At 42.5% G+C, this 55,263-nt stretch overlaps 1 protein-coding gene and 1 long non-coding RNA gene across 4 annotated transcripts; one reads left to right on the top strand and one right to left on the bottom strand.

Annotated features, from left to right (window-relative positions):
* Positions 1 to 19,643: 19,643 nt before the first annotated feature.
* Positions 19,644 to 22,931, top strand: LOC110486046. Of its 3 annotated transcripts, none has more exons than XR_005035507.1 (4): positions 19,644 to 19,661; positions 21,536 to 21,606; positions 22,078 to 22,300; positions 22,561 to 22,931. It is a non-coding gene; the product is annotated as an uncharacterized LOC110486046 (long non-coding RNA). The 3 variants fall into 3 exon arrangements; XR_005035508.1 differs by lacking the exon at positions 19,644 to 19,661 and adding an exon at positions 21,343 to 21,360; XR_002468025.2 differs by lacking the exon at positions 19,644 to 19,661 and having other exon boundaries at positions 21,362 to 21,606.
* A 911-nt stretch (positions 22,932 to 23,842) lies between these two features.
* On the bottom strand, positions 23,843 to 44,062 carry LOC110486045 (3-oxo-5-alpha-steroid 4-dehydrogenase 2). Its single transcript, XM_021557360.2, has 5 exons — positions 43,637 to 44,062; positions 26,492 to 26,655; positions 25,766 to 25,867; positions 24,555 to 24,705; positions 23,843 to 24,354 (listed from the first exon to the last, which is right to left on the bottom strand). Exons 1-5 carry the CDS (start codon positions 43,912 to 43,914, stop codon positions 24,288 to 24,290), a joined length of 762 nt encoding a protein of 253 aa, XP_021413035.1. The 5' UTR covers positions 43,915 to 44,062; the 3' UTR covers positions 23,843 to 24,287.
* Between the last annotated feature and the right edge of the window lie 11,201 nt (positions 44,063 to 55,263).

Genomic DNA, 55,263 nt, shown 5'->3' with positions numbered 1-55,263 from the left:
AAAGCGAACTAACTTAAACAGAGCTTCTTTAATAACCAAACATAGGTAGGCTCAGATAGACCGGCAGATTCCGACAGGACAGGACAAGGTTACAGCAAACATGACGATAGTCTGGTTCAGGCATGAAACACAACAAACAAGAATCCGACAAGGACAGGAACAAAAACAGAGAGAGATATAGGGGACTAATCAGAGGGAAAAAGGGAACAGGTGGGAAAAGGGGTGACGAGGTAGTCAAGAGGAGACAAGGAACAGCTGGGGGAAAGCGGGGGAGAAAAGGTAACCTAATACGACCAGCAGAGGGAGACAGGGTGAAAGGAAAGGACAGAAAGACACAACATGACAATACATGACACGAACAAAACAGAGACGCTAGTTCTAGGCCCCAAGAAACAAAGAGATCTGCTGTTTGATCTGATAATTCATCTCAATGGTTGTACAGTCCTCTCAAATAAAACTGTGAACAAGAGGTTGGTGGTACCTTAATTGAGGATGACAGGCAATGGTAATGGTTGGAGCAGAATGGGTGGAATGTTATCAAATATATCAAACACATGGTTTACATGTGTTTGATGGCATTCAATTTGCTCTGTTCCAGCCATTATTATGAGTCGTCCTCCCCTCAGCAGCCTCCACTGCTGTGAAGGACCTCGTCGTTACTCTGGACCCCTTTCTCTTTTTTGACGGACATATACAAAATGTTTTATGAACAGCATTTTTCCAACTTTGTCATTTTTTTTATCCAAACTTTTTGTCCAAAAAATTATGCAGAAAAACAAATCCATGCTTTTGTCACTTCAAGATTAGAATACTGCAATACTGCTCTGGTTACCCAGATAAAGCACAAAATAAACTTTAGTTAGTGATAAATACGGTTGATAAAATTTTGACTGGAGCCCAACATTTTATCATATTACTCTACACTGGCTACCTGTTAGGGCTAAGGCTGATTTCAAGGTTTTTCTGCTAACTTACAAAGCCTTACATGGACTTGCTCCTACCTATCTCTCTAATTTGGTGCTGCCATACAGTACATACCTATGGTCACAAGACTCATGCCTCCTTATTGTTCCTAGAATTTCTAAGCGAACATCTGGTGGCAGGGCTTTCCCCAATTTTTATGGAATGGCCATGTCTTGACCTTTAAGTCTTTACTGAAGACTCATCGCTTCAGTAGGTCTTACGATTGAGTTTAGTCTTGACCAGGGGTGTGAGGGGGAATGGCAAGGCACTGGAGTAACAAACCACCATTGCTGTCTCTGCCTGGCAGGCTCCCCTCTCTCCACTCTGACCCTATTACGGGGGCTGTGTCACGGGCTTGGTAGTGCTCTCCTATGCCGTCCCTAGGAGGGGTGCATCACATCGTGCCAGGCTTCTATCCGCTATGCTCAATTTGAGTGGGTTGAGTTACTGACTTGATCTTCCTGTCTAGTTTTGACCTGTCTCAGTCTCCAGGATCTACAGTTGAAGTTGGAAGTTTATATACATCTTAGCCAAATACATTTAAACTCAGTTTTTCCCAATTCCTGATCCTAGTAAAAGTTAAACAATTTAAAGGCAATGCTACCAAATACTAATTGAGTGTATGTAAACTTCTGACCCACTGGGAATGTGATGAAAGAAATAAAAGCTGAAATAAATAATTCTCTCTACTATTTATCTAACATTTCACATTCTTAAAATAAAGTGGTGATCCTAACTGACCTAAGACAGGGAATGTCTACTATTTAATAACAGGAATTGTGAAAAAACTGAGTTTAAATGTATTTGGCTAAGGTGTATGTAAACTTCCGACTTCAACTGTATGTCTATCAGTGGTATGAATACTTGGTTGAACTTTGAGGATTTCGTCCTGCTTTTTGGAAGCATCCTGCCATAGGCCCTACCACTCCCAGTGTTTTCACTAACAGAGATGCTAATGCTGGCTGTGGGGTTGTAAAAAAACATATATATATATATACATTCTTGGTCATTGTCTCTAAAGATCATGGGTTCTCTTTTGGGCTGCTCCAATGATGTAAGGGTGTTTTTTGATGAGTCATCTGTAAATACATAATGTTCCAGTTGTACATTACAAGAACCAAGAAATATAATGCTCCCAAGATCCTGGTTAAATAAAGGAGAAATATATATATTATTATTTAATTTTTTATTATTATTATTTTTTTTACAGATGGACTATGTACAGCTGCAGCGATCGTTGTTGCAGCTGCAGGTTGTTGCAAAACACACATCAATTAACTTCATGCATCATGATCTGTTGTCTAAAATACTTATTTTTTTAAATGATCTGTGTCATGTGTCATAATATGACATAGTACTAATAATATGTCACTTAGAATACTACTAATAGTATCATAGTCTTTTTTTTATGACATTGTTACAGAGACAACTTTAAGTTTACTGTTACCAAAACAGTCATCCGGAAGCTCAACATGGAACTAATTTAACTGCTTTTAAAGGGTGAACACATGATATGAACTTATTTACTTCTCCGTGGTAGTTTTATGCATGGAGAAAAGGTTTATTCTTACTTCTTCTGCTGCAGCGTATGCATGCCCATTCACCAGCTTCTGACGAGTAACTGCCTCTGTCTCGTAACGCATTTGTTATCTACAGAACCCGAGAACACGACATATCAAAAGTTTTTACCTCTACTGCACACAGTCATTTATTAATGTAAATGTAAATTAATGTAAATTAATTGTAAATGAGAACTTGTTCTCAACTTGCCTACCTGGTTAAATAAAGGTGAAATAAATAAACATGTAGGACAGATCCAAACAGATTAATAATTGTATACTTTGTCTTTGCACGTCAATAAGAGATGTATGTAGTTACACATGCACTTCAGAAAACTGAAACTACACAGGATTCCAGCAAAGGCTCTTCCAAAGCGCCAGATTTCAGCTGTAATTAAAGAAAAATGGCTTCTCTCTGTTTGTTAGCTTAGCTTCTAATGCAAAGCTAGCCGTTCTTGTACAAGAATGTTCACTTCAAGCATTAAAAAAGGTCCTCTTCTATTGGAGAATGGGGGTTTACTAACGACGTCTCATGTTCAACCCGATCTGCATTTCTTGCGAGCAATGTTACTGGAACACACAGTAACATAAATAAATACTCGCCATGTCTACTCATGCGCCCGAAGCCAAAAAGACAGAGAGATAATACTTCACTTCGGCCAAACAATATGTCTTCTCAAATGTCCCTAAATCAGCTGGCCCTTACTCTTTGTCCTAGCTCTGGAAAATTCATTTGTGCAGAAAAGTTGATAGAAATAAGCTTTTTGAAGATGTGGAATGTTTTTGTGACCTTGAATTTCAGCTCATCAAATCAAAGTTTATTTGTCACGTGTGCCGAATACAACAGGTGTAGTAGACCTTACAGTGAAATGCTTACTTACAGGGTCTAACCAATAATGCAAAAAAAGGTATTAGGTGAACAATATGTAAGTAAAGACATAAAAACAACAGTAAAAAGACAGTGAAAAACAACAGTAGCGAGGCTATATACAGTAGCGAGACTATATACAGACACCGGTTAGTCAGGCTGATTTGAGGTAGTATGTACATGTAGATATAGTTAAAGTGACTATGCATATACTGTATGATGGACAGAGAGTAGCAGCAGCGTAAAAGAGGGGTTGGTGGGTGGTGGGTGGTGGGACACAATACAGTGCTCCCGGTTAGCCAATGTGCGGGAGCACTGGTTGGTTGGGCCAATTAAGGTAGTGAATGTATCGTCAAAGTGACTATGCATATATGATAAACAGAGAGTAGCAGCAGCGTAAAAGAGGGGTTGGGGGAGGCACAGAATGCAAATAGTCTGGGTAGCCATTTGATTACCTGTTCAGGAGTCTTATGGCTTGGGGGTAAAAACTGTTGAGAAGCCTTTTTGTCCTAGACGTGGCACTCCCGTACCGCTTGCCATGCGGTAGTAGAGAGAACAGTCTATGGCTGGGTCTTTGACAATTTTTAGGGCCTTCCTCTGACACCGCCTGGTATAGAGGTCCTGGATAGCAGGCAGCTTAGCCGAGTGATGTACTGGGCCGTACGCACTACCCTATGTAGTGCCTTGCGGTCGGAGGCCGAGCAATTGCCGTACCAGACAGTGATGCAACCAGTGAGGATGCTCTCGATGTTGCAGCTGTAAAACCTTTTGAGGATCTGAGGACCTATGACAAATCTTTTCAGTCTACTGAGGGGGAATAGGCTTTGTTGTGCCCTCTTCATGACTGTCTTGGTGTGCTTGGACCATTCTAATTTGTTGGTGATGTGGACACCAAGGAACTTGAAGCTCTCAACCTGCAGCCCCGTCGATGAGAATGGGGCATGCTCGGTCCTCCTTTTCCTGTAGTCCACAATCATCTCCTTTGTCTTGATCATGTTGAGGGAGAGGTTGTTGTCCTGGCACCACACGGCCAGGTCTCTGACCTCCTTCCTATAGGCTGTCTCGTCGTTGTCGGTGATCAGGCCTACCACTGTTGTGTCATCGGCAAACTTAATGATGGTGTTGGAGTCGTGTCTGACCGTGCTGGCACGATAGAAATAAGCTTTTTGAAGAGATTTTTCCCCCTCTGGTTGCACATTTAACATGCTGATATAAATTTGGTGAAATTTAAGTTTCCCTGCATTAAAGTCTAGGAGCGTCGCCTCTGGGTGAGCATTTTCTTGTTTGCTTATATGGGAATACAGCTCATTCAATGTTGTCTTAGTGCCAGCCTCTGACTGTGGTAGTATGTAAAACAGCTACAAAAGAATACATCTAGGTAGGTAGTGTATTCTACAGTTTATCATGAGACACTTTACCTGAGGCGAGCAATAGCTTGAGACTTCCTTAGATATCGTGCACCAGCTGTTATTTACAAAAATAGATAGCCCGCTGCCCCTTGTGTTACCTGACGCCGCTTTTCTATCCTGCCGGTGCAGCGTATAACCAGCCAGCTGTATGTTGATAGTGTCGTCATTCAGCCACGTCTCTGTGAAGCATAAGATGTTACAGTTTTGAATGTCTCGTTGGTCGTTTCATCCTACGCATAGGTCATCTATTTTATTGTCCAAAGATTGCACGTTTGCTAGCAGAAAGGAAGGAAGTGGGGGTTTATTCGATCGCCTCTTTTTCTCCGCCTCCTCTTTACGCAAATCATGGGTATCTGGGCCTGTTCCCGAGTGTTACGGATACAGGTATCCTGTGTCTGTGTGTATCCTGTGTGTTTCTTTTCTCTCTGTCTCCCCTCACAGGTGAACATCATCACTCCCCAATCAGTCAACAATCAACCCATCAATCAGAAGACACACCTCCTCCTGTTTCCTACCCTATCACAGTTCCTTCCCCATGGTTTAAAAACCCCATCATTTGTTTGCTCAAGAGCTCAATCTCTCTTTGTAATGCCATGTTGATAGATCTCTGTTCTTCATAGATTTCAGTAGCTCAATCTCTTTGTAATGCCATATTGGTAGATCTCTATTCTTCATAGATTTCGGTAGCTCAATCTCTTTGTAAATGCCATGTATGTAGATCTCTCTCTTTGGGTCTTAACCTCTTCTTTTGTTTGAGCACCTCCAAATCACTTTGTCATCTCCTGTGAGTATTGTTTTGGTTATGGTGTTTGTTGCTGGTGGGAAAAGGGGGAAACCAAGACAAGTCGCCCATGGGCATACACTACCCGTAGGTAAACTTTGTTAAAAACACTAGTTAGAACTGGGCGGACCACCCACTGTATTTTTGGTTAGTTAGCTGTTATTGAAGTAGGCTAGTCTAGCTTAGGGGTGTTTTTGCATATTTGTTTCTTTCCTTGGGTCCAGCTCAGCCCCTTTTCCTGCTCCCCCCATTACCGTGTGTTTATAAATAAACCCTGAGTTTGACGGTATTATTTCGGTTGTCGTGGTTATTTCGTTCACACTCACTTTGTCACAATTATAATTTACATGAGTTATGTTACGGGTCTCACTACCATCCCCCCTAGACTGTCGGGCCAAAAGGGATTCGTAACACCGAGAAAGCAGTATATAATTAGCGTCGGCCTTGTCAGACTCGTTAAAGGGAAAAAAAGGATTCTGCCAGTCCGTAGTGAGTAATCGCAGTCCTGATGTCCAGAAGTTGTTTTCTTTCATAAGGGACGGTAGCGGCAACATCATGTACAAAATAAGTACAAAAATAAGTTACAAACAACCCAAATAAACAAACAAAAAAACACAAGGGGTTTTGGGCACATAAAACGTCTGCCTTCTTCTCCGGTGCCATCTTAGCCAAGTACTGGTGTTGTGAAGTGGAAACATCTAGGAGCAACAAGCAGTAGGCCACACAAGCTCACATAATGTTTGTGTTGTGTAAAAATTGTTTGTGCTTGGTTGCAACACTCACTACAGAGTTCTAACCTGCTTCTGGAAGCAACGTCAGCACAAACAAGAACTGTTCGTCGGGAGGTTCATGAAATTCGTTTCCATGGTTGAGCAGCCGCACGCACACAAGCCAAAGATCCCCATAAGCAAAGCCAAGCGTCGGCTGGAGTGGTGTAAAGCTCGCCGCCATTGGACTCTGGAGCAGTGGAAACGGTTTCTCTGGAGTGACGAATCACGCTTCACCATCTGGTAATCTGAATCTGGGTTAGGCAGATGCCATGAGAATGCTACCTGCCCGAATGTATAGTGCCAACTGTAAAGTTTGGTGGAGGAGGAAAATGGTCTGGGTCTGTTCTTGATGGTTTGGACTAGGCCCCTTAGTTCCAGTGAAGGGAAATCTTAATGACATACAATGACATTCTAGACAATTCTGTAATTTTTGCAAATAAATTCATTAAAAATCCTACAATGTGATTTTCTGGAATTTATTTCTCATTTTGTCTGTCATAGTTGAAGTGTACCTATGATGAAAATTACAGGCCTCTCTCATCTTTTTAAGTGGGAGAACTTGCACAATTGGTGGCTGACTAAATACTTTTTTGCTCCACTGTATATAGTATGCTTACCCCTATACATATCTACCTCTAGACCCAATATCCCTGCACATTATATTATGGTACTGGAAATGACCCTCTATATAGTATGCTTTTTTAAATGGGCGCCAATTACCCTTTTCTATCTCCCACAGTCTGCTTTCCATTAATCTTTTTACCCCATCTATTGACGTGTATGATGTCACTATAGACAAATATCAAGTTGCAGCTTTCAGACAGGTCCATTTGTGCTATGTGCTTGATATAATGGAGTTGCATAGCTCTTTGAGATTTTGTACGTTAGCAATTCATTGTTTTATTACTAATTAGCTGAGTAATATTGTAAATTTTTCCTCCCTGGGTCAATCCCAAAGTGGAGATCCAAAACTGTTCTAGTAAGTACTTAGGAGTTCTTACTAAAACTAATCCTATAACTCCTGTTAGTTTCATTAGAATGTTTCCTACAGCAATGGAAGACACAGAATTCGGGAAAAGGAGAGAACAGGGAAGAAAGAGAGGACTCAAGGAGAAAGCAAACGATCAACAGCAGCGCAAGTCGAGCGCATCCACTGCTGTTTATACCTAGAAAAATGCTGCACAGTTTGCAGTTGTGGCACCAAGGCATATTGCTATGCTCGTACTGTTACGTGTCTTTTGGTTAAATCTTGCTCTGGCAGCATGCGAACCCTCAGCCTGGGCACCACCGCAGTCTTTCTAGGCTATCTAAATCCATTAAGTCATCAACCTTTCAGTAACACTTTACTTAAAGCCTGCAGGCATAATGCTTCATAACTTGTGAAAACTATGAGTATTTGTAACGTCTTATAACAGAGTTTATTAACCTGTTAATGTTCCTGTAACACAGGATCATTTAAGTAAAAGGCATCATCACAGTTTTTGACTGATGACATGTAGACCTTTTGGGGATTGTATTAACAGTGGATTAATGAACAAAATACAAAAACATAGTTTGAGAAAACAATCCTTTTAAAGCCTGTAGGTAAAATGTATTATGCTGCGTTATAATGTATAGTTATAATTGCCATGAAGATGTATGACCCCCTTATAAGGTCTGATAACCATCTCATAATTAAATGTATTATGTAAACATCCTGACACGGATCTTGGTGATGGAACACTTTTTCTCATAACTCCTATCTAATGAAGGCTTACCACACAGGTTGCTAACTCACAGGAAATCCTGGTACACAGATTTTGAGACCGCACCCTATTCAAGGTGAAAATGTACCGTGCGCTACATTGACTGTGCGTGCATGCAGGGTCATGCAGGAGGAAGACTCTACGGAACGTTAGAGGAGTGTATTAGCAACGTTAGCAATGCGTTGAATGAACGTAACCTCGGAATGGGTGGAGGTATTTCAAATTAATCTAGGAGTAAGAAGACCACAACGAAAATAAGTCTTTGTGCTTTATTGTGTTTTATCCTCAATAACTTATGTATTATTTTATATAGTTTATTAGGTACACTCATCTAGCACCGGTTCGGACCCCCTTTGCCTCCAGAACAGCAGGAATTATTCTGGGCATGGATTCTACAAGGTTTGGCATTTAAATGTTGCTCAATTGGTATCAAGGGACCTAACATGTGCCAGGAAAACATTCCCCACACCATTACACAACTGCCACCAGCCTGCACCGTTGACGCCAGGCAGGATGGGCCCAAGTCCTGACTCTGCCATCAGCACATACGCAATAGGAACCGGGATTCGGACCAGGCACTGTTTTTCCACTGCTCAATTGTCCAGTGTTGGTGATCGCATGCCCAATGGAGACGCTTCTTCTTGTTTTTGGCTGATAGGAGTGGAACCCGGTGTTCGTCTGCTGCAATAGCCCATCAGAGACAAGGACCGTTGAGCTGTGTGTTCCAAGATGGCGTTCTGCACACCAGTGTTGCACGGCGTTATTATTTGCCTGTCAGCTTGCACAATTCTTGCCATTCTCCTTCGACCTCTCTCATCAAAGCTCTGTTTTCCCCCACAGGACTGCCGCTGACTGGATTTTTGTTGTTTGTTGGTCTCACCATTCTCGGTAAACCCTAGACACTGTCTTGCGTGGAAAACACAGGAGGCCGGCTGTTTCTGAGAGACTGGAACCGGCACCTGGCACTGACGGTCATACCGCACTCAAAGTCGCTAAAGGTCACTCGTTTTGCCCATTCTGACGTTCAAACGAACAGTAACCAAATGCCCCGACGCCTGTTTTACAGTACGTAGCAAGCCACGGCCACGTGACTCACAGTCTGTAAGAGTGAACCATTTGTGAACGGGGTGGTGTACATAATAAACTGGCCACCGAGTCTGTATTTTTTATTGTGAAATAAATCCAATCAAAAGACTCTGAGCATCCTAAATAATGACTTTGGTGGAATCATTCCCAAGTCATTCAGAGTCATTTTCTTCTGGGAACACCGCCCGTCAGGTGTGGCAGGATTCGGGATGTCATCATCTGCATCTATTGTTTCCATTGAAGGAGCTACTGGGGCTTCACTGGAAGAAGACACACACACACTGACACACCCAACCATGTCTGAATTCTCAGACACCCACCTACACACACCTAGAAAATCACTTGGTAGGACACATACACACAGACACACACAACTGGACAAACATGCAAGTGCACGGACACACACACACACACGCACAGGCACACGCACACACACACACACACACCATTTCCCATGTATCTGTCATGGCACAGCTGTTAGTATAAAGCTTTACCTGCCAGTACAAGTCTATGGGCGTAACCTGTGTGAGCAGACAAACTGGGAACCTAGAAATATAAAATGCACAGAATAATTTAAGATGAATTTATTGTATCTAACCCCAACAGGTATAATTCACAATTATACAATCATAATGCATCATAACACTTGTCATACGCATGTACGAACAAATGTACAGTGTCTATAAACTGTAGCAGATAGGGTAGTGTATAACACTAGGGGCTGGTTTCCCAGACACAGATTAAGCCTGCCTGAGAACCTGAGGGGGGCTGAAACTGTGGACATTTTAAAAGAGATCTTAAAATCACACCTTTTTGACTTTGCTTTTCTTCGTGTGCTTTTTAGTCATTCAGTTTTTATTGTTATCCTTTAGTTTTTTTTTATCCTCGTTTGTTGTGTAGTAAATATTTCTGTTTTTATTTTCATTGTTTTTATTAGTTTTTTCCCCATCTGAAGCACATTATTTTGCATTCCATGTCTGAAATGTGCTGTATAAACAAAGCTTGATTTGATTTGATTTAGTCCTAAAAAGGGTGCTCAATGGGTAATCTCCAGTGAAAGAACTTGAATTACAAATGCAATGTCCCAACACTAGCTGGATTCATGCATTGATGCCAGCAGGAGATTTTCACATAAATTCAAGTAACAGTCCTTGTCTTTATCCCAACTTCCCAAGTCAAGATTCCACTCCGAACAACTACCATATGTCTCTCGCTGTACTTTGGACCTGTCCAGGTGTGTGGTCCGTCACTCTAAAATGAAAGGCACCAACCTTGCGCCAGCTGAGTCACCAAAACCAGGTTCATACAAGTTCATGTGTGTATGTGTTTCTGTGTGTGCCTGCCTGACTGTTATGCATGTGTGTGTCAGTGTGTCTATCCGTGTGTGTGTGTGTGTGTGTGTGTGTGTGTGTGTGTGTGTGTGTGTGTGTGTGTGTGTGTGTGTGTGTGTGTGTGTGTATGTGTGTGTGTAGCTGCTTGCCAGCCTGCCTGACTAGGTGCTGCTGCTAAGTGAAAACGACTCAAAACTACTGCTTTCTACTGCACTTTCTTTGCTCTGGTAGTGTCTGGTTGTATGTAAACAGTATGGTGTGACACCAGCAGTCACTTCCGTGGTTGTTTGCCCAGGGCCTCGGGACCACTAAACTTGGAGCTAAGTCTCACGTGACAAATAAACTTTGATTTGATTTGAGGTACTGAGTTTAGCAGTGGGAGGGATATGGTAAGTTAAGCTACTTTAATGAAGACTAGGAGTTGTAATGCTTTTCGTTTTCTTTCGCAAAACAGCCTATTCAAGACATGTAATGCTATTTAGCAGACTCTTTTATCCAATGTGTGCATAAATGTTCGTATGGTGGCCCCAGTGAGAATCAGACCCACAATCCTTGGCGCTGCAAGTGCCATGCTCTACCAACTGAGCCACACAGGACTACTCATTCTACAAATCAACATGGTAAACTTGTATAATATATGGCATTACATGACATGGTCTGAGGTATTGTGTGGTAAAGTATGGTACAGATTTGCTGTCTCTGAACATGATGTGAAAAGAACTTGAATGGGAGGTATCCATTTCCCTTCTCTGACCACCCCAACAGTTATGCTACTGTAGATCCCCCTGCTACAGGGAATGATTATTTCTGGAAGTGGGGGTGTGTGTCTGAGTGTGTGTGTGTGTGTCTGGTGGCATTTTGTAAACACGACTCTATCCAAACAGCTCCGGGTCGTGATGCTGGGGCGAGCCCCAGTGCTGGGCGTTGTGGAAATGAGTTAAATGAGAGTAACATTAACACACACACACACACACACACATTGGACCTTGGGGAACCACGGTAGAGGAGGAGGAGGGTAAAGTGATTCAAAGCCAATATATTTTACAATTAGCAGCAGAACAAGTATTGTCACGGTAGAGTTACTCTTTCCTTGATTTCCACGCTCCGCTCTCTCCCTCCACGCATTTTGAAATCTAAACCTCTAGCGAGACCTAACTGGACTTAGGAGCCCGTCGATATCAAATTATCCGAATTGGAAAATGTGCTCAGGTTTTTACGGAATGTTAGTGTTCCAACTACGTGAGACCAGTATCTTCTTCTGATTTGAAGAATTTATTTTGGGGGTTGGGGGTGCGTATTTGAATGTCATTAGCTCGTTTTGTGTGTTTTGCTTTCTTTTCGACCAAAGAAAATGAGCTCGCTCATGTTGTTGTTGTACTGGGGCTCAAGAGCTGTGTTTGCAATTGACATGCAGGGCTTTCGATATGAGGCTTAGATATTTATTTATTTTAAGATACAAAAAAAAGAAAGTGCGTATGTAAGAGGGCATTGAAATTCCTGGTACTTATGTACCTCTTAAGTTATTTTATCACCTATTTCACTTTAATACTATAAACACTTTCTCACTTTAATTTCTTTAACCCTTAAATTCAACTCTGCAAACCTCTCTCTCTATAGAGGAACGCTTGCTTTTTTCCACCAGGGGTTACAGCCAAGGGAATGGCTTAAATCCTTCACAAGACTGCCAAGCCGGGAGTCGGCAGTGCCGCACCGCGCTGTGCTGAATACTGGGGCTGCTCTGAAGGAAAAGCCACACACACACAGTGTAAAGTTTCTTCAACCTCAGATCTGCCCCTTGTTGATTTCATCACTGATAACAGGAAATAGGGCTTAAATTACAATCTCTGAAAAGGCACACACACACACACACATTACAGCCTCAAGGCTGCTAAGTGAAACTGTCATGTGTCTCTACTGCGAGACTGCAACAAAGTGGCTTTTTGATTGGACGGGAATTAGGTCTTGTGTCCTGTAATCCAAAAACAAAATGATGCTAATGACAATGGAACCTCGCTTCCTGTTCCTCTCTCTACTCATGAGTACTTATCACAACGGGGGTCGTGTTAAACGATGACCTAGACTTACTAATGAGACTCCAGCCAATTTTTCTGTCTGGTCTCCCGTTATCTTTCTTTGAATGGGTCGGTGCCAGACAGTGTTTCTCAACTCCAGACAGTCCTGGGGGTGTACAGCCAGGACCACACTTTTTTTCCCCCAGCCCAGCACTAATACAACTAGATGATTCAACTAGGTGATCATCCATCCCTTGGCTAAATGAGGTGTGTTAGTGCTGGGCTGGAACAAAAAATGATCTTGTCACCATGTGGATACCTGCACAGACATTACCCCTCTCTCGAAGCTGTCTGTCAAATCCTGATAGTTAGGACACCCAAGTTTAGATTCCTTCCAGAGTTAATTCCAGTTCAATTCCTGTCTGGATTTTGACATGGAATTTCTTCATAAGAATACGACGTACGACGCACTATATAACTAGAGTTGAGATGGAATTGACCCAGACCCTGATTCAAACAATAGCCAATCAATACAATGTATTTGCTACATAATGATAAAGGCAATGGAATGAACACACATATGAAACTCAACCTCAAAGTCTATCACCTTCATAGATTCTCACCTTGGAGAAAATAGAAAACTTTCAAGCAGTTAGTAACTCAATCAAATTTCAATCAATCAAATTTATTTTATATAGCCCTTCGTACATCAGCTGATATCTCAAAGTGCTGTACAGAAACCCAGCCTAAAACCCCAAACAGCAAGCAATGCAGGTTAAGAAGCACGGTGGCTAGGAAAAACTCCCTAGAAAGGCCAAAACCTAGGAAGAAACCTAGAGAGGAACCAGGCTATGTGGGGTGGCCAGTCCTCTTCTGGCTGTGCCGGGTGGAGATTATAACAAAACATGGTCAAGATGTTCAAATGTTCATAAATGACCAGCATGGTCGAATAATAATAAGGCAGAATAGTTGAAACTGGAGCAGCAGCACAGTCAGGTGGACTGGGGACAGCAAGGAGTCATCATGTCAGGTATTCCTGGGGCATGGTCCTAGGGCTCAGGTCCTCCGAGAGAGAGAAAGAAAGAGAGAATTAGAGAGAGCATATGTGGGATGGCCAGTCCTCTTCTGGCTGTGCCGGGTGGAGATTATAACAGAACATGGCCAAGATGTTCAAATGTTCATAAATGATCAGCATGGTCGAATAATAATAAGGCAGAACAGTTGAAACTGGAGCAGCAGCACAGCCAGGTGGACTGGGGACAGCAAGGAGTCATCATGTCAGGTAGTCCTGGGGCATGGTCCTAGGGCTCAGGTCCTCCGAGAGAGAGAAAGAGAGAAGGAGAGAATTAGAGAACGCACACTTAGATTCACACAGGACACCGAATAGGACAGGAGAAGTACTCCAGATATAACAAACTGACCCTAGCCCCCCGACACATAAACTACTGCAGCATAAATACTGGAGGCTGAGACAGGAGGGGTCAGGAGACACTGTGGCCCACTCCGAGGACACCCCCGGACAGGGCCAAACAGGAAGGATATAACCCCACCCACTTTGCCAAAGCACAGCCCCCACACCACTAGAGGGATATCTTCAACCACCAACTTACCATCCTGAGACAAGGCTGAGTATAGCCCACAAGACCTCCGCCACGGCACAACTTAACGTAACTCTCCTCCCCCCATCCCGGCGATGGTATCTTCCTACCTAACGCCATTCAGATAACCAGCTGGTGTCTTTAGCCTATTCCCCTGGGGGTGGAACCTGAAGAAGCACCAGCTTACAGGGTTCCCACACTGTCAGACAATGAGGGGTGACCTGCCACGGGTTAGCAACGCTCACGACCCCCGCAGACAACAAAGACACACCACACAGAGATAAGTGGCAAGGATAGGAGAGCGAGAAGTAAATGATAGGAGCAAGATTATTTCCTACCACTAAGCAGGCATGGCTGTGATACTCTTCAATTACCACGTTGTATATAGTTTACGCACTCTGTCTCTATTCTCTCCTCTATTCATTTCACTTTTATCCTCTCTCTCTGTCCCTCTTTCTCTCTGTTTTGCTCTTTGAATCTCTCTGTTGCCTTCCCCCCCCCCCATCTCGCTCAATCTTTCATAATATTTATCTCACAACCTGTCCATCCATCTTCCATAGTTACACTTTCTCTATGTCCCTCTCCTTTCCCAGTCAGTAAAATACTCAGTCATTCCATGTAGCTAAAGTATGGGTCACTTGACTTCAAAATAATTCAGTTGCCGGGTAAGATAAAGGCCAACATGAAAATGTATAATACTTACAGATTGTTTAGTTTTTGAGGGAAGAGTTGTTGTGATGGGGGGGAAGAAAATAAATCTATACAGTTACATATCTCGATACTTTTTTGAATTATACATTTTTTTCTTCTTCTCGGTAGCGTTAGCTAACGCTAGTTGGCAGAACCTGCGCCAGAACTATATTAATTATGGCTCTTTCTTGTCTCTGCAGCAGGCATATAGGGAGCAATATGTTTGGAACATCAAATTGCAAGAAACTTGCAGTATCGAATTGCAATACGTAGAGAATTGTTAGAATTGCAATACATATCGTATCGGCACCTAAGTATCGTGATAATATCGTATCGTGATGTTCCTGGCAATTCCCAGCCCTACAAGAAACCCCTCCTCAAAACCAACATTTTCACTTCACGCCATTAAAAAGGAAAAAGGGAAGAAAGAAAGAAATTAAAAAAGGAGATGGGATCAGGTGATTTGTCTTCTCTTTCAGGGATGAATAGTTGCCGCCCACTCTCTGCATGCAGACTTCTCACCGCAAAATATAATATCTCTGGGAAACTTTGCTGGTAAAATGATAATAGCTGATTTTCTGATGATTCACCAATGGCAATGGCTCTCTTGGGTTTTTGTCTTTTCGAGAATGGGTGTAGCTGTGGCAAAACAACCTATTAGATTAAAGATTGGTCTATTCTAAATTATGAGGGCATTGTCATTGGTGGAAGACTTTCTTGGTGCGGCCAAGCCTTGAAGTTAACTGCTTGACATTTGGCTGGTTAGTATGAATGATGACTGTATTTTAGACTGGAATCCACCGTGGGAACAAATGTGAGAGTAGGCAGATTTCCACAAGAAACTTGTCAAGACACTTTTACCAGGCTAAAAGGCACAGTTAAAACCACATGAGTTTGGTGGCACCTTAACTGGGGAGGACGGGCTTGTGGTAATGGCTGGAGTGGAATTTGTGGAATGGTATCAAGTACATCAAACACATGGTTTCAATATGTTTGATGCCATTCCATTTGCTCCGTTCCAGTCATTATTATGAGCCGTCCTCCCCTCAGCAGCCTCCACTGGTTAATACTATGTGTACTTCCAAGTCTTCACAACAATGAAATGGCGAAATACTACAATTTAGGGGCAGTTTGCACCAAGTTTGGCTAATTAGCCTAACTCCTATTATACAAAGTTGCAAAGAGAGCCCCTGAACTGTCTTGTCATATGGCAATGAAAGGAACAGCGCCATCTTCTGGAAAACCAAGTCACTCCTGCAAGATGATGCACACACACTGTCTTGAAACTTCTTACCCACGTTCATTTTCCTTATGACAAGCCAGAACAAGGTCAAGCCCCTCTCCTAAAAGCCCCCTGATGCAATGTTGAGTAAGTGGTTTCATAAAAAATATTCCACTGGAATTGCATCGGAAAAATGAACTGTCTATGTAATGCGATACGTAGCGAACCTTGTTAGACACAGAATTTCATGGCGGGATCATGGATATAAGAGCTATTTGGCCATACAGCTGGATGGTAAAATCAACAAATTGATGCAGGGAAAATATTTTCTATGCCGCTGTTCTCTTGCTCGTTGGAATGAATGATGGTACAGTTAGTTCTATAGAACAGAGATACTTCTATTTTTATTTCTGGCCAATGGTGTTGGAGCAGTAGCTGTGGTTTCAGAATGTAGTTACAGCACAATACAAATTGATGTCACATTTCAAACCATGAATAGCCTAAGCAATTAATACATTTCTAATAAACAACTAGTGACACTATTAGTATCCAATCGCTATGCCCTGCGTTCTTGAAATGAATGCTAATATTAGAACTGGAACGCAATGGGAACGTTGCTGAAATGCCTCCCTCCATTACTATGTGTAATGCGGGTTGGAGCAAAATAAGTGGGGAGTTGAAGACACCGCAATGCTTCGCCTTTGGCCGGGATGCAGGTTGCGGGCCATGCTTGGAATATATCTCTTTTATCGAATTACCCCCCGGCAAGATCGTGGAGTGACCCATTTGCACACTAACCATACATATCAGCACTAACTGACTGACTCCATGCTTCGCGCACAAACGGTGCCATGTAATAGGTTGTTTTGCCCCTCTGTCCCTTTCAGGGGAAAAAAACAATGCCATTTTTTGATATTGCACTGTCATCCAAAACTGGTCTCAGATCTGCATGTGACAATGACCATAGGAGTTGGCAAGACACAAACAGATCTGGGACCGGTTCATCATGGATCATGCACTTTTTAATGGGGCTTTGATGGTTCAGTTTGAACCAAAAACATTTTGAAACGATTAAAGGTGGGTGGTTAGTCTTGGAGAAGTCAGTGGCCCTTCAAACACCATAAGGCTTACAATGTTGCATGGCCCTAAGTGAATGGTTATTTTCAGCCATCCCTCTTCCCACTCTTTATAATGTTTCTCATTCATATATGTATTGTCACGCCCTAGCCTTAGTATTCTGTGTTTTCTTTATTATGTTGGTTAGGCCAGGGTGTGACATGGGTGATTTATGTGTCTTGTTTTGTCTAGGGGTTTTGTAGTCTATGGGGTTGTGTTCAGTTGAGTGTTCTAGGTAAGTCTATGGTTGCCTGGAGTGGTTCTCAATCAGAGGCAGGTGTTTATCGTTGTCTCTGATTGGGAACCATATTTAGGCAGCCATCTTGTGGGTGATTGTTCCTGTCTCTGTGTTTTGCACCAGTTAGGACTGTTTCGGTTTTTCCACGGTTTCTTATTTTGTATAGTGTTCACGTTTTCATCTTTCATTAAAGATGTTTATAAATAACCACGCTGCATTTTGGTCCTCCTCTCCTTCCCAGGAAGAAAACCGTTACATGAAGGAGAGGCAATGCAGGTTCAAATTTCATCAAGTAGAAAGGGAAGAGGTAGAAAGGATGCTGTTGTCTCTTTCGGATGGCAAGTCGCCTGGTACAGATAATCTAGACGCCAAATTGCTTAGAGTTACAGCTAACGAAATATCTACACCAATCTCTCATATTTTTAATAAGTTCTTGATGTATGTGTGCCCAGAAGTCTGGAAAGAGTCAAAGGTTGTTCCACTACCTAAGGATACACAATCTGCATTCACTGGTGCTAATAGTTGTCCTATAAGCTTGCTGCCTGTGTTAAGTAAATTATTGGAAAAAAATTGTATCTGTACAATTATTTCTCATATAATGGTCTAATAACAGGTTTCCAGCATGCATACAAAGAAGGGGATTCTACGAGTACGGCCTTAGCACAGATGATAGGAAGTTAGTTGGTGCAGTGTTGCTGGATTTCAGTGCTGCTTTGATGTAATTGGTCATGAACTGTTACTAGGAAAACTCTAATGTTATGGTCTTAAGGATGCAGCTCTATCCTGGATGGAAAGCTATCTATCCAGGAGAAGGCAAAAAAGTGGTAGCTTTTCAAATAGTAAAGATGCACATTGTGGTGTTCCTCAAGGAAGCTGCCTAGGCCCACTACTCTAATGTATCTTTTCTAATGATTTGCCTTCAGTAATGAACAAAGCAAGAGTGGTCATGTATGCTGATGACTACAATGTATGGTGCAGCATCAGAATGTAATGAGCTAACAGATGTACTAAGCAGTGAACTAAGAATGGTGTCTGAGTGGGTTGATATGAACAAATTGCTGTTGAACATTTCTAAAACTAAATGTATTGTATTTGGATCAAGATATATGCTTGCTGATGACCCCCAATTGAATTTGTCGATGAATAGAATACATGTAGAGCAAGTGAAAGAAACAAAACTACTAGGAGTCGTGTTGGACGCGGCTTTATCATGGTCAGAACACATTGATAATATTGTTATTAAGATGGGTAAGGGAATTTCTTTTACACGGAAATGTTCAGAGCATGTAACATCTAGCACTCTGATTCAGGTGATTCAATCGCTGGTCCTATCACACTTAGAGTCCGGTTATATGGTCATCTGCAACAAGTTATAAAAAAGCTCCAAATGGCTCAAAACAGGGCTGCCACATTATCTCTTCATTGCTCTAACCGAATGAATATTATTAAAATGCATCAGAATCTCTCATGGCTTCAAGTTAATAAAGATTTGCTAGCGTTATGGCGTTAGCTTAATGGGGATCCTAATAAAATTACAAAAAAATGACAAAATACCAGGACATGATGAACCCAAGACATTCCTTGATTTCTAAGTCGGTTGTGTGTGTGTGTGAGTGAGTAAGAGATGGGGGCTATTTGGTGAATTGGGGTGTGTCAAAGTGTGTACGTGTGGGTGTGTGTAGGGTGATAGTCATCTCGTGACAAACGCATTGATGACCCAGAGGGGTGTAAGGCAGAGGAGGCTGGTGGGAGGAGCAGAGGAGGATGGGCTGATTGTAATGGCTGGAATGGAATAAATGGAACGGTAAACACATCAAACATATGGAAACCACGTTTGACCCCGTTCCATTGATTCCATTCCAGCCATTACAATGAGCATGTCCTCCTATAGCTCCTCCCACCAGAATCCTCTGGCGTAAGGGCTGACATTGCACAGATGAAACCACTACAGCCCCCCTTCTCTTTTTCTCTCACACACACACACACACACACACACATACATTGATAATGGCTAGACTGATGTGACTGCTAGAGTCTGGCAAGTCCAGAAAAGCCCCCCCCCCCCCTTTTCCCTACACCCATAGGAACTATTTGAGTAGCCACAGCTGCATTGGGCAACACAAGTATTCCATAAAGGAAGTCTGGGATTCTCTATATCAAGTTTAATCAGTCATAACCTGACTCATCACAGCCTAGAACAAGACCAAACCAAACAGATGTTACTGGACCAAGACCCTGTACGTTCTTTATCTCTGCATTGTTGGGAAGGGCCCGTAAATAAGCATTTCAGTTAGTCCACATCTCTTGTTTATGAAGATTTGAGATTGTATGTACTTGTGGCTTTAAATTTGGTCATTGTTTGTTTAAACAAAAGACATTTGTGCATGATAGTCCATTTATTGAGGCCAACTGAAGTGCATTGTCACAACTTTGATTTTCTTCACACCCTGGGGGTGCTTGCTATTCAGGAAAGTATATTTTCATGGCTTTAGAAATCTGTCGGCAGCTTGCCCCACAGGGAAGATAGATCTAGATAAGCTTCTCCATCAATAGAGACGTGTGTCCCACCCAAGACATCTGAAATGGACCGTTTTGAAAGAAGCTCCCATTTCTCACAGCCTTTAAAATGGGCCAATGTGGCTTTAGTTCCTGGTTCTCATAATAAGTGATGTATACTGTGGGGCACAGGGAGTTGGGACTATTATGACTGATAGAGGCTCAGCTATCACTGGCCACTTAAGCCCAACTTCTTCATTGTACTGCTGCACCTTTTGTTCCCAACCACATTGTAATTAACCAGAACTCCACTTGATGAAAAGTGTCCCTAGGTGACATTTTTCTGATTAAAAAAAAAGTTTGCATTTAGCACAGGTATGGGCAACTTCAGTCCTCGGGGGCAGGAGTGATGTCACACTTTTTACACATACCTAATAAAAACAGCTGATGAAACTAATTGCATTCTAAACTAAAGATCATGATTCGTTGATTATGTGTTAGCTGGGGCTGGGGTAAAAGTGTGACACCAATCAAGCCCCCGAGGACTGGAGTTGCCCATCTTTGATTTAGTACATACTTAGCTTTTTTTTCACATATTGTTAGCTTCAGGCCTAACTGAATAGATTATTTGGTAACACTTAAATTAAGGCCAACAGGTACTGTATAGGCTAATGCATTATTATGTGATCATATATAATGCTTTGAAGACATAAGTTGTTGTGCTTGAGAGAGAGAGAGAGAGAGAGAGAGAGAGAGAGAGAGAGAGAGAGAGAGAGAGAGAGAGAGAGAGAGAGAGAGAGAGAGAGAGAGAGAGAGAGATATTGATTCATCTGGTAATAATTACATAAGCAGACAGCTCCCTCTGCTGGCACAAACCTCCAATCAATTTTAGAACGCTTCAGAGAGACGTGTTAACATTTAACAACGATGAATTGTCAACATTTAACCAGCCAAAGTAACATTAAAATAGCTTCATAAGCACATAGCTTCTGCTTACCACTTCAACATTACATTGTGAAAACGCAGGAACACAATTTCCCGTCCTGGCAAAGTTGCAAACATGTTAAATGAAAATTGTAGTAATTTAGCTCTTATCCAGAGTGACTTACAGGCGCAAATAGGATAAAGTGCCTTACTCAAGGGCACATCGACAGATTTTTCACATTAACCAGTGAGTGACCTTTCAGTTACTGTCATAGAGATGGAAAGAAACCTCATCATTGTGGCAGAGCCATGGAGGCTAACTCCATTTTGAAGTAGTCTATTTTCTTCTTCACAATTGGTTGATCCCTCAGGATGACCAAGTTGCACATGACTCCAAGAAGGTCACAAGGAGGGATTAGCCAATGGATGTCCCACCCAGTTGACTTCATTAAAATGATGGCAGCCCGCAGTGGTATTGCCCATGCAAAAATGGCCTTTTGGCCACCAGAGGCCTCTATCATTCTCTATGGGCCCAACGCTCTTAACCACTAGGTGGCTAAAATATTGACTCCATCATTATTATTATGTAGTTTTTAAAAACGTTTGTTTAAAATATTAAGCGGAAAATTAGTTTTCATTTAAAAAATCAAATTTTCTAATATTTATATAAGAGAGGTTGATTCTCTTTGATGATATTATCAACATTACACAATTATCTCATGTTCAGGCATCTTCAAGTCGACAATACTGCGAGGACCCAGAAATGGTGGACATACGAGAAAGAGCTGACTCTTGAAGGTGAGTACTAGCTAGCTAGCTAAACCTAGTCACACGTTAACAAACATTCAGTTAGCCTGCCAACTTTTACATTTGATGAAATACGACATTACCGAAGTTTACAACGTGAAAAATGTGTGTCATTGTATGTATGAAGCATGATGAATTAATGATCTCTGAATGTATCATAATGTCAGCTGTTTCACTAGCGAAAGCTGTACATAACCTAGCTAGCTAGCTAGCTGTGCCAGGGCAGAGAATAGCCTTGTGCTCAAATGGCAAATCTAACCCAAGCAAGACAGTTATTCGTGCGGTATTGTAGTTTGATGACTGACCAGTTGAACAATTTTAAAACTGTCAAGAAAAAAATAAATGCATGGGACATGACACCCTTTTGAAAAATGTCTACAGTTTGACTGAATAGAAGGTTATAATGCATTAACAAGTCAATGCTTCTTGACATTAATTTTTTCTTTATGCTTGTGGTTATAGTTGAGCCAAGTGCCTTTCAATTATGGGATTGCGGACTATCTGGAATAATTACAAAGTCTTGATTGTTATGGGCACGAGCCTTGGACTCATACACTGGGGTTGGTACAACGTCAAGTCGCACCCTGCGCTACACAAGAATAAACAGGACTATATGCCCGAACCAGGCATTGTGGCATATGTTTCGCCACCTCAAGCCCCTGCCAAGGCAAAGTAGCATGTGAAGGTAAGGTAAGCATGTTGGAGCTCTTTATTATTGTTATGTCATGAGTCATGATTATCATCCTATCAATTTCGATGTATTATGTGACATTGTCTCTCTGCACTCTAATCTAAGGCATGTCAAGGTCTTATAGTAGCTAAATCATATTTAATGTAACCATAAAGTGACACATCCTTCAGTTGTGTAGATCACCTTCATTCGGAGTTGCCATGGTAGGGAACCACGAGTATCTCGTATCCTAATTGTTCTCTGTTTTGTTCCAGTGACGTACACATCCTTCAGAAAGGACAACACCGACTAGGCTATACAGTGGACTGAGACTATGAAGCCCCAGAGCTGGTTGAAGAAGAACTGGCTGTGGGTGGCTGGGGGGTCCTTCCTTGGCATCCATTTAACCACCTGGCTCATGCAGAGGGCTATGAGAAGCGTCGCTCGCTCTGAGATGGCACTGAAAGAGAAGGATTCCCAGGAGTGACTGGTGGTGAGGCGTTTTGCCAGTGGACTACTATCTATTTAACGATTCACGTGTGGAGTAAATGGAAGATAATGATGTAATTACCTGTGCTTGATTAGCTGTAAATGTTATTCCTCTGTTAGAGATCAAATAAAACGCTGAATTTCACAATAAGTCAAACTGCAGAGTAACTTGCTTACAGGTGTGTGGAGTATGAACATATTTCACCCAGGGAAGACCAGGGCTGCATTTCAAGACACTACAGACATCACATAATCAATTACATTTCAAATGTCAGCCATGAAACGCAAACAAAACTTGCGATTGTATTCAATTAGACCAAAGAGTGGGCTTAAGTACCATCACTATTGAGTGCAATATTGGGACCTCCATTCCTAACATGTTCCATCCCTAACATCTCTAAGGCCCGTTTCACACTACTGTGCTGAACCAAACTGTACTATGCTTTAATTTTTACATGCTCCTTTCCAGCATGGTTCCAGCAAATATGGTGAATGCGTAGCCAGGCCAGCGCAATACAGCTCGGCTGGCTCAGTAATGTGGAAAGAATGTAATCTTTTCCATCATCAGCACTGCTCTTTCTCCAGATCAGTGCCAATGAAGGAAATTAGAAAACCACCTTAAATTGAAATATTGATGTGGCCTGTCTGCTTTTAGAGGACAATGTTGTTGCGCTCTCTAAAACATGATACCCTCATGAAAACGCTTATACTACCCCCTAGGGGTGGAATTGGAGGATTACAACTACTGTCATGTCATAACACATACTGTTAAGCTTGTCTGTCAAGAACCTCAGTGATGCACTAGCTCGACTCTCGTTCCCGAGGGTGGCAATGTTTGCCATCGCTACGGAACTTAATTGATTGATGAATGTCACTGCTTAGCCAGATATTGCATTCACATGATTTCCAGTAAGCTGAGCCTTTGTCGCACCGAATGAAGGATGACTTTGCCTTTGGACTTATGTAATCAACCAAGCAAGCATGAAATTAAAAAGTGCAATTAACAAATGCAGCAGTTATTAATCACATTTTTGATAAACTGCATAATAAAAACAGACCAAGGTTTTTTCAGACCACAAGGTAAATAAGCGGAGGTTTAATGAGCCTTTCCAAAAGTGAAGTAGTGCATCTAAGAAATCACTTTTTGCACAGCGAAGAAAAGGCAGTCAGTCGTCCCTTTCGAATGAAAAAATGTTTTTCCTTTATTCCTTCAAGACCTACCCACCACCCCCTTTCTCTTCACCCTGAATTCTTTAGCCTTCATTGAGCTTTGACCATGCCGAATGCTGCCACATAATTCATTCCTCCAAGCATTTGGGAGTATGGTATTACAGATCTGTTGCTGCAGGTGTGAAATATGATCTAGCTCTGAATACAATGAGATGATAGGAATATGTCTAGTTAATGAAAGCATTTCATTTCAGAGTTCCGTAAATGCCAATATCATGGCCATGACTAATGATTTTAGCTAGGTCAGTCCATTTATTAAGGCTTCTCTGGTTTTCTGTTCTTCTTATAATATGAAAGGTATCACAGCTTTCCTCGACTGGGGGTAGTCTTCAAACTTCTCTTGGTAGTACCTGAAAGAGATGAGAATGTCATATTGAAGGAATCCTACTACCATGCTTTTCCATTGTAAAATGTCAACACAAGACAGTCCATGGTTACTGCTTTGCTGAAAGACCTAAAGTTGTATCAATACCAGTGAACATGAGCGTATCGGTGTGAGTATGTTTATGAAGAGATTACGGAAGGCTCTTGAGGTTGGACCTGTCAGTACCTGTGGTGGTGGTAGGCCCGCGGTCCGATCGAGCACATAGTGAAAAGGGCAAAGGAGAATGTCGGCAGGGACCACGTTGCTAGGGCATACCCGCACCACTCCATAATCTCTCCAAAGAAATTTGCTCCGGAGACATACTCAAACATTCCCCCTGGAGTAAAAAGGGTCAGACAGATAATTCAGTAGTAATGAAGTAGGGTCTGTACACTCATACCTTGAGAGTAGTTCAAAACAATTCAATCCCTGAACTTTCAGACCCTACTTCATATCTACTACCTTTTTTGGACACCGCCCCATGTCAAGGGATTGGATAGTTAATTCACCCAAAGGTGGGTGAAAACATCTGCTGTTTCCGCAAGGTTCTGATAATAGTTGCAAGATGTTACTTTTTAACCTTTCCGTGAGGTAATGGCCCAGAACTGGAATGTTTGCTTCCTGTGTTTCTTGGCGAAACTGAATGCCGTGTGTACTTTGCTCACAATCTTCTATGACCCTGGTGATTACATTAGCACTTAAAGGCCCAATGCAGAAGTGTTTATATCAATATCACATTTTTACTGGGTAACAATTAAGTACCTTACTGTAATAGATTTCTATTAAAATAGGCAAAAATAGCTTTTTAGCTACAACAAATCTTTCTCAAGCAATAATTTAGCCAGGACTGTCTGTGAGTAGTCTGAGTGGGGGAGGAGGAAACTAAAAACTAGCCGTTATTGGCAGAGACTCTGTTATTTGTCTATTAACCAAAGTTTCCCACCTGGTGATGTCACCATGAAAAGCCAAAACTCCTGCCCATGAAACCTGCTGAATAGAAGGTCCTGTGTAGATTGTATTTTCAACCAGCAATTATCAGGAAATAGTTTTTTTCTCACACCTTTAGTGTTAGTTTCATCAGCTGTTGTACAGTATGATATAAAACACAGGAAAACTGCATTTTGACTGCACTGGGCCTTTAAATATATTTCGATCAGCACTGTCATAGCCCTTACAAAGCAAAAGTAAGTAGAAATCACATTGACACCAGAATGTTCTGAATATGCTCTTCTTGTTCTGTTTATCATCACATGGCTGTGCAGACAGTGGCTAACTAAACAGTACAGAACATGGTTAGTTATTTGGCTAAAGATTGACGTTTTTGCTATTGTTTCACAAGACTGGAACAGTTGCCTGAAACACTGCCTGACATCTGTTAACCAGAATTCATCTGGTACCTTTGGGAATCTTGTAAACAACTTCTCCGGGTTTTCTCAAATTTAGAAGTATGTGGTCACTGTGAATGTTGATGGCCATTCCCAGAAAAAATATCAGCAAACCTGAAAAGAAAACAGTACAGGCGCTTAATGCAAACCACATTCTAGTTCTATAAAAAAACAAATGTATGAGCTGTTAAAATATTTCATGCTGGCAGAAGCTTGTACAATGCAACCCCAAACTCAGACTTAGTCAACAAATCATTATTTATATTCTTGTGGAAGAGTACTGTCAAACGTATCGTCCCATATCCTGCTGAGACCAAAAATGCATGTTTTGAAGAATCTAGCTGACCAATAAACACAGAACATTTGCAAGGAGGAAGCGAATGCCAACTTGTTTTGTCACAGTTCCAGGCTAAAAACCTCAACGTTCTCTGGCCAGATTAGTCTCCCATACTGCACGACTGGTTTTCCCGTTGTGTTTTCCTAACCAATTTTTTTAAATGTTTTTGATCTCAGACTTCATCTACAGTAGCTCTAGCAGTTATCAAATGTTACCCTTTACCCTTTAAAGGGTGAAATTACATTACTTCGGAAATAAATCTATAACATTTATTTAAGGCTTCAACATAGGATACCAAATGACTGTTAAATGTCTGTGAACATCGTCCAGGCACTGTAATATTCAGAATAAGGGCTGGGAAAAGACTGAGAAATCAATTCCGCTGGTATCTCAGATCTTACCGGTGTACAGACGAATGTCGGTCCGCCACGCATCATCGTACGTGGCACAGTGGAGCATGTAGTGGCCTTGGAGAAAACCGTTGACAGAGCAGAAGACTACCGCAGAGAAGACAATGTAGAGAGGGGAAGGGCGGCCTTTGGTCAGCAAGGAGTAGATGAATGTTCTTGCAAGAAAATAGAAAAATATTGATTAAAGAAATCAAGTCAAAGATGGGTCAATATAGCGCTGCTGTGTACAAACAATGTGAGTACCTGGAAGCCATGCAGGGCCGTGTTTCTTAACGTAGATAGAATTAGATTGTGTAGAACAAACATTCCCCTGTAACAAGTAGAACAGGAGACCACGTCATTCATTAAATTTCTATTTTAGATTAGAATCTGTTTGTCACAGACCTTTAAAAAAAAAGGTAGGGGCGTGGATCAGAAAACCAGTCAGTATCTGGTGCGACCACCATGTTTCTCATGCAGCGCATGGAATTGATCAGGCTGTTGATTGTGGCCTGTGGAATGTTGTCCCACTCCTCTTCAATGGTTGTGCAAAGTTGCTGAACATTGGCCGTTGCTGGATATTTTGCGCCCCTCTCGAGTTTGTGCCGTGGCGGAGAACTTCATGGGCTATACTCAGCCTTGTCTCAGGGTAGTAAGTTGGTGGTTTGAAGATATCCCTCTAGTGGTGTGGGGGCTGTGCTTTGGCAAAGTGGGTGAGGTTATATCCTGCCTGGTTGGCCCTGTCCAGGGCTATCGTCGGACGGGGCCACAGTGTCTCCCGACCCCTCCTGTCTCAGCCTCCAGTATTTATGCTGCAATAGTTTGTGTCGGGGGGGATAGGGTCAGTCTTTTATATCTGGAGTATTTCTCCTGTCTTATCCTGTATACATCTGGCCCTTCTTTGGGCCATCTGGCCCTTCTTTGGACACTGTGCTAACAAACCTCCAAACGAGCTTCAACGCCATACAACACTCCTTCCCGTAGCCCCCAACTGCTTTTAAATGCTAGTAAAACTAAGTGTATGCTCTTCAACTGATTAGCATCACTACTCTGGATGGTTCTGACCTAGAATATGTGGACAACTTCAAATACCTAGGTGTCTGGTTAGACTGTAAACTCTCCTTCCAGACTCACATTAAGCTTTTCCAATCCAAAATTAAATCTAGAATCGGCTTCCTATTTCGCAACAAAGCATCCTTCACTCATGCCGCCAAACACCCTCATAAAACTGACTATCCTACCGATCCTTGACTTTGACTTTTACAAAATAGCCCCCAACACTCTACTCAGCAAACTGGATGTAGTCTATCACAGTGCCATCCGTTTTATCCCCAAAGCCCCATATACTACCCACCACTACGACCTGGATGCTCTCGTTGGCTGGCCCTCACTACATATCTGTCGCCCATCCCACTGGCTCCAGGTCATCTATAAGTCTTTGCTAGGTAAAGCCCCACCTTATCTCAGCTCACTGGTCACCATAGAAACACCCACCCGTAGCTCCAGCACGTATATTGCACTGGTCATCCCCAAAGCCAACACTTACTTTGGCCGCCTTTCCTTCCAGTTCTCTGCTACCAATGATTGGAACGAATGTCAAAAATCTCTGAAGCTGGAGTCTTTTATTTCCCTCTCTAACTTTTAAGCATAAACTGTCAGAGCAGCTTACCGATTACTGTACCTGTACACAGCCAATCTGTAAATAGCACACCCGACTACCTCATCCCCATATAATTACTTACCCTTTTACTCTTTTGCACCTCAGTATCTCTACTTGCACATCATCATCTACACATCTATCTCTCCAGTATTAATGCTAAATTGTAATTATTTTCACCTCTAGGGCCTATTTATTGCCTACCTCCCCACTCTTCTACATTTGCACACACTGTACATAGATTTTTCAATTTATTTATTTTGTGTTATTGACTGTACCTTTGTTCATGTGTAACTCTGTGTTGTTGTTTTTGTCGCACTGCTTTGCTGTATCTTGGCCAGGTCGCAGTTGTAAATGAGAACTTGTCTCAACTAGCTTACCTGGTTAAATAAAGGTTAAATAAAAAATACATGTAGAAAATCTGGTGTCCTGTGTGAAATTAAGTATGCTCCCTCTATTTCTCTCTCCCTCTTCTCTCCCGGAGGACCTGAGCCCTGGGACCATGCCTCAGGACTACCTGGCCTGATGATCTCCTTGCTGTCCCCAGTCCACCTGGCCGTGCTGCTGCTCCAGTTTCAACTGTTCTGCCTACGGCTATGGAACCCTGACCTGTTCACCGCATGTGCTACCTTGTCCCGGACCTGCTGTTTTCGACTCTCTACCGCACCTGCTGTCTCTAACTCTGAATGCTCGGCTATGAAAAGCCAACTGACCTTTACTCCTGGGGTGCTGACCTGTTGCACCCTCTACAACCACTGTGATTATTATTATTTGACCCTGCTGGTCATCTATGAACTTTTGAACATCTTGGCCATGTACTGTTATAATCTCAACCTGGCACAGCCAGAAGAGAACTGGCCACCCATCATTCTTTTAAGATGGTTATACCATGGATCATTTGCTTTTGAATTTTACTACAGCTTTACTACTATATCCCATAGAAACCCATTGACCAACACATTCATAAAATACCTCCATACTTCCATTAATCTGTATGAGTTACTTTCAGACGAGTCCCATGACACTTGTGAGGGTCGTAGAGCCAAAATGGAGAACACATTCAAATAATTTTATTGGTCACATACATGGTTAGCAAATGTTAATGCGAGTGTAGGGAAATGCTTGAGCTTCTAGTTCCGACAGTGCAGTAATATCTAACAAGTAATCTATCAATTCCACAACAACTACCTAATACACTCAAATCTAAAGGGATGGATTAAGAATATGCACATATACAGTGGGGCAAAAAAGTATTTAGTCAGCCACCAATTGTGCAAGTTCTCCCACTTAAAAAGATGAGAGAGGCCTGTAATTTTCATCATAGGTACACTTCAACTATGACAGACAAAATGAGGAAAAAAATCCAGAAAATCACATTGTAGGACTTTTAATGAATTTAATTGCAAATTATGGTGGAAAATAAGTATTTGGTCAATAACAAAGGTTTATCTCAATACTTTGTTATATACCCTTTGTTGGCAATGACAGAGGTCAAACGTTTTCTGTAAGTCTTCAAGGTTTTCACACACTGTTGCTGGAAAATAAGTATTTGGTCACCTACAAACAAGCAAGATTTCTGGCTCTCACAGACCTGTAACTTCTTCTTTAGGAGGCTCCTCTGTCCTCCACTCGTTACCTGTATTAATGGCACCTGTTTGAACTTGTTTTCAGTATAAAAGACACCTGTCCACAACCTCAAACAGTCACACTCCAAACTCCACTATGGCCAAGACCAAAGAGCTGTCAAAGGACACCAGAAACAAAATTGTAGACCTGCACCAGGCTGGGAAGACTGAATCTGCAATAGGTAAGCAGCTTGGTTTGAAGAAATCAACTGTGCGAGCTATTATCAGGAAATGGAAGACATACAAGACCACTGATAATCTCCCTCGATCTGGGGCTCCATGCAAAGTCTCACCCCGTGGGGTCAAAATGATCACAAGAACGGTGAGCAAAAATCCCAGAACCACACGGGGGGACCTAGTGAATGACCTGCAAAGAGCTGGGACCAAAGTAACAAAGCCTACCATCAGTAGCACACTACGCCGCCAGGGACTCAAATCCTGCAGTGCCAGACGTGTCCCCCTGCTTAAGCCAGTACATGTCCAGGCCCGTCTGAAGTTTGCTAGAGAACATTTGGATGATCCAGAAAAAGATTGGGAGAATGTCATATGGTCAGATGAAACCAAAATATAACATTTTGGTAAAAACTCAACTCGTCGTGTTTGGAGGACAAAGAATGCTGAGTTGCATCCAAAGAACAACATACCTACTGTGAAGCATGGGGGTGGAAACATCATGCTTTGGGGCTGTTTTTCTGCAAAGGGACCAGGACGACTGATCCGTGTAAAGGAAAGAATGAATGGGGCCATGTATTGTGAGATTTTGAGTGAAAACCTCCTTCCATCAGCAAGGTAATTGAAGATGAAACGTGGCTGGGTCTTTCAGCATGACAATGATCCCAAACACACTGCCCGGGCAAAGAAGGAGTGGCTTCGTAAGAAGCATTTCGAGGTCCTGGAGTGGCCTAGCCAGTCTCCAGATCTCAACCCCATAGAAAATCTTTGGAGGGAGTTGAAAGTCCGTGTTGCCCAGCAACAGCCCCAAAAAACCTTGTGAAGACTTACAGAAAACGTTTGACCTCTGTCATTGCCAACAAAAGGTATATAACAAAGTATTGAGATGAGTATTTGGTCAATAACAAAAGTTTATTTTCCACCATAATTTGCAAATAAATTCATAAAAAATCATACAATGTGATTTTCTGGATTTTCTTTTTCTCATTTTGTCTGTCAACAGGCCTCTCTCATCTTTTTAAGTGGGAGAACGTGCACAATTGGTGGCTGACTAAATACTTTTTTGCCCCACTGTAAATATATGAATGAGCGATGACCGAGCAGCATAGGCAAGATGCAATAGATGGTATAAAATACAGTATATACATATGAGATGAGGATGTAAGATATGTAAACATTAAAGTGGCGTTATTAAAGTGGCCAATGATTTCGAGTCTGTATATAGGCAGCAGCCTCTCTGTGTTAGTGATGGCTGTTTAACAGTCTGATGGCCTTGATACACCTGTACTGACCTTGACTTCTGGATGGTAGCAGGGTAAACAAGCAGTGGCTTGGGTGGTTGATGTCCTTGATGATTTTTGTTGGCCTTCCTGTGAGGTAGGTGTCCTGGAGGGCAGATAGTTTGCCCCCGGTGATGCGTTGTGCAGACCGTACCACCCTCTGGAGAGCCTTGCGGTTGTGAGTGGTGCAGTTGCCGTACCAGGCGGTGATACAGCATGCAATTGTGCATTTGTAAAAGTTTGTTAGGGTTTTAGGTGACAAGCCAAATTTCTTCAGCCTCCAGCCTCCTCCTTGTGCCTTCTTCACCACAATCTGTGTGGGTGGACCATTTCAGTTTGTCTGTGATGTGTACGCCAAGGAACTTAAAACTTTCCACCTTCTCCACTGCTGTCCCATCTGTGGATAGGGGGATTCTCCCTCTGCTGGTTCCTGAAGTCCACGATCATCTCCTTTGTTTTGTTGACATTGAGTGAGAGGTTATTTTCCTGACACCACACTCTGAGTGCCCTCCCCTCCTCCCTGTAGGCTGTCGCGTCATTGTTGGTAATCAAGCCCACTACTGTTGTGTTGTCTGCAAACTTGATGAATGAGTTGGAGGCCTGCATGGCCATGCAGTCATGGGTAAACAGTGGAGATGTTGTTTCCTACCTTCAGCACCTGGGGGTGGCCCGTCAAAGTCCAGGACCCAATTGCACAGGGCGGGGTTGCGACCCAGGGCTTCAAGCTTAATGATGAGCTTGGAGGATACTATGGAGTTGAATGCTGAGCTGTAGTCAATGAACAGCATTCTTACATAGGTATTCCCCTCGTCCAGATGGGATAGGGCAGTGTGATGGCGATTGCATTGTCTGTGGACCTATTGGGGTAGTATGCAAATTGAAGAGGGTCTAGGGTGGCAGGTAAGGTGGAGGTGATATGATCCTTGACTAGTCTCTCAAAGCACTTCATGATGACAGAAGTGAGTGCTACGGGGCCGATAGTCATTTAGTTCAGTTATCTTTGCCTTCTTGGGTACAGGGACAATGGTGGCCATCTTGAAGCATGTGAGGACAGCAGACTGGGATAGGGAGCGATTTGAATATGTCCGTAAACAAACCAGCCAGCTGGTGTGTGCATGTTCTGAGGACGCAGCTAGGGATGCCGTCTTGGCCGGCAGCCTTGCCAGGGTTAACACGTTTAAATGTGTTACTCACGTCGGCCACAGGGAAGGAGAGGACCGCAGTCCTTGGTAGCGATATCCTCAAAGCGGGCAAAGAAGGTGTTTAGTTTGTCTGGAAGCAAGACGTCGGTGTCTGTGATGTGGCTGGTTTTCTTTTTGTAGTCTGTGATTGCCTGTAGACCCTGCAACATACATCTCGTGTCTGAGCCATTGAATTACGACTCCACTTTGTCCCTGTACCGACATTTAGCATGTTTGATTGCCTCGAAGAGGAAATAACTACACTGTTTATATTCAGCCATATTCCCAGTCATCTTTCCATGGTTAAATGCGGTGGTTGGTCCTTTCAGTTTTGCACGAATGCTGCCATCTATCACCTGTTTCTGGTTAGGGTAGGTTTTAATAGTCACAGTGTGGTTATAACATCTCCAATGCTCTTCCTTATAAACTCACTCACCGAATAAGTGTATAAATAAATGTTATTCTCTGAGGCTGTCTGGAACATTTCCCAGTCTGCGTGATCAAAGCAATCTTGAAGCGTGGATTCCGATTGGTCAGACCAGCGTTGAATAGTTCTTGTCATGGGCACATCCTGTTTGAGTTTCTGCCTATAGGATGGTAGTTGCAAAATGGAGTCGTGGTCAGATTTGCCGAAGGGAGGGCGGGGGAGGGCCTTGTATTCATCACGGAAGTTAGAGTAGCAGTGATCTAGTGTATTGCCCGCACGAGTGCTACAGTCAATATGCTGGTAGAATTTAGCTGTTCTCAAATTTGCTTTGTTAAAATCCCTGCTACAATAAATGCAGCCTCAGGATATATGGTTTCCAGTTTGCATAGTGTCCAGTGAAGTTCCTTGAGGGCTGTTGTGGTATTGGCTTGAGGGGGGATATACACGGCTGTGACAATCACAGATGAAAATGGGAGAGTAATATACCCGGAAGCGGTGGATGGGCGACGTTGTTTTGTCTCGGCCTCTGGGATTAGATCCAATGTCCTGGGTGGTGGTGGTGCAAACAAAGTATTCAGGAAAGTTGTATTCCTGGTCCTGATGTTGGTAAGTTGACGTTGCTCTGATATCCAATAATTCTTCCCGGCTGTAGGTAAGAACACTTAAGATTTTCTGGGCTAACAATGTAAGAAATAATACATTAAAAAACAAAATACTACATAGTTTCCTAAGGACTAGAAGCGAGGTGACCAGCTCTGTCGGCGCCATCTTGATCATGGTGTCATATTAGTTTGTATCCCAAATGGTTCAGACGCTACAGATAGAAGTTGACATATCAGCGTTACCGAATTCAGACGAGTCTTGTGGGGGTCGTAGAGCAAAACCGTTCTGATGCTACAGATGTTTTCGTGAGAAGACCGATTTTCGGGATGTCTCCTGGTCTGACAAACAGCGCTGTAGCTCTGCCACTTTCCACCGCAGATGTGGAAGGGCGACATAGGCGGATGCGGTAGATTGTGACTGATTTTGATGGGGATTTTTTATGTTCATTAGCAATAAACTCGTATTAAACATTTATATAGGCCTAGACTACAGAATAGCATTATTACAGTATACATTTTGTATTGAACCAACAGGTTATTTGAATAAATAATGTGCATGTCTTGACAAGCAAGGAGTTCCATAGTGTAGGCATATGTAAACCTTTCTTTGCTAATAATGATATCACTGTGTCTTATAGGAAAAACTACTGAAAAGCAGGTCGGGGACTTTTCAATGTGCATGCCAATGTTCAACTCTGAATTGATGTGGTTTCCACCTCGGCTGAGACGGGTCAGGTGCGAGTATCCAGGATGTGGCCTACTGAGGCGGGGTCACTCGAGACAGAGAGGGAAGGCTTTGACATTCTTGTCATTCAAACCGATTGCTGGTTGATAACAAGTGTGAAGCATCAGACTTCAGGAAGATTTTGAAGGATTAAATACAAATATATACAGTACCAGTCAAGTTTTGACACACCTACTCACTCAAGGGTTTTTCTTTATTTGTACAATTTTCGACATTGTAGAATAATAGTAAAGACATCAAAACTATGAAATAACACAAATGGAATCATGTAGTAACCAAAAACGTGTAAACAAATCAAAATATATTTTAGATTCTTCAAAGTAGCCACCTTTGCCTTGCACCTGTTGGCTGCTTTTCCTTCACTCTGCAATCCAACTCATCCCAAACCACCATTAAGTGTGCCTTGAATTCTAAATAATTCTAAATAATTTAATTCTAAATAAGCACCCCCACACCATCACACCTCCTCCTCCATGCTTCATGGTGGGAACCACAAATGCGGAGATCATCCGTTCACCTACTCTGCGTCTCACAAAGACACGGAGGTTGGAACCAAAAATCTCAAATTTGGAATCATTAGACCATGGACAGATTTCTACCAGTCTAATGTCCATTGCTGGTGTTTCTTGGCCCAAGCAAGCCTCTTCTTCTTATTGGTGTCGTTTTAGTAGTGGTTTCCTTGCAGCAATTCGATCATGAAGGCCTGCTTCACGCAGTCTCCTCAGAACAGTTGATGTTGAGATGTGTCTGTTCCTTGAACTCTGTGAAGCATTTATTTGGGCTGCAATCTGAGGTGCAGTTAACTCTAATGAACTTATCCTCTGCAGCAGATGTAACTCTGGGTCTTCCTTTCCTGTGGCGGTCCTCATGAGAGCCAGTTTCTGCGCCTTCTTGACGATGCTGTCTGTGTGGGTGGACCAATTCAGTTTGTCTGTGATGTGTACGCCGAGGAACTTAAAACTTACTACCCTCTCCACTACTGTCCCATCGATGTGGATGGGGGGTGTTCCCTCTGCTGTTTCCTGAAGTCCACAATCATCTCCTTAGTTTTGTTGATGTTGAGTGTAAGGTTAGTTTCCTGACACCACACTCCGAGGGCCCTCATCTCCTCCCTGTAGGCCGTCTCGTCGTTGTTGGTAATCAAGCTTACCACTGTTGTGTCGTCCGCAAACTTGATGATTGTGTTGGAAGCGTGCGTGGCCATGCAGTCGTGGGTGAACAGGGAGTACAGGAGAGGGCTCAGAACGCACCCTTGTGGGGCCCCAGTGTTGAGGATCAGCGGGGTGGAGATGTTGTTACCTACCCTCACCAACTGGGGGCGGCCCGTCAGGAAGTCCAGTACCCAGTTGCACAGGGCGGAGTCGAGACCCAGGGTCTCGAGCTTGATGATGAGTTTGGAGGGTACTATGGTGTTAAATGCTGAGCTGTAGTCGATGAACAGCATTCTCACATAGGTATTCCTCTTGTCCAGATGGGTTAGGGCAGTGTGCAGTGTGGTTGAGATTGCATCGTCTGTGGACCTATTCGGGCGGTAAGCAAATTGGAGTGGGTCTAGGGTGTCGGGTAGGGTGGAGGTGATATGGTCCTTGACTAGTCTCTCAAAGCACTTCATGATGACGGAAGTGAGTGCTACGGGGCGGTAGTCGTTTAGCTCAGTTACCTTAGCTTTCTTGGGAACAGGAACAATTAGGCACATTTGGGCAGTCTGCAGTCTGCACACCTGTTAATTGAAATGCATTTCAGGTGACTACCTCATGAAGCTGGTTGAGAGAAAAGCTGTCATCAAGGCAAAGGGTGGCTACTTTGAAGAATCTCAAATATAAAATATATTTTGATTTGTTTAACACTTTCTTGGTTACTACCTGATGTGTTATTTCATGGTTTTGATGTCTTCACTATTATTTTACAATGTAGAAAATAAAGAAAAACCCTGGAATGAAAAGGTGTGTTCAAACTATTGACTGGTAGTGTGTATATATATTTTGTTTTGAAGTTAAAAATATACTGGCCCAAGCGGGCCATATGAAAGGTTGATTAAGTGGCCCGATTAGCGGGGAGCCCTGAATGTCGAACCCTGCAGTCTTAGCTGATCCACTCCCTGTACACCAGGTCATGTGCCAAAGAAAAAACGGCACCTGCTGAAGAAAACAGATTTTGGACCCAGTCATCCCTCTCGCTTCGCCTCTTCCTCTCTTGTGTAACTCAGAAATGTCAGATAATTACTATAGCTCCTGCCTTCAGCCAATCTAGTAAATTCCGGATCTCTATGGCGTGATGCATCATTCAGCCAAGTTTCGTCAAAATTGGGCCAGTGCTGTCTGAGATATAGCGTGTGACTAAGGGATAGATGGATGGGATGTTCTAAGTCCACAAAAATGCTTAAACAACATGAGGAGACCACTTTTGAGGTCTGGGAAAAACAACAGAAATGTAGATTCTTGAGTGTAGTTACCCTATAATTAAACTGTGCAGTCACCTAGCAATCACTGTTGTTTGGTTAGCTGTGTGTCTGTAGTGCACATGAGATGGAGTTTGCAAAACAAATGTCCACTGGATTGATGCAAATAATCATAATACCATTCTACTAGGTTGGCGTAGTCTACTTTGTAGCTAGTTAACATTTAATTGAGAATGTTTTTGGGGAAGCCTTTTCATCTACCAGAAGACGGTTAGGTCTGTCATTGGCATCGCTATATTTTTCCTGTGCCTTAATTGTTTGAAAGCTGAACGTTTTACTTCATATTATGAGGCGTCCTTACCATGCTTCAAAGTAGCCTATAGCCAAAATCCCAACATAGAAACGTGGCGGCAATTATTTTATAAATAATTCTTCATGCTCTCTCCTGTTCTGTTTTCAAAGCAACTATCATTGTCTTGTCATATTAGCAACAGATATTTCTATAGGGTAGTTGGGGGTAACTAGTCCCCCCCCCCCCCCTGTAATTCACATTAAAACCACAAGATGTCACCAAATAATTTCCCCAAAACCTTCAATGGCTGCCACTGCTTTTGCTCAAACGAAAATGTCCTCTCCTCATAACTTTTGGAGATTTGTTAACAAAACAATTTTGTGGTAAGTAGATTTTTTTTATGTTAAAGTTGTAGCTGTTTAAATAAAGTTAGGACCCCCGACCCCACCACCACTAGGGTCTATCTACTCCTTTATGGTTATGAATGCCGGTGAGCATAAGCTGCTAGCTAGCAACCTTACTACAAGATCGTCTGAGGTAGAATACATAAAAAAATATAGAACTTCATTGCAGTTGGAAATGTTTTCACTAATAGCTTTACAGTTCATCTTACTTTATAGCCTTTTAGCTATTTTACACAGCATTTTATGTCATATAGCTTGATATCTAGCTATGTTTTTAAGAGAGAGCTTTTAAATGAACATCTCTCCCCCTGTATGTTAATAATAATACTTTGAGTCAGGTGGTTTGAAAGAAACTGTCTTGTCTTATGGTACACAGTGCTGTGTGTGGTAGTTGGGGTTAGGGGCCATATGTTAGGGAGGGTTTTGGGTAAGGGTTAGGGTTAGGAGCCATTTGTTAGAATAGAGGTCAGTTCCTAATATGATTAATGTTTTTATTTTCAGATGAGAACATACAAGAAGAAAACAGACCGTTGAATCTATGGCTCTGGGGTGATACAGCATGCCCTGAAGGCAATAGAAAATGGGAAGACCTTAACGGGGGCTGCCAGGGTGTTCAACATTCCACCAAGAACCCTACAGCACCACAGAGGAAAGCAGGCTTCAGCCAAATGGGTGGGGCGCCAGTATTCTCTTCCACATACAGTTGAAGTTGTTTTTCAACCACTCCACAAATTTCTTGTAAACAAACTATAGTTTTGGCAAGTCGGTTAGGACATCTACTTTGTGCATGACACAAGTAAGTTTTCCAACAATTGTTTACAGACAGATTATTTCACTTATAACTCACTGTATCCAGTGGGTCAGAAGTTTACATACACTAAGTTGACTGTGCCTTTAAACAGCTTGGAAAATCTGCACACCTGCGAAAAGTGCAAATCAATCCCAGAACAACAGTAAAGGACGTTGTGAAGATGCTGGGGGAAAAAGGTACAAAAGTATCTATATCCACAGTAAAATGAGTCCTATATTAACTTAACCTGAAAGGCTGATCAGCAAGGAAGAAGTCACTGCTCTAAAACCACCATTAAAAAGCCAGACTATGGTTTGCAACTGCACATGGAGAAATGTCCTCTGGTCTGATTAAACAAAAATAGAACTGTTTGGCCATAATGACCATTGTTATGTTTGGAGGAAAACGTGGGAGACTTGCAAGCCAAAGAACACCATCCCAACCGTGAAGCACGGGGGTGGCAGCATCATGTTGTGGGGGTGCTTTGCTGCAGGAGGGACTGGTGCACTTCACAAAATAGATAGTTTTCATTCCTCATGATGCCATGTGCATATATTGAAGCAACATCTCAACACATCAGTCAGGAAGTTAAAGCTTGGTCGCAAATGGGTCTTCCAAATGGACAATGACCCCCAAACATACTTCCAAAGTTGTAGCAAAATGGCTTAAGGACAACAAAGTCAAGGTATTGGAGTGGCCATCACAAAGCCCTGACCTCAATCCCATAGAAAATTTGTGGGCAGAACTGAAAACGCGTTTCTGAGCAAGGAGGCCTAGAAGCCTGACTCAGTTACACCAGCTCTGAAAGGAGGAATGGGTCAAAATTCACCCAACTTATTGTGGGAAGCTAGTGGAAGGCTACCCGAAACGTTTGACCCAAGTTAAACAATTTATAGGCAATGCTACCAAATACTAATTGAGTGTATGTAAACTTCTGACCCACTGGGAATGTGATGAAAGAAATAAAAGCTGAAATAAATAATCTTCTCTACTATTATCCTGACATTTCACATTCTTAAAATAAAGTGGTGATCCTAACTGACCTAAAACAGGGGATTCTTACAATGATTAAATGTCAGGAATTGTGAAAAACTGAGTTTAAATGTATTTGGCTAAGGTGTATGTAAACTTCCGATTTCAACTGTATGAAAGTGACCTTGTCAACCACATTCAACAAATGGAAAGAGCCCTATTTGGCATAACATCATGGGACGTGAGAAGACTTGCCTTCAATCTGGCAGAAAGGATGGGAATCAAGCACAGGTTCAACAGGTGTTAGGTCTTAGGTGTTGCTGGACCTAAGGAAAGCTTTTGATACTGTTAACCATGAGATTCTCATCACAAAATTGTCCAAGTTCAACTTTTCCCCTGATGCCTTGAGATGGATGAAATCATACCTTGAAGGCAGAACTCAGTGTGTCAGAGTGAGCAATGAGCTGTCGCCCACTCGTAGCTATGATGTGGGCATGCCCCAAGGGTCAATACTGGGGCCCCTCCTGTTCAGCCTGTACATTAATGATCTGCCTTCTGTCTGTACTGGGTCTGAAGTTCAAATGTATGCAGATGATACAGTGATATATGTGCATGCAAAGAGCAAACAACAAGCTGCACAAGAACTCACTACTCTAATGGTCCAGGTTACAAAGTGGCTCAGTGACTCGTGTTTGCATCTCAATGTGAAAAAAACTGTTTGCATGTTCTTCACAAAGAGGGCAACAGATGCTACTGAGCCAGATGTCTATGTGTCAGGGGAGAAGCTCCAGGTGGTATCCGATTTTAAGTACCTTGGCATCATACTTGATTCCAACCTCTCTTTTAAAAAGCATGTGAAAAAGGTAATTCAAATAACCAAATTCAACCTAGCTAATTTCCGATTTATACGAAATTGTTTGACTACAGAGGTAGCAAAACTGTACTTCAAATCTATGATACTCCCCCACTTAACATACTGCTTGACTAGTTGGGCCCAAGCTTGCTGTACAACATTAAAACCTATTCAGTCTGTCTACAAACAGGCTCTCAAAGTGCTTGATAGGAAGCCCAATAGCCATCATCATTGTCACATTCTTAGAAAGCATGAGCTCTTGAGTTGGGAAAATCTTGTGCAATACACCGACGCATGTCTTGTATTCAAGATCCTTAATGGCCTGGCTCCCCCTTCACTCAATATTTTTGTTAAACAGAAAACCCAGACATATGGCAGCAGATCCACAAGGTCTGCCATGAGAGGTGACTGTATAGTTCCCCTAAGGAAAAGCACCTTTAGTAAATCTGCATTCTCTGTGAGAGCTTCCCATGTCTGGAATACACTGCCATCAGACACATAACTGCACCACATATAAACACTTTCACAAAATGCTTGAAGACATGGCTAAAGGTCAATCAGATTTGTGAACATGGTCCCTAGCTGTGTGTTGCCGCTTTCCATGTTGTCTGTTGTCTGTAGCTTGTGAGGTGTGGAAACACTTTGTTGCTTTTATGAATTTTGTCTTGCTGCTTTTTGTTTTATGTTGCTCTGTCTGTATGCTACGTCTTGCTTGTCCTATGTTGCTCTGTCTGTATGCTATGTCTTGCTTGTCCTATGTTGCTATGTCTTGCTTGTTCTACGCTGCTATTGTCTATATTGTAATTGTTTTTAATAACCTGCCCAGGGACTGCGGTTGAAAATTAGCCGGCTGGCTAAAACCGGCACTTTTACTGAAACGTTGATTAATGTGCACTGTCCCTGTAAAAATAAAAAATAAACTCAAACTCAACAAAGGAAAGGGGTATGCAGGGGTGGCTTGGTTCAGTGGCTTCATGAAGCGCAACTCTAAACTGTCAGTTCAAGTATCGCAAGCAACCAGTCTTGCGAGGGCCGTGGGCTTTAATAAGCTTAAGGTTGACCAGTTATCTAAGGCCTACGCGGACGTTTTAAACAGCGTCAGGGAGGTCGGGGCCAACGAACATTTGGAACATGGATGAGACGGGAATAAAAAACATCCAGAAGCCGTTGCCTGCGGTGGCCATGAAGGGAGCCAAACAGGTTGCACGGATGACTAGTGCAGAGGGGCTTCACAGTCACAGTAATTTGTGCTATCAGTGCAGCAAGGCAGTACATGCCGCCCTTCTTCATCTTCCCCCGGAAGAGGATGAACCAACAACTGCTGGTTGGAAGGGTGAGTTACTCAGGCTGGGTCGACAGTTCCATCTTCACCACTTTGCCCACAGTGTTGGTTGCACCCCTGAGCAACGCCACATCCTCATCCTCGATGGGTTATAGAGGAGCCTGAGGTTATAGAGGAGCCTGAGCCCATTGTCGGAAAGAAAAAGTAATCTAAATGAACGAAAAGTGGCAGAAGCAGCATTTACTTGGTAGAAAGTGTTTATTGTACTAACACTGATGTATTGTTTTTCTCATATATTTTCGTTGCAAAGAATCCATTCAACCACAGTGCTCTACCGTCACCACTGCCACCTCTACCTCCAACGCCACCAGCTCTAACGCCAAAACCTCTACCTCCACCACATCTTTCTCAACCACAACCTCCACCCTGAAGCCTACCCTTGCTCCAAATGTTGGTATAAAAAAAAAGTCAGCACTCATTTTAGGGAATATATATTTGCATATAGTGATTATAAGTCTTTATTGTACCAATAGTCATGTGTTCTTGTTGTTTGTTTGTTTTTGCTTAAACCAAAAGCTGCAGCAGTTCTATTGGAGTGGTCCCAGAGGCTCCTAGAGGCGAGGCCGAGGAAGGCAGTGTCATGATGTTGCCCTCTTTGGGTACAAGGTTTGAGTAGAGACCATGCATTTCTCGTGCTGAATTCTTAACCATACCACATGGTTAAACTCTTAGACTATCTAACCGACAGATTAAGAGTTATTGTTATAAAATGTTATATTCCAATGTTATTTCATGTTTTTTAGTTATATTCCGTTCCAATATTATATTCGAATGAATATTTATTTTATGAATTAAAAACAACTATTGAAAATCTTTTGCTCCTGAATGTCATTTTAAAGACTGCGGGGATTTAAATGTGTGCATTATTCCAATAATAGTTAGTGCAATTGTACATAATGGATTGTAAGGAAAAGGAACAACAAAGAAAGAACAAAGAAAATGTATGTGCAGGTGAGTTAAAAAGAGGGTCTTTACATCACCTCATGCAGATATTAAAAGTGACGTGCAACACCATTTCCACCTATATTTTATTAAAATAATTCAAACAACTAGAGTTAGCTTTTAACTATTACTAAAGAATTTATAAATAAAATTGATTGAATGGATTTTAACACACTTGTGTGAAACACTATGCCGAAAAACATTTCATGAAATAAAATTAAAAAGTAAACTGTAGCCATCTATTTACCTTCATAGTTATTCGCCTATCCATGACCATCATCCACATTCCAATTTTTTTCCCAAACATTGCTTTTCTTGTGTCAGCATTTAGACATTGTTCTTAGGTCGGGCTAGTTACCCCGTTACCCTACAGACTGCCGATATTTACTTATCACAGTAGGAGACAATTCCTTCTCTTGCTAGAGACAAAATACGTAATGTGCGCCTAGACATGTAGACAATACTTGCTACAAAGTTACAGAAAGCTACTCGGCTACGCCTAGTCCCGGAATCCATTATTTCCAATATAATGTACAGAACGTCGGCGTTTACCCCTTACGTGTACCCACTTTTTGTGGGCATTTGCATATACTCACTTTTTATCACTATGCGTATCAAAGTGTAGTGTAGCGGAGGCATACGCCATATCAACTAGTAAGGCTGGAAGAACAGATCAGAATGTTTGGATCAAAATGTTGATAAACTATTATTTCTTCACATTTTAAACGCAGCATTGTGCACACGGCAGTAGGCCTACGCGCAAATGTTCCAAAATGCAATTTGTGGGAAAACACCATTCTAAAATGTGCACCACACATTAGAGCGGTTTCATATCTGGATGATCGTGCAAATCGTCGAGGTTTCATTTTCAAAAATTTCAGAAAAGTGGCGTACATTGAATGCATCAGTTTACCAACCAAATGAGTAATGTTCTGTTTAATGTGACTCACCCCAGTATTAGGAAACCATGATGGATGGCTTCTTAATTAATAGTGTCCATGCAGAGTGATGATGAGAAAATTGTTCCACTGAAAATTGTGCAAAAACATTTACTTGAAGTACAGTGCAAAGGATGGTAAGAGATTGATGTTTTTTTTCTGTTTTTACATCATACATTTTAAAGAGAAAAATCGGAGTCTAAGCCTCACTCTTTTACCGAATGTCCCTCTAGTCTTCACTCACAATAGGGAATAGGGGACTCTTTTCATTGAATGGCCTGCATTGGTATTGCATACACGCAGATCAACTGTGTAGGAGGCAAAGATGTATGTTCAACACTTTTTAAGTGAAATAACGGCTGTTGCACAAAAAAAGTTGGCCATGTTTTTCAGTTGATTTATGAGTTAAAGATCCGAGACTCCATTGAAAGTTGGTATGTGGACATAGTCTCGTCCCACCATCACAGATCTAATTCTGTCTAGACAGGTGGCTAGACAATACTAACAGATTGGGGACCAGGCTAATGTGGACACATACCTTTGGAAGTAGTGCAGACAGAAGGTCCAGAGAAGCAGGTCTTTGCCCAGGCTGGGCTGTGTGTCAGTGGATAGCAGAAGGAGCATGGGCACCAGGAAAGAAGGCAGTTCCTGGAGGAACCAGGCCAGCTTGGCAGGACAGGTCCTCCCTGGGGTCCCATCCGAGGTCACGTAGCGTCCATACGGGGTCTGGGTCCTGGTCTGCTGAAAGAGATATGCTACCCCACTGATGATGAATCCCCAGCTGAGGTAGTGGATCACATTCTCCTTACACTCCATTATTATCCCCCTCTCCTTTTCTCCTTTTTTCTCCTTCTCTTTCTTTGGGTCCTTGGGTCCAGCAAAGTTTCCACGGTCTCCACGCTTTGTCAAGACCGAGTAGCCTCCATCTGTGTATGCTGGTGTGAGACGTGTGTGAATGGGAGAGGCACACTTACTACTCCCAACTCCTCCCCTTTAAAACAATGGGAGTCTCTCATGTTTCAGTCACTGTTGAAATCTGAGATTTAAAAAAAAAAACTTAATGAGCGATTACGTAATTTTTAGTAGTAATTGTTTTTTAGTAAAGGTTAACTTCCACTTACAAATGCAGAACGAATAGACCTAGACAAAAACATTAACAACATTGTCCTCCAGTCTTTGCCTACCACATGTACCACTATACTGATGTTTTTCATGTCATGTGAAAATTATGAGTGATCAGAGTTGGCCCTTGGCCATTCAATCTCCTCAAGAATGTATAAAGTTTGCCATGAGGCACTCTGTCTGGAAAGGGGTAAATTGTTTAAAAAGGAGCTTGGCAGTCGACCACTGTCAGTGACATTGTACTGTGAGAGAAGAGCAGGGTTTGGTACTAACACATAACAGGGATTACATAATCAGATAAAAAAATAAAGCTATTAATTGGACAAAATTCATTTAAAGAAATGGTTTAATCGGATTACAGTTACATTCTTAAAAACAGCTGATTACATTTTAGATTACTTAATCTAATATCAAGATGTAAGTGTTTGTCTCAAATACACTAAAATGGCAGGTTTTCTGAAAGCTGTGCTAAGCCACACAGCCTGGGAATTTGATATTTTTTCTGCTGTTCTAATCTGTTTGAAATCTAAAAAACCGTCAAATTTGCTCTCCTTGGTTGCTTTCCACAGAAACAATTTTTAAGCCAAAAACGTCAGATCCCCACTTACGGAGAACTGAATCATCCCACTTTCATCATGATCTTTGTGAAAAAAGGACAGTAGTCCACACAGCTCCACCCAGTCCACTTCTCATGCACTGGGATGACACACGTGACAAATCAAATCAAATTGTATTTGTCACATGTGCCGAATACAACAGGTTACCTTACAGTGAAATGCTTACTACAAGCCCTTAACCAACAATGCAGTTCAAGAAAGAGTTAAGAAAATAGTTACAAAACAAACGAAAGTAAAAAGTAACACAATACAATAACAACAACGAGGCTATATACTGGGGGCACCGTTACCGAGTCAATGTGCAGGGGTACAGTTTAGTCGAGGTCATTTGTACATTTAGGTATGGGTAAAGTGACTATGCATAGATAATAGACAGAGCGTAGCAGCAGTGTAAAAAATAAATGGAAGGGGTTGAGTGGGGGGTGTCAATGTAACTAGTCCGGGTGGCCATTTGATTAATTGTTCAGCAGTCTTATTGCTTAGGTGTAGAAGTTCTTAAAGAGCCTTTTGGTCCTAGACTTGGTGCTCCGGTACCGCTTGCCGTGCGGTAGCAGAGAGAACAGTCTATGACTTGGGTGACTGGAGTTTTGGCAGTTTTTTGGGCCTTCCTCTGACACAGGCTAGTATATAGGTCCTGGATGTCAGGAAGCTTGGCCCCAGCGATGTATGGGGCTGTATGCACTACCCTCTGTAGTGCCTTACGGTCAGATGCTGAGCAGTTGCCATACCATGCGGTGACGAAACCGGTCAGGATGCTCTCGATGGTGCAGCTGTATAACTTTTTGAGGATCTGGGGACCCATGCCATATCTTTTCATTCTCCTGAGGGGGAAAAGGTGTTGTCGTGCCCTCTTCACGATTCTCTTGGTGTGTTTGGACCATGGTAGTTCGTTGGTGACGTGGACACCAAGGAACTTGAAAGTCTCGACTTAGCTTACTCAGCTAAATCTCTAGCTTCCATGAGAATGTGTTCACGAAAACCCACCGGTCTTTGCAGTCCAATATACACATGTTTTTGCAATTGTATTTGCACAATTGACCATCCAAATCATGAAATAATCAGATATCTCTTGGATCCGTTGCATCTTTGTTATTGAAGTCTTTATCATTCCAGACTGTTATGTTATAGGGTGGGTCAGACATTCAAATTACCATTTCCTCTTTTACTGGCAACAATTTACTTGGCAGCTCGGTGTAAAAGGCCTATCATTGCGCAATCAAATAATGAGGTTTGGGAATGCTTTTCATGGAACTTGACAGTGAAGTTGACCTTTTAGCCATGATGCTATTTCATCAAGAAGATGCAGCAGACAGTTAAGCCAGTACTTGCCCAAAGATGCTGGGGGAGCTGGGGGAGCAGAGTTAGAGAGGAAACTGATCGTCTGCAGCATAAACTGAGGAGGCAGGTGCTGTCTAACCAATTAAGTAATCCACTATTTTTGAGTAATCCAATAGATTTTTGTTACTAATTACTTTTATTGTCATGTTATCTGTCGTTAGTAACTGATTGCATTTGTCAAGTAATCTGCCCAACCCTGGAAAAGTCACATTCAAACATACCAATGTGCATATACAACTTATTTATCCTAATATTTAAACATGATTGTTTTACTTTAGTATTTTAAGTCGTTCCACATTTCTTACAAGTTTTAATTGATTTCAATGTTTCAAAGTTTCTTGAACCTCTTTCAACACACACACACACAATTATCTACACACCATACTCCACACTTTTAAGGAAAAAATGTATATATAAAAAATACAAAACTGAAATATCATACTTGGATAAGTCTCCCCCCCCTGAGTTAATACTTGGTAGAAGCACCTTTGGCAGAAATTACAGCTGCGAGTCTGTTGGGATTGGTCTCCACCAACTTTACACACCTAGATTTGGCCATATTTGACCATTCTTCTTTACAAAACGGTTCAAGCTCTGTAAAGTTCCTTGCAGAGCGTTGATTGGATTTATGTCGGGACTCTGACTGGGCCACTCAAGGGCATTTACCTTTTTATTCCTTAGACACGCCACTGTAGCTTTGGTTGTGTACTTCAGGTTGTTGTCATGCTGATAGGTGAACTTCCATCCCAGGATCAGCTATCTTACAGAGGGCAGCAGGTTTTCATCAAATACTTTTCTGTACATTGCTCCATTTATTATTCTATCCTGGGGTCTTATTTATAAAGCTTGTGTCCATTTTAAAGTAATTAAATATCAATTTCTGAAAAGACTGTGCACTCACAAAAACATTGAGATTTATAAACTTGGCACACGCTATACATATGCATGTTTCCACTATAACTCAGACCTGTCATAAAACTGCGGGCATGAACGAGCATTATGGCTCCCATTCACCTTTTATGGTGACAATAACGCCCTTATTTGCTTTATACTTGGTAGTATTGGAATTAGGCCAACACAGTATCTAAAGTAAATAGCAATTGCGAACTTGATCAAGTGTATTTTGCGGTGCCGAAATAACATGTTCTATTGCAGTGACATTTGCTGTATCTGAAAGACAAAAACAATAGCAAATTGTTGTGGACCTGTAAACCGATCGTTTGAATTCAATAATGTTTTGCATAAAATTTTTCTCGAACCTAAATATGCTGCACTGCCCGCGAATTCTGAAACATTATCATCTCTGATTTTGTTTCTTCTATACAGTTGGCCTACTTACAGTGATAGCCTGCGCACTTCCATGCAAAATATCAACTGTCTGTTCACCTGTTAAATTCTACTATATGTTTTAAGGCTACTTTTGCCTTCCTGCAAGGCAATATTACACTAGAAACTGTGCGTAGCCTACGCATGGTCTAAAGTTTGCGGGAGGATAAGAACTTTCTCACGTCAAGTTCAGTTTTTATAAATGCCAACTTTTGCGTGAAAACTGGCGCACGCATGTTTTGTGCTTACACAACATTTATAAATGAGGCCCCTGATGAGTGCCACAGTCCCTGACTATGAGAATCAAATCAAATTAATTTATATAGCCCTTCTTACATCAGCTGATATCTCAAAGTGCTGAACAGAAACCCAGTCTAAAACCCCAAAACAGCAAGCAATGCAGGTGTAGAAGCACGGTGGCTAGGAAAAACTCCATAGAAAGGCCAAAACCTAGGAAGAAACCTAGAGCGGAACCAGGCTATGAGGGGTGGCCAGTCCTCTTCTGGCTGTGCCGGGTGGAGATTATAACAGAACATGGCCAAGATGTTACATTTTCATAAATTCCTGTTACGGGATTTTTTTATGAATAATGACTAAATGAGGTGTACGGCACTATAACTGGCAAGAATTCTACCCTGACTTTCTTGTAGTGTTAAATAATGTTTGTTCATTAGGAAGGGGTTATATGGCATGTACCTAGGAAGAAAGGAGTGTATGTGGGGGTAGAAAGAGAACAGAGAGGCGCATTAACCTATGTTTGAACCGACCTGGATGTAAATCTGGGAAGATAAGATAGGACAAGGAGAGCCCCTCCAGAGCTATAGTATCTGGGGGAGCCTGGAACTGTCAGCTGAGTGGTTATAAACTGTGGTGAGAGTCATGAGAAAATCCCTATGCTGGTGTGTATGTATGTGCGTAGGTTAGGATGGTATAAAAGGAATGTATTTGTGTAAACTGCAGAGCTCTCGCAAATAAATTGGGATCTGATCAATGGGTATCAGGTATCAGACAGATGAAGATAATTGTAATTTATGAACATTGATTACAAAATTACTTAACAATGACCAGCATGGTCAAATAATAATTAGCACAGTAGTTGTCGAGGGTGCAGCAAGTCAGCACCTCAGGAGTAAATGTCAGTTGGCTTTTCATAGCCGATCATGAAGAGTATCTCTGCCGCTCCTGCTGTCTCTAGAGAGTTGAAAACAGCAAGTCTGGGACAGGTAGCACATCCGGTGAACAGCAGCAGCACGGCTAGGTGGACTGGGGACAGCAAGGAGTCATCATGCCAGGTAGTCCTGAGGCATGGTCCTAGGGCTCAGGTCCTCCGAGAGAGAGAATTAGAGAGAGAATACTTAAATTCACATAGGACACCGGATAAGACAGGTGAAGTACTCCAGATATAACAGACTGACCCTAGCCCCCCGACACATAAACTATTGCAGCATAAATACTGGAGGCTGAGACAGGAGGGGTCAGGAGACACTGTGACCCCATCCGATGATACCCCCAGACAGGGCCAAACAGGCAGGATATAACCCCACCCGCTTTGCCAAAGCACAGCCCCCACACCACTAGAGAGATTTCTTCAACCACCAACTTACCATCCTGAGACAAGGCCGAGTATAGCCCACAAAGATCTCCGCCACGGCACAACCCAAGGGAGGGGGGCGCCAACCCAGACAGGAAGATCACATCAGTGACTCAATGAGAAACATCCCCATAACATGACACTGCCACTGCCATGCTTCACAGTAGGGACAGTATTGTTTGGGTGATGTACCATGTTGGATTTGCGCCAAAATGTTATGTTTTAAGTTTCGTCAGACCACAAAACTTTGGCTATATGGCTACACAATCTCTGTTTTATTTTTTTGTATACTTTAAACGGGATTGAAGGTGGGATGGGATATCTTGAGTAATGGCTTCCTTCTTGCCATCCTATCATACATGCAAAATTTGTTGAGCAGAGGAGGCTGGTAGGAGAAGCTTATAGGAGGACATGCTCATTGTAATGGCTGGAATGGCACAAATGGAAATTGAGTCAAATGTGGTTTCCATCTGTGTGATGGTACCACATGTTTGATACCGTTACATGTATTCCTTTCCAGCCATTACAATGAGCCTGTCCTTCTATAGCTCCTCTTACCAGCCTCCTCTGCTCCACAAATTTGGCATGTATGATAGGATGGCAAGAAGGAAGCCATTACTCAAGATATCCCATCCCATCTTTAATCCCGTTTGAAGTGCTTGGGTTTTTGTTGTCACATGCACACTGACCAGTCTTGGCCATAAAAGCCTGTAGCTCTTTCAAAGTTGCCATTGGACTCTTGGTAGCCTCTTTGATCAGTCTCCTACTTGATCAGTCATCCAGTTTTGAGGGACGGCCTGACCTAGGCAGGGTCTTGCCATATACCATCCACTTCTTAATCGTCTTGACTGTGTTCCAATGGATATTCAAGGGTTTTGAAATCTTTTTATACCCATTCCCTGATCTGTGCCTTTCCATAACTTTGTCCCGGAGTTCTTTTGAAAGCTCCTTGTGTAATGTAGATGCTGGGAAACAGGTGCAGGTTGAGAAGCCGAGAAGTCGAGAAGCAGGTGCAGGTGGTAAGTTTAATAAAACAAAGAACATTGAACAATACAACATGGGAGTAGCGTCTTGACATGAAACATAGAAACCATACTGCCTGGGGAATTAACTTAAGGGAGTGCCAGATAAAGGGGAGTTAATGGAGTCCAGGTGTACCTCATGATGAAGCACAGGTTTTTTTTACTTCCACCTTGCTTGGTGTGGATTCAGCCTCCTCGTTGTCCCTATGTACTCCAGGTTCCGATGGTCAGTGAGGATGAGGAATGGGTCCTTGGCGCCCTCCAGCCAGTGTCTTCACTCCTCTAATGCCAACTTCACCGCCAGGAGCTCTCGATCGCCGACCCCGTAATTCCTCTCTGCAGGGGACAGTTTCTTTGAGTAAAGGCTCTCCTTCATTGCAGCTAACATTTAAACATTTAAACGTGTTAACCCCTCGCATCCCCAGCCGTGTCCTCAGAGCATGCGCAGACCAGCTGGCTGGTGTGTTTACGGACATATTCAATGAATCCTTATCCCAGTCTGCTGTTCCCACATGCTTCAAGAGGGCCACCATTGTTCCTGTTCCCAAGAAAGCTAAGGTAACTGAGCTAACTTCCGTGATGCATATAAAGCCCTCCCCCGCCCCCCTTTCGGAGAATCTGACCACGAATCCATTTTGTTGCTCCCAGCCTATAGACAGAAACTAAAACAGGAAGCGCCCGTCCTCAGTTCTGTTCAACGCTGGTCAGAAAAATCGGATTCCACGCTTCAAGACTGCTTCGATCATGTGGACTGAGATATGTTCCGCATAGCGTCAGACAAAAACATTGATGAATACGCTGATTCGGTGAGCGAGTTTATTAGCAAGTACATCGGTGATGTTGTACTCACAGCGTCTATTAAAACATTCCCCAACCAGAAACTGTGGATTGATGGCAGCATTCGCGCAAAACTGAAAGCGCAAACCACTGCTTTCAATCAGGGCAAGGTGACCGGAAACATGACCGAGTACAAACAGTGTAGCTATTCCCACCGCAAGTAGAGTCGCAATTCAACGGCTCAGACACGAGAGGTGTGTGGCAGGGTTTACAGTCAATCACGGACTACAAAAGGAAAACCAGCCCCGTCGCGGACCACGATGTCTTGCTCCCAGTCAAACTAAACAACTTCTTTGCTCGCTTTGAGGACAACACGGGGTCACTGACACGGCCCGCTACCAAAACCTACGGGCTCTCCTTCATTGCAGCTAACATTTAAACATTTAAACGTGTTAACCCCTCGCATCCCCAGCCGTGTCCTCAGAGCATGCGCAGACCAGCTGGCTGGTGTGTTTACGGACATATTCAATGAATCCTTATCCCAGTCTGCTGTTCCCACATGCTTCAAGAGGGCCACCATTGTTCCTGTTCCCAAGAAAGCTAAGGTAACTGAGCTAAACGACTATCACCCCGCAGCACTCACTTCCGTCATCATGAAGTGCTTTGAGAGACTAGTCAAGGACCATATCACTTCCAACCTACCTGACACCCTAGACCCACTCCAATTTTCTTACCGCCCCAATAGGTCCACAAACGACACAATCGCAACCACACTGCACACTGCCCTAACCCATCTGGACAAGAGGAATACCTATGTAAGAATGCTGTTCATCGAATACAGCTCAGCATTTAACACCATAGTACCCTCCAAACTCGTCATTAAGCTCGAGACCCTGGGTCTCGACCCTGCCCTGTGCAACTGGGGCCCCTCAGGGTAGTGCTTAGTCCTCTCCTGTGCTCCCTGTTCACCCACGACTGCGTGGCAACACCACAACTCCAACACCATCATTAAGTTTGCTGACAACACAGCAGTGGTAGGCCTGATCACCGACAACGATGAGATAGCCTATAGGGAAGAGGTCAGAGACCTGGCAGTGTGGTGCCAGGACAACATCCTCTCCCTAAATGTGAGCAAGACAAAGAAGCAGATCATGGACTACAGGAAAAGGCAGGCCGAACAGGCCCACATTAACATCGACGCGGCTGTAGTGGAGCAGGTCGAGAGTTTCAAGTTCCATGGTGTCCAGATTACCAACATACTATCAATGGTCCAAACAAACCAAGACAGTCGTGAAGAGGGCACAACCTTTTCCCCCTCAGGAGACTGAAAATATTTGGCATAGGTCCCCAGATCCTCAAAAAGTTATACAGCTGCACCATTGAGACCATGGTTGCATCAAAGCCTGGTATGGCAACTGCTCGGAATCTGACCATAAGGCGCTACAGTGGGTAGTGCGTACGACCCAGTACATCACTGGGGCCAATCATCTTACCATCCAGGACCTACAGTGGGGAGAACAAGTATTTGATACACTGCCGATTTTGCAGGTTTTCCTACTTACAAAGCATGTTGAGGTTTTTATCATAGGTACACTTCAACTGTGAGACGGAATCTAAAACAAAAATCCAGAAAATCACATTGTATGATTTTTAAGTAATTAATTTGCATTTTATTGCATGACATCATTATTTGATAACCTACCAACCAGTAAGAATTACGTCTCTCACAGACCTGTTAGTTTTTCTTTAAGAAGCCCTCCTGTTCTCCAGTCATTACCTGTACTCGTTACCTGTATAAAATACACCTGTCCACACACTCAATCAAACAGACTCCAAGCTCTCCACAATGGCCAAGACCAGAGAGCTGTGTAAGGACATCAGTAATAAAATGGTAGACCTGCACAAGGCTGGGATGGGCTACAGGACAATAGGCAAGCAGCTTGGTGAGAAGGCAACGACTGTTGGCGCAATTATTAGAAAATGGAAGAAGTTCAAGATGACGGTCAATCACCCTCGGTCTGGGGCTCCATGCAAGATCTCACCTCGTGGGGCATCAATGATCATGAGGAAGGTGAGGGATCAGCCCAGAACTACACGGCAGGACCTGGTCAATGACCTGAAGAGAGCTGGGACCACAGTCTCAAAGAAAACCATTAGTAACACACTACGCCGTCATGGATTAAAATCCCGCAGCGCACGCAAGGTCCCCCTGCTCAAGCCAGCGCATGTCCAGGCCCGTCTGAAGTTTGCCAGTGACCATCTGGATGATCCAAAGGAGGAATGGGAGAAGGTCATGTGGTCTGATGAGACAAAAATGTAGCTTTTTGGTCTAAACTCCACTCGCCATGTTTGGAGGAAGAAGAAGGATGAGTACAACCCCAATAACACCATCCCAACTGTGAAGCATGGTGGTGGAAACATCATTCTTTGGGGATGCTTTTCTGCAAAGGGGACAGGACGACTGCACCGTATTGAGGGGAGGATGGATGGGGCCATGTATCGCGAGATCTTGGCCAACCACCTCCTTCCCTCAGTAAGAGCATTGAAGATGGGTCGTGGCTGGGTCTTCCAGCATGACAACGACCTGAAACACACAGCCAGGGCAACTAAGGAGTGGCTCCGTAAGAAGCATTTCAAGGTCCTGGAGTGGCCTAGCCAGTCTCCAGACCTGAACCCAATAGAAAATCTTTGGAGGGAGCTGAAAGTCCGTATTGCCCAGCGACAGCCCCGAAGCCTGAAGGATCTGGAGAAGGTCTGTATGGAGGAGTGGGCCAAAATCACTGCTGCAGTGTGTGCAAACCTGGTCAAGAACTACAGGAAACGTATGATCTCTGTAATTGCAAACAAAGGTTTCTGTACCAAATATTATGTTCTGCTTTTCTGATGTATCAAATAATTATGTCATGCAATAAAATGCAAATTACTTACTTAAAAATCATATAATGTGATTTTCGGGATTTTACAGACCTCTACAAGCTTTGTAAGTAGGAAAACCTGCAAAATCGGCAGTGTATCAAATACTTGTTCTCCCCACTGTATATACTAGGCGGTGTCAGAGGAAGGCCAAAATGTTTTCAAAGACTCCAGTCACCCAAGTCATAGACTGTTCTTCCTGCTCCTGCACGGCAAGCAGTACCGGAGCGCCAAGTGTAAGACCAAAAGGCTCCTTAACAGCTTCTACCCCCAAGCCATAAGACTGCTGAACAATTAATCAAATGGCCACCCGGACTAATTACATTGACGACCCCCCCCCCTTTGTTTTTACACTGCTGCTACTCGCTGTTTATTATCTATGCATAGTCACTTTACCCCTACCTACATATACAAAATTACTCAACTAACCTGTACCCCCGCACGTTGAGTCGGTACCGGCACCCCCTGTATATAGCCTCATAGTTTTTATTATGTTACTTTTTATTTCTATTTAAGTATTTTTACTTTAGTTTATTTAGTAACTATTTTCTTAACTCTTTCTTGAACTGCATTGTTGGGTAAGGGTTTGTAAGTAAGCATTTCACAGTCAAGTCTACACCTGTTGTGACAAATAACATTTGATTTGAGTTGATGATTATTCCCTAGATCAGCTAAACTTCAGACTTCAACTGTATGTAGTTCTGTCCTTGAGCTGTTATTGTCTATTAATATTCTGTATTATGCAGTGGTGGAAAACGTACCCAATTGTCAGACTTCCAAAGTTGTAGCAAAATGGCTTAAGGACAACAAAGTCAAGGTATTGGGAGTGGCCCTCACAAAGCCCTGACCTCAATCCCATAGAAAATGTGTGTGCAGAACTGAAAAAGTGTGCGAGCAAGGAGGCCTACAAACCTGACTCAGTTACATGGAATGGGCCGAAATTCACCCAACTTATTGTGGGAAGCTTGTGGAAGGCTACACGAAATGTTTGACCCAAGTAAAAAAAAAATGTATAGGCAATGCTACCAAGTACTAATTGAGTGTATGTAAACTTCTGACCCACTGGGAATGTGATGAAAGAAATAAAAGCTGAAATAAATCGTTCTCTCTACTATTATTCTGACATTTCACATTCTTAAAATAAAGTGGTGATCCTAACTGACCTAAGACAGGGATTTTTTTGCAAGGATTAAATGTCAGGAATTTTTAAAATCTGAGTTTAAATGTATTTGGCTAAGGTGTATGTAAGCTTCCGACTTCAACTGTAAATAAAATAACGGCCTACATATCATTACATACAAACAAAATATCTAGGTCAAATAGGGTAGAGGCCTTGTGCTGTAAGGTGTTGCTTTATCTTTGTTTTTAAAACCAGGTTTGCTGTTCATTTGGGCAATATGAGATGGAAGGGAGTTCCATGCAATAATGTCTCTATATAATATTGTACGCTTTCTTGAAT

This window comes from Oncorhynchus mykiss, chromosome 13 (assembly GCF_013265735.2).
Source record: "Oncorhynchus mykiss isolate Arlee chromosome 13, USDA_OmykA_1.1, whole genome shotgun sequence".
NCBI classification, from domain to species: domain Eukaryota; kingdom Metazoa; phylum Chordata; class Actinopteri; order Salmoniformes; family Salmonidae; genus Oncorhynchus; species Oncorhynchus mykiss.
Note: the sequence above shows the minus strand (reverse complement) of the source record. Positions and strands in the feature narration are given on the sequence as shown.

Excerpts from the sequence above, each read along its gene's own strand:
- LOC110486045 (XM_021557360.2), bottom strand. The coding sequence starts at position 43,914 with ATGGAGTGTAAGGAGAATGTGATCCACTACCTCAGCTGGGGATTCATC. Across the intron at positions 26,656-43,636 it reads TGTCTGCACTACTTCCAAAG|AACATTCATCTACTCCTTGC; the intron begins GTATGTGTCCAC and ends TTTTCTTGCAAG. Across the intron at positions 25,868-26,491 it reads CGACATTCGTCTGTACACCG|GTTTGCTGATATTTTTTCTG; the intron begins GTAAGATCTGAG and ends TTTTCTTTTCAG.